The sequence below is a fragment of the Salmo salar genome, unplaced genomic scaffold (assembly GCF_905237065.1).
Source record: "Salmo salar unplaced genomic scaffold, Ssal_v3.1, whole genome shotgun sequence".
NCBI classification, from domain to species: domain Eukaryota; kingdom Metazoa; phylum Chordata; class Actinopteri; order Salmoniformes; family Salmonidae; genus Salmo; species Salmo salar.
The window spans coordinates 28660-100748 of record NW_025548029.1 but is presented as its reverse complement, the minus strand read 5'-3'; the positions used below and the strand labels follow the sequence as shown (position 1 = coordinate 100748).

The window sequence follows — 72089 nt, the reverse complement described above, 5'->3', positions numbered from 1 at the left end:
GATTATTGTGTGTTCTGTGTAATTCCTTCCTCTTTTCCAATACTAACTGAATGGTGATTGTCTGGTGTCATTTTGTCTTCTTGTTGTATGTGAGAATAGAAGTTGTTTCTTAGGGGAAGGGAACTGTTTATTTTTTATTCTGTATATTGGAACAAAATTCAACTTCAGTTGAAGAACTGGGATGAGCTACAAATCTCATTGTGGGGTAGGACACATGTTATAAAGATGGTTAAAGCTCCTAAACTGAATGACGGACACATGTTATAAAGATGGTTAAAGCTCCTAAACTGAATGAAGGACACATGTTATAAAGATGGTTACAGCTCCTAAACTGAATGAAGACACATGTTATAAAGATGGTTAAAGCTCCTAAACTGAATGATGACCACATGTTATAAAGATGGTTAAAGCTCCTAAACTGAATGACGGACACATGTTATAAAGATGGTTACAGCTCCTAAACTGAATGAAGACACATGTTATAAAGATGGTTAAAGCTCCTAAACTGAATGATGACCACATGTTATAAAGATGGTTACAGCTCCTAAACTGAATGATGACCACATGTTATAAAGATGGTTAAAGCTCCTAAACTGAATGAAGACCACATGTTATAAAGATGGTTACAGCTCCTAAACTGAATGATGACCACATGTTATAAAGATGGTTAAAGCTCCTAAACTGAATGACGGACACATGTTATAAAGATGGTTACAGCTCCTAAACTGAATGAAGGACACATGTTATAAAGATGGTTACAGCTCCTAAACTGAATGACGGACACATGTTATAAAGATGGTTACAGCTCCTAAACTGAATGAAGACACATGTTATAAAGATGGTTAAAGCTCCTAAACTGAATGATGACCACATGTTATAAAGATGGTTACAGCTCCTAAACTGAATGATGACCACATGTTATAAAGATGGTTAAAGCTCCTAAACTGAATGAAGACCACATGTTATAAAGATGGTTACAGCTCCTAAACTGAATGATGACCACATGTTATAAAGATGGTTAAAGCTCCTAAACTGAATGACGGACACATGTTATAAAGATGGTTACAGCTCCTAAACTGAATGAAGACACATGTTATAAAGATGGTTACAGCTCCTAAACTGAATGAAGGACACATGTTATAAAGATGGTTACAGCTCCTAAACTGAATGACGGACACATGTTATAAAGATGGTTAAAGCTCCTAAACTGAATGATGACCACATGTTATAAAGATGGTTACAGCTCCTAAACTGAATGACGACCACATGTTATAAAGATGGTTAAAGCTCCTAAACTGAATGACGGACACATGCTATAAAGATGGTTACAGCTCCTAAACTGAATGATGACCACATGTTATAAAGATGGTTACAGCTCCTAAACTGAATGACGGACACATGTTATAAAGATGGTTAAAGATCCTAAACTGAATGACGGACACATGTTATAAAGATGGTTACAGCTCCTAAACTGAATGAAGACCACATGTTATAAAGATGGTTACAGCTCCTAAACTGAATGACGGACACATGTTATAAAGATGGTTACAGCTCCTAAACTGAATGACGGACACATGTTATAAAGATGGTTAAAGCTCCTAAACTGAATGATGACCACATGTTATAAAGATGGTTACAGCTCCTAAACTGAATGACGGACACATGTTATAAAGATGGTTACAGCTCCTAAACTGAATGACGGACACATGTTATAAAGATGGTTAAAGCTCCTAAACTGAATGACGGACACATGTTATAAAGATGGTTAAAGCTCCTAAACTGAATGATGACCACATGTTATAAAGATGGTTACAGCTCCTAAACTGAATGATGACCACATGTTATAAAGATGGTTACAGCTCCTTAACTGAATGACGTCATCAGCATGTTTCCACTGTCCATACCTGACTACACCTTTAACACCAGAGACAAAATTATTAATCTGGACTATTAAAAGGACCAGGATGAACCAAGCTCGTTTACAGACAAAGACTTAGAAGGAGGATTAAAGCTCCCTAACATGTAATTATATCAAGAAGACTTTATAACTGCCCTGATAGGCTCTTTATTGACAACTCTAATAGGCCAACTTGGGTCGACATGGAAGAAGAACTTAATGCCCCATTTGGACCATCATATTATCTGAACACTTAAATGTGGGACTGCAGAATCCCATAATGTCCCAAACTAAGAAATATGGAGTTAGATAAATAAGAGACGGACATCTTCACCTTTCCTGACAAGCTCTGCTTCGTTATGGAACAACCATGAATACACATTAGGAGGAAAGGTGGTTGTCTGGAAAGAGTAGGAGAGGTTTTGTTTTAGCCTCAACACTGATACATTTCACTTCTGCTTTTAGTGTCAACTTGAATTAGAGTGTGGCTGTGGAAGACTGGTCCCTTGATGATGTCTGCAAGTGGCTGAGTACCAATGATCTCCATGATTCCATCCCATCATTCCAAGGTTCACAATCTGTCTGCAGAATGCCAACTCTATTCTACTGTCCACTTTGCAACGAGCCTCCTTCCTCTGTGTCCAGACTACTCACACATATTGTCCTCTATCAGCAGCATGAACCACATGTTGTAATGACCTGTGGAGTTAATGGGTGCGGGGAAAACAAATAGATGTTTCAGCATCTATCGGTCACACATCTACCAAAACCACAGAGAGATTTTAAGAGCCAACTTAGATGAGAATTGCCCTCATGATGAATTTGAGACTGGGACTGATCCCATTGAAGATGACATGAGTGATGTAGAGAGTCTGCCAGAGGCTAAATATGTTCAAGCCACAGAGATCAACACTGAGCAGCTAATTGAAGGTCTCTAAAACAATATCTGTCTTTTTATTTAGTAAATCAGGAAAGAACACTGCATCCCAGCTACGGTACAGAATAACATTGTTGAGGACCTCAGAACCATTTTGGATGCATTTATGACCCACTACAGTGATCCCCTCAGGTTTCATCTGACAAATAAATATGGTTGAACATGACGATCTCAGGGACTTGCTTAACAACTCTGCAGTATTTGAGGAATGCATTAGATGCATAAGCTCTGAGTGATGCTGGAGCATTACTGTGTGAAAGAATTGGACATGGTCAGGACAATTGAAGTACCACTGAGCAACAAAGAAGGTTATAAAACAAGGTCATTTCAATACAGCTACATGGCCCCCAGGCTATATGAATATAAAGAGACATGAGACAAAACAATCACAATGAATCAGATTACATGGCCCCCAGGCTATATGAATATAAAGACATGAGACAAAACAACCATAATGAATCAGATTACATGGAGAGGGGGGGACCTGATCCTAGATCATCATGAATCAGATTACATGGAGAGGGAGACCTGATCCTAGACCATAATGAATCAGATTACATGGAGAGGGGGACCTGATCCTAGATCATAATGAATCAGATTACATGGAGAGGAGGGACCTGATCCTAGATCATAATGAATCAGATTACATGGAGAGGGGGACCTGATCCTAGACCATAATGAATCAGATTACATGGAGAGGAGGACCTGATCCTAGATCATAATGAATCAGATTACATGGAGAGGGGGGACCTGATCCTAGATCATAATGAATCAGATTACATGGAGAGGGGGGACCTGATCCTAGATCATAATGAATCAGATTACATGGAGAGGGGGACCTGATCCTAGACCATAATGAATCAGATTACATGGAGAGGGGGACCTGATCCTAGACCATAATGAATCAGATTACATGGAGAGGGGGACCTGATCCTAGATCATAATGAATCAGATTACATGGAGAGGGGGGACCTGATCCTAGATCATAATGAATCAGATTACATGGAGAGGGGGGACCTGATCCTAGATCATAATGAATCTGATTACATGGAGAGGGGGGACCTGATCCTAGATTATAATGAATCAGATTACATGGAGAGGAGGGACCTGATCCTATATCATAATGAATCAGATTACATGGAGAGGAGGGACCTGATCCTAGATCATATTGAATCAGATTAAATGGAGAGAAGGGACCTGATCCTAGATCATAATGAATCAGATTACATGGAGAGGGGGACCTGATCCTAGATCATAATGAATCAGATTACATGGAGAGGGGGGACCTGATCCTAGATCATCATGAATCAGATTACATGGAGAGGGGGGACCTGATCCTATATCATAATGAATCAGATTACATGGAGAGGGGGGACCTGATCCTAGATCATAATGAATCAGATTACATGGAGAGGGGGGACCTGATCCTAGATCATAATGAATCTGATTACATGGAGAGGGGGGACCTGATCCTAGATTATAATGAATCAGATTACATGGAGAGGAGGGGCCTGATCCTATATCATAATGAATCAGATTACATGGAGAGGAGGACCTGATCCTAGATCATATTGAATCAGATTAAATGGAGAGAAGGGACCTGATCCTAGATCATAATGAATCAGATTACATGGAGAGGGGGACCTGATCCTAGATCATAATGAATCAGATTACATGGAGAGGAGGACCTGATCCTAGACCATAATAAATCAGATTACATGGAGAGGGGGGGACCTGATCCTAGATCATAATGAATCAGATTACATGGAGAGGGGGGACCTGATCCTAGATCATCATGAATCAGATTACATGGAGGGGGGACCTGATCCTAGATCATAATGAATCAGATTACATGGAGAGGGGGACCTGATCCTAGATCATAATGAATCAGATTACATGGAGAGGGGGGACCTGATCCTAGATCATAATGAATCAGATTACATGGAGAGGAGGGACCTGATCCTAGATCATAATGAATCAGATTACATGGAGAGGGGGACCTGATCCTAGATCATAATGAATCAGATTACATGGAGAGGAGGGGACCTGATCCTAGATCATAATGAATCAGATTACATGGAGAGGAGGGACCTGATCCTAGATCATAATGAATCAGATTACATGGAGAGGGGGGTTATGAGAGAACCCCCACATCATAGCTTCTCTTTATTCAACCTGCCATCTACCCACCTGGGGACTGAGGGTTATGAGAGAACCCCCACATCACTAGCTTGCAGGTTCTGCAGTCTTGTAAAGATAAGGAGGGGACGACTGGGAGGCAGGTTGGCATTTATTGTCATGAATCTTGTTCTGGAGGCAGGTTGGCATTTATTGTCATGAATCTTGTTCTGGAGGCAGGTTGGCATTTATTGTCATGAATCTTGCCCTGGAGGCAGGTTGGCATTTATTGGTATGAATCTTGCCCTGGAGGCAGTTCAGCAAAGTATTCCCTAGCTGGCACAGGCACAAAGTAATACAATCCGATTTGAATCCTAACCTCAACCCTAACCACACTGCTAATCCTTCCCTTAAATTAAGACCATAAAACAACATTATTTTCCACAGCCAATTCTGACTTTGCAGCTGACATATCTAGAGGAAATCGCACAGTTCTGCCTCCAGGTCAAGATTCATGACAAACGTCAACATGAGACAGGGAGAAGCAATGTAAAAATCAATAACGAAATTGTTTTCACAATTAACATGCTTTTTCTTGTTTCAAGTATGTTTTATTATGAAAAGTACAATATATCCATGTATACTTGTACAACTATGGAGCGTATGTCCACATATAATTGTACAATTTGTTTTTCCAACATAAAAGACAAGAAATGATCACATTGGTATTTTAACAGTGTTATTGTAAGAGTTTAAATGTTTAAACAGAGGATACATCTAAAACAGGATAAAACAAGTGCAGTATGTTGTGAGAATGTTACTTTAACGTCGACTCATAACGTCACACTATAACTTCATGGGAGTCTTGTGGAAAGACTGCATGTTGTTTTGGGTGGATTGAGTGACGTCTTCATCAACATTTGCAGAATATTCCGGTAATATTTTCACCTCTTGTCGGCTGCAGACATTCATAAGGAGTTCCAGTAGTTTATTTGCCATTTGCAGGTATTAAAAGTAATACATACATTGTAATTCCTTGTTGGATCTCTCTCACATACAGGACAGTACATACCAGAGGAGGCTGCTGAGGGGAGGACGGCTCATAATAATGTCTGGAACAGAGTGAATGAAATGGAACACATGGAAACCACGTGTTTGATACCATTCCACTTATTCCACTCCAGCCATTACAAGCCTGTCCTCCCTAAATAAGGTCCCACCAACCTCCTGTGGTACAAACACAAACAGTAAAACACATAATAAAATCACACTGTGTGTGTGCGTGTGTCAGAGTGTGTGTCGTTTGTGTGTGTGAATGTGTGTGTGTGTGTGTGTGTGTGTGTCCAGTGTGTGTGTGTGTATGTGTGTGTCCAGTGTGTGTGTGTGTGTGTGTCCAGTGTGTGTGTGTGTGTGTCCAGTGTGTGTGTGTGTGTGTGTGTGTGTGTGTCCAGTGTGTGTGTGTGTTCGATGTGTGTGTGTGTGTGTTCGATGTGTGTGTGTGTGTGTTCGATGTGTGTGTGTCCAGTGTGTGTGTGTGTGTGTGTCCAGTGTGTGTGTGTGTGTGTGTGTGTGTGTTTGTGTGTGTTGTGTGTGTGTCCAGTGTGTGTGTGTGTCAGTGTGTGTGTGTCCTGTGTGTGTGTGTGTGTGTGTGTCAGTGTGTGTGTGTGTGTGTGTGTGTGTGTGTGTGTGTGTGTGTGTGTGTGTGTGTGTGTGTGTGTGTGTGTGTGTGTGTGTGTGTGTGTGTGTGTGTGTGTGTGTGAGGTTATTATTTCAGGGACACTGAGTCGCCACCATCATAAACCCTAAATCCTGGATAGAGGGGCTCAGTGAATGTGGAGGTGAATGTGTACAGGTGGGTCAGTGTATCAGAGGAGGCTCTATAGAAGGACAGAGTGCCGGCTGGCCAGTCCAGATACACTCCTACTCTGTGGGAGCTGGAGGAGGGGACATCTATGGTAGTGGAGTTATTATTATACCAGCTGGAGGAGGGGACATCTATGGTAGTGTCATTATTATTGTGACAGGCAATGTAACTGTTGTCAGAGCAGTCCAGACTCCAGGACTTGTCATTGTTTCCAAGACCACATTCCTCACCCCCTCCTCTCCTGCTGATTCCTTTATATGTCACTCCTATATCAGACCTTCTCCCACTCCACTCTACCTCCCAGTAACAGCGCCCAGTCAGACCCTCTCTACACAGCACCTGTCTCCAGTCCTCAAATCTCTCTGGGTGATCAGGATACGGCTGCTCCTCTCTCCTACAGGTCACCTTTCTGTTCTCCTCAGACAGAGAGAGGAGTCTGTGTACTGTGTTTAGGTCCAGTGTGAGATCACAGACATCTGATGGATGAAACCAGACACAATATTAGAAATCATCATTCACACACACACACACACACACACACACACACACACACACACACACACACACACACACACACACACACACACACACACACACACACACACACACACACACACACACACACACACACACACACACACACACACACACACACACACACACATCTTATGTAACACGAACACGCCACACACATGCACAGACACACTCACATATTCAAAGCAACTCTTTGTAAACGTTGGTGTCCCTGATTTGTGCTTCTGTAGAACTACAGATGATATTTAATATGACCAAGTAAGTAATGATGGTGGTTTTTGACTTAACTTGAATTAAGACTTATTCTTAGTCATATTCTTCACAGCAGTCAACACTCACATTTTCTAAGCCCAGGTTTCATTGTGTTCTCTCCACCATGTTCCACACTGTAGTGGTAAGCAGAAAAACAGACAGTCATTGAGGGATACACCTGAACTAACACACACACACACACACACACACACACACACACACACACACACACACACACACACACACACACACACACACACACACACACACACACACACACACACACACATACATAACTTTGTCCAAGTGGTGGTCAGAATGTTTGTCTTAACTAGCCTGATAGTTAACCTGTTAGGGCTAGGGGGCAGTATTTACACGGCCGGATAAAAAACGTACCCGATTTAATCTGGTTATTACTACTGCCCAGAAACTAGAATATGCATATAATTATTGGCTTTAGATAGAAAACACCCTAAAGTTTCTAAAACGGTTTGAATGGTGTCTGTGAGTATAACAGAACTCAAATGGCAGGCAAAAACCTGAGAAGATTCTGTACAGGAAGTGCCCTGTCTGACCATTCCTTGGGCTTCTTGACTCTTTTTATTGAAAACTTAGGATCTTAGCTGTAACGTGACACTTCCTACGGCTCCCATAGGCTCTCAGAACCCGGGAAAAAGCTGAATGATGTCGAGGCAGCCCCTGGCTGAAAAACATTAGCGCCTTTGGTAAGTGGTCTATCAGAGGACAATGAGACTGAGGCGCGTGCACGAGGCGACCCCATGTTTTTATTTTCTCTCTCTTTGTACTAAAACACAAATTCCCGGTCGGAATATTATCGCTTTTTTAAGAGAAAAATGGCATAAAAATTGATTTTAAACAGCGGTTGACATGCTTCGAAGTACGGTAATGGAATATTTCGATTTTTTTTGTCACGAAACGCGTCGGGCGCGTCACCCTTCTTTACCGTTTCGGATAGTGTCTTGAACGCACGAACAAAACGCCGCTATTTGGATATAACTATGGATTATTTTGAACCAAACCAACATTTGTTATTGAAGTAGAAGTCCTGGGAGTGCATTCTGACGAAGAACAGCAAAGGTAATAACATTTTTCTTATAGTAAATCTGACTTTGGTGAGGGCTAAACTTGGTGGGTGTCTAAATAGCTAGCCCTGTGATGCCGGGCTATCTACTTAGAATATTGCAAAATGTGCTTTCACCGAAAAGCTATTTTAAAATCGGACATAGCGAGTGCATAGAGGAGTTCTGTATCTATAATTCTTAAAATAATTGTTATGTTTTTTGTGAATGTGTATCGTGAGTAATTTAGTGAATTCACCGGAAGCTTGCTAGGTATGCTAGTTCTGAACATCACATGCTAATGTAAAAAGCCGTTTTTTGATATAAATATGAACTTGATTGAACAAAACATGCATGTATTGTATAACATAATGTCCTAAGATTGTCATCTGATGAAGATCATCAAAGGTTAGTGCTGCATTTAGCTGTGGTTTGGATTTATGTGACATTATATGCTAGCTTGAAAAATGGGTGTCTGATTATTTCTGGCTGGGTACTCTGCTGACATAATCTAATGTTTTGCTTTCGTTGTAAAGCCTTTTTGAAATCGGACAGTGTGGTTAGATTAACGAGAGTCTTGTCTTTAAAATGGTGTAAAATAGTCATATGTTTGAAAAATGGAAGTTTTTGCATTTTTGAGATATTTGAATATCGCGCCACGGGATTACACTGGCTGTTGTGTAGGTGGGACGCAAGCGTCCTACCTAGCCCAGAGAGGTTAAAAGTCGTGCTATAAATTCTCAGACAACCCAAAGATTCCTTGATGCCCTTCCAGACTCCCTCTGCCTACCCAAGGACGTCAGAGGACAAAAATCAGTTAACCACCTAACCGAGGAACTCAATTTAACCTTGCGCAATACCCTAGATGCAGTTGCACCCCTAAAAACTAAAAACATCTGTCATAAGAAACTAGCTCCCTGGTATACAGAAAATACACAAGCTCTGAAGCAAGCTTCCAGAAAATTGGAACGGAAATGGGTCCACACCAAACTGGAAGTCTTCCCACTAGCTTGGAAAGACAGTACCGTGCAGTATCGAAGAGCCCTCACTGCTGCTCGATCATCCTATTTTTCCAACTTAATTGAGGAAAATAAGAACAATCCGAAATTTCTTTTTGATACTGTCCCAAAGCTAACTAAAAAGCAGCATTCGCAAATGGAGGATGGCTTTCACTTCAGCAGTAATAAATGTATGAACTTCTTTGAGGAAAAGATAATGATCATTAGAAAGCAAATTACGGACTCCTCTTTAAATCTGCGTATTCCTCCAAAGCTCCATTGTCCTGAGTCTGCACAACTCTGCCAGGACCTAGGATCAAGGGAGATACTAAAGTGTTTTAGTACTATATCTCTTGACACAATGATGAAAATAATCATGGCCTCTAAACCCTCAAGCTGCATACTGGACCCTATTCCAACTAAACTACTGAAAGAGCTGCTTCCTGTGCTTGGCCCTCCTATGTTGAACATAATAAACGGCTCTCTATCCACCGGATGTGTACCAAGCTCACTAAAAGTGGCAGAAATTATAAAAAACTATAGGCCTATATCGAATCTTCCATTCCTCTCAATTTTTTTTGAAAAAGCTGTTTCGCAGCAACTCACTGCCTTCCTGAAAACAAACAATGTATACGAAACGCTTCAGTCTGGTTTTAGACCCCATCATAGCACTGAGACTGCACTTGTGAAGGTGGTAAATTACCTTTTAATGACGTCATACCGAGGCTCTGCATCTGTCCTCGTGCTCCTAGATCTTAATGCCGCTTTTGATACCATTGATCACCACATTCTTTTGGAGAGATTGGAAACCCAAATTGGTCTACATGGACAAGTTCTGGCCTGGTTTAGATCTTATCTGTCGGAAAGATATCAGTTTGTCTCCGTGAATGGTTTGTCCTCTGACAAATCAACTGTACATTTCGGTGTTCCTCAAGGTTCCGTTTTAGGACCACTATTGTTTTCACTATATATTTTACTTCTTGGGGATGTCATTCAAAAACATAATGTTAAATTTCACTGCTATGCGGACGACACACAGCTGTACATTTCAATGAAACATGGTGAAGCCCCAAAATTGCCCTCGCTAGAAGCCTGTGTTTCAGACATGAAGAAGTGGATGGCTGCAAACTTACTACTTTTAAACTTGGACAAAACAGAGATGTTCTAGGTCCCAAGAAACAAAGAGATCTTCTGTTGAATCTGACAATTAATCTGAATGGTTGTACAGTCGTCTCAAATAAAACTGTGAAGGACCTCGGCGTTACTCTGGACCCTGATCTCTCTTTTGAAGAACATATCAAGACTGTTTCAAGGACAGCTTTTTTCCATCTACGTAACATTGCAAAAATCAGAAACTTTCTGTCCAAAAATGATGCAGAAAAATTAATCCATGCTTTTGTTACTTCTAGACTGGACTACTGCAATGCTCTACTTTCCCGCTACCCGGATAAAGCACTAAACAAACTTCAGTTAGTGATAAATACGGCTGCTAGAATCCTGACTAGAACCAAAAAATTTGATCATATTACTCCAGTGCTAGCCTCCCTACACTAGCTTCCTGTTAAGGCAAGGGCTGATTTCAAGGTTTTACTGCTAACCTACAAAGCATTACATGGGCTTGCTCCTACCTATCTTTCCGATTTGGTCCTGCCGTACATACCTACACGTACGCTATGGTCACAAGACGCAGGCCTCCTAATTGTCCCTAGAATTTCTAAGCAAACGGCTGGAGGTAGGGCTTTCTCCTATAGAGCTCAATTTTTATGGAATGGTCTGCCTACCCATGTGAGAGACGCAGACTCAGTCTCAACCTTTAAGTCTTTACTGAAGACTTATCTCTTCAGTAGGTCCTATGATTAAGTATAGTCTGGCCCAGGAGTGTGAAGGTGAACGGAAAGGATGGAGCAACGAACCGCCCTTGCTGTCTCTGCCTTGCCGGTTCCCCTCTCTCCACTGGGATTCTCTGCCTCTAACCCTATTACAGGGGCTGAGTCACTGACTTACTGGTGTTCTTCCATGCCATCCATGGGAGGGGTGCGTCACTTGAGTGGGTTGAGTCACTAACATGATCTTCCTGTCTGGGTTGGTGCTCCCCCTTGGGTTGTGCCGTGGCGGAGATCTTTGTGGGCTATACTCGGCCTTGTCTTAGGATGGTAAGTTGGTGGTTGGAGACATCCCTCTAGTGGTGTTGGGGCTGTGCTTTGGCAAAGTGGGTGGGGTTATATTCTGCCTGTTTGGCCCTGTCTGGGGGTATCATCGGATGGGGCCACAGTGTCTTCTGATCCCTCCTGTCTCAGCCTCCAGTATTTATGCTGCAGTAGTTTATGTGTCGGGGGGCTAGGGTCAGTCTGTTACATCTGGAGTATTTCTCTTGTCTTATCCGGTGTCCTGTGTGAATTTAAATATGCTCTCTCTAATTCTCTCTTTCTCTCTTTCTTTCTTTCTCTCAGAGGACCTGAGCCCTAGGACCATGCCTCAGGACTACCTGGCATGATGACTCCTTGCTGTCCCCAGTCCACCTGGCCATGCTGCTGCTCCAGTTTCAACTGTTCTTTCTGCGGCCATGGAACCCTGACCTGTTAACCGGACGTGCTTGTTGCACCCTCGACAACTACTATGATTATTATTATTTGACCATGCTGGTCATTTATGAACATTTTAACATCTTGACCATGTTCTGTTATAATATCCACCCGGCACAGCCAGAAGAGGACTGGCCACCCCTCATAGCCTGGTTCCTCTCTAGGTTTCTTCCTAGGTTTTGGCCTTTCAAGGGAGTTTTTCCTAGGGAGTTTTTCCTAGCCACCGTGCTTCTTTCACATGCATTGCTTGCTGTTTGGGGTTTTAGGCTGGGTTTCTGTACAGCACTTTGAGATATCAGCTGATGTACGAAGGGCTATATAAATACATTTGATTTGATAAGTCAAACATGTTTGATATGAACATTGACATAAACCCTCTACATACTTGAGTTTCTCCAGTCTGCAGTGTGGATCCTCCAGTCCAGCAGAGAGCAGTCTGACTCCTGAGTCTCCTGGGTGATTGTAGCTCAGGTCCAGCTCTCTCAGGTGTGAGGGGTTTGACCTCAGAGCTGAGACCAGAGAAGCACAGCCTTCCTCTGACTAGACAGCCTGACAGCCTGCAAAGAGTCAAATCATATTAAAATCACACTGCTATTCTTTGTGGTGAAAATAGCTGCAGTACATTTTTTTTATTCGTAACTTATTTTGTACATAATGTTTCTGCCACTGTCTCTTATGACCAAAAATAGCTTCTAGATGTCAGGACAGCAATTACTCACCTCGTGCTGGACGAAGATTTTTTCTTTAACAAGTCGGACGCGATGGACATACTTTTGACACCCGACAGGGCCCAAATCCCCGTGATTCGCATGAGAAAGAGACAGAGATATCGGGGACGTGTGATCCAACGGTGTGTGCGTAATCTGCCTCTACCATCAGTCCTATTAGCCAACGTACAATCATTGGATAACAAAATAGACGAACTACGATCACGAATATCTATTGTTTCACCGAGTCGTGGCTGAACGATGACATGGATAAAATACAGCTGGCGGGTTTTACACTGCATTGGCAAGGTAGAACAGCCGCCTCCGAGTGGAGTGACGATCTGTGTATATTTGTAAACAACAGCTGGTGCACGAAATCTAATAGTAAGGAAGTCTTGAGGTATTTCTCACCTGAGGTAGAGTATCTCATGATAAGCTATAGACCACACTATTTACCAAGAGAGTTTTCATTTATATTCTTCGTAGCTGTCTATTTACCACCAAAAACCGATGCTGGCACTAAGACCGCACTCAATGAGCTGTATACGGCCATAAGCAAACAGGAAAACGCTTACCCAGAAAAAAAACTCTAGATCACCTTTACTCCACACACAGAGATGCATACAAAGCTCACACTCACCCCCCATTTGGCAAATCTGTCCATAATTCCATCCTCCTGATCCCTGCTTAGAAGCAAAATCTAAAGCAGGAAGCACAAGTGACTAGATCAATAAAAAAGTGGTCAGATGAAGCAAATGCTAAACTACAGGACTGTTTTGCTATCACAGACTGGAATATGTTCCGGGATTCTTCCGATGGCATTGAGGAGTACACCACATCAGTCATTGGCTTCATCAATAAATGCATCGATGACGTCGTCCCCACAGTGACCGTCCGTACATACCCCAACCAGAAGCCAAGGATTACAGGCAACATCCACACTGAGCTAAAGGGTAGAGCTGCCTCTTTCAAGGAACGGGACTCTAACACGGAAGCTTATAAGAAATCCCGCTATGCCCTCCGACGAACCATCAAACGGGCAAAGCCTCAATACAGGACTAAAATCGAAAAACAAAAATTCACCATTCAGTTTCTATCAGGAAAAACATCATCCAAAACACAACCAAAACAACCTGAAAATGCATTCAAAAAGTTTGTAGAATAACAAGCTTGATGTAATCACTGCAGGCATGGAATATGGTACAACTACTAAACTTATGACTACTTTAATAAAATATAAGTGAATTTATCCAAATAATTAAGACTTCTTCAAATGGGAGAACAAGATATATAAAATGCTTTCATATCTAAACGGTAAAACAGATATGTATGAATACCCTCAAATAAAAGGTGACATTCTGTACTGTCACCTAATATGAAACATTCTATCTCAAATCCAAAATTCTGGTGCATAGCGCCGAATTTAATACTGTGAGCTTCACTGTCCAAACACATATGGTGTGGACTATGTGTGCCTGGTAAACACATGTGGATCTGGTGAACAGATATCACTTGTTGACCAACTACAGGAATACTGACCTCAGAGTCTCCAGTTTACAGTGGGGATTCCCCAGTCCAGCAGAGAGCAGCTTCACTCCTGAATCCTTCAGGTCATTGTTACTCAGATCCAGTTCTCTCAGGTGTGAGGGGTTTGACCTCAGAGCTGAGACCAGAGAAGCACAGCCTTCCTCTGTGACTAGACAGCCTGACAGCCTGCAAAGAGTCAAATCACATTAAAATCACACTGCTATTCTTTGGTGGTGAAAATAGTGGCAGTATATTTTTTCCTCTGTGACTCCACAGCCTGACATTCTGACAAAGAGATCATCATGACTTGTTTTTTTTTTGCATATATTTCAATTTATTTCAATCTCTTTTTCATTTTTCGAATTAAATATAGCTTCCTGCAACCAGCCAATTACCTTTAGCTCAAACTCCAGCTGCTTTTATCCCGGATAATACCTGCTAGTCTGCACAGCGCGATATCAACTCTGAGCATATCGGACTGCTTTTCTCCATTCCTTCCGCAAGCTCTGGACCATTACACTGGATCATCACAACTAGCTAGCTGCTACCGAGTGGCTCTGCCGCGAAGCTAGCACCAGCTAGCCTCGAGCTAGGCCCATCTCCCGGCTAGCCGACGAAGTATACCAGCTAACTCTTGGGCAACAATACCTCTTTTGACAATTGGCCTGGAGCCTTTATTGCCGACACGGAGCCCAGCCGATCCATCACGACTGGTCTGCCGACATAATTGTCCGATGGTTTTCAACATGCTTTTCCATTGCGATGTCGCAGAAGAGCCATCCGCTAGCCCCGGCCCGCTAGCTTTCTGAACGCCGTGTCTCCCGGCCCGCTAGCTTTCTGAACACAGTGTTTACTGCTCGCCTACCATAGTAGCGACTACTGAACGGCTCCCTGTCTCACCTATTGCTGCTCAGTGGACCCTATGATCAATCGGCTACACAGCTGATGCCTCCTGCACTGTTCACTAACATGGTACTTCATTTTGTTTAACTGTCGGCCCCAGCCTCAATCTCAGGTCCTGTGTGTACCTAACTGACCCTCTCTGCCCATTCATCGCCTTTTACCCATTGTTGTTGCCTTAGCTGTTTACCCGTTGTTGTTGTTGTCTTACCCGCAGTTGTCTTAGCTCTCCAAATCAACACCAAATCAACACATCAATGCCTTAGATAGCTCTTTTGTCCCACCCCCCACACATGCGGAGACCTTAACTAGCTTATCTGGGGCCTCCAGAGATGCAACCTCTCTCATTGTCACTCTATGCCTAGGCTTACCTCCACTGTACTCGCATCCTGCCATACCCTTGTCTGTACATCATGCCCTGAATCTATTCTACCACGGCCAGAAATCTGCTCCTTTTATTCTCTGTTCCCAATGCACTGGATGACCAGTCCTTATATCCTTTAGCCGCACCCTTATCCTACTCCTCCTCTGTTCCTCTGGTAATGTAGAGGTTACCCCCGAGTACTACACCCATTCCCCAGGGGCTCTCATTTGTTGACTTCTGTAACCGTAAAAGCCTTGATTTCATGCATGTTAACATCAGAAGCCTCCTCCCTAAGTTCATTTTATTCACTGCTTTAGCACACTCCGCCAACCCTGATGTCCTAGCCGTGTCTGAATCCTGGCTTAGGAAGGCCACCAAAAATTCAGAAATTTCCATCTCCAACTACAACATTTTTCGTCAAGATAGAACTGCCAAAGAGGGCGGAGTTGCAATCTACTGTAGAGATAGCCTGCAGAGTTCTGTCATACTATCCAGGTCTGTGCCCAGTTCGAGCTTTTAAAAATGTATCTTTCCAGAAATAATTTTCTCACTGCTGCCGCTTGTTATAGACCCCCCTCAGCTCCCAGCTGTGCCCTGGACACCATATGTGAATTGATTTCCCTCCATCTATTTTCAGAGTTCGTACTGTTAGGTGACCTAAACTGGGATATGCTTAACACCCCGGCCATCCTACAATCTAAGATAGATGCCCTCAATCTCACACAAATGATCAAGAAACCTACCAGGTACAAGCCTAAATTCGTAAACATGGACACCCTCATTGTCACAGGCGTCGATAAAAGGGGACCAAAACGCAGCGGGTATAGTGCTCATCTTCGTGTATTTATTTAAAGAGAGTGAACACTTTAAAAAAAATAACAAACGACAATCAACAGTTCTGTAAGGTTCATAGACTATACAGAAAACAACAACCCACAAAATCACAGAAAAAACAGGCTGCCTAAGTATGGCTTCCAATCAGAGACAACGAAAGACACCTGCCTCTGATTGGAAGCCATACCTGGCCACACATAGAAAAAGAAACATAGAAATAGAAAACTAGAACCAAAAAAAACCCCACAGAAAACAAACACCCCCTGCCACCTACCATACTACAATTACAAATGACCCCTTTACTGGTCAGGACGTGACACTTTTCCTATTGAACATACTTCTATCTGAAAGAAATATTATAGTTTGATTACATTTTAGGGTACCCGAGGAGTAAATAGAAAATTGTTTTGACTTGTTGAAAGAAAGTTTAGGAGTAGATTTTAGGATTCCTTTCTCTGCAGGTTGAACGAGCAAGCGGGACGCCCAGCCCTAAAAGGAACCGACTTGCCAAAACTATAGTTTGTTAACAATACATTTGTGGAGTGGTTGAAAAACGAGTTTTAATGACTCCAACCTAAGTGTATTTTATCTTTCGACTTCAACTCTAAAGTCTTCGAAAGCCAAGTTAACAAACAGATCACTAACCATTTCGAAACCCACCATACTTTCTCCGCTATGCAATCTGGTTTCCGAACTGGTCATGGGTGCACCTCAGCCACGCTCAAGGTCCTAAATTAAATCATAACCGCCATCAATAAAAGACAGTACTGCGCAGCCATCTTCATCGACCTGGCCAAAGCTTTTGACTCTGTCAATCACCATATTCTTATCGGCAGACTCAACAGCCTTGGTTTCTGAAATGACTGCCTCACCTGGTTCACCAACTACTTCTCAGACAGAGTTCAGTGTGTCAAATCGGAGGGCCTGTTGTCCGAACCTCTGGCAGTCTATATGGGGTTCCACAGGGTTCAATTCTCGGGCCAACTCTTTTCTCTGTATATATCGATGATGTCATTTACAAAATAGCCTCCAACACTCTACTCAGCAAACTGGATGTAGTCTATCACAGTACCATCCGTTTAGTCACCGAAGCCCCATATACTACCCACCACTGCGATCTATATGCTATCGTCGGCTGGCCCTCGCTACATATTTGTCGAACCCACTGGCTCCAGGTCATCTATAAGTCTTTGCTAGGTAAAGCTCCGCCTTATCTCAGCTCACTGGCCACCATAACAACACCCACCCGTAGCACGCGCTCCAGCAAGTATATTTCACTGGTCATCCCCAATGCCAACACGGCCTTTGGCCACCTTTCCTTCCAGTTCTCTGCTGTCAATGACTGGAATGAATTGCAAAAATCACTGAAGTTAGAGACATATCTCCCTCACTAACTTTAAACATCAGCTGTCAGAGCAGTTTACCGATCACTGCAGCTGTACACAGCCTATCTGTAAATAGCCCATCCAACAACCTACCTCATTCCCATATAGTTTTTTCGAGTATGTCAACTTGCACATCAGTATGTCAACTTGCACATCATCATCTGCACCTCTATTCACTCCGGTGTTACTGCTAAATTGTAATTATTCCGCCACTATGGCCTATCTATTGCCTTACCTCCCAAATCTTATTTCATTTGCACACACTGTATATAGATTTTTCTATTCTGTTATTGACTGTACGCTTGTTTATTCCATGTGTAACTCTGTGTTGTTGTCTTTTTGTCGCACTGCTTTGCTTTATCTTGGCCAGGTCACAGTCGTAAATGAGAACTTGTTCTCAACTAGCCTACCTGGTTAAATAAAGTTGAAATAAATAATTAAACAACTGTTGATTTAACGAGTAGTGTAGGACAATGGTAGATGCATTTGGTTTATTCTCTCAAACAGCATACAGATTCACCTTCTGTCTCCTAGAATTGTATGGTCATAATGTTATACTAATGTGAAAATCAATGCATTGATTCAATATGTTTTTCAATATAATATTATATACATATTATAATACATACTTTTCTTTAAACGGAATATTTCGTTGTGATGATTAAATCTTATATGTCATTTTATGTACTCACAGAGCAGCTCTGGAGGCGTTGATCACTGGCATCAGCCTCAGAAGACCTTCCTCTGATCTGGAGTATTTCTTCAGGTCAAACACATCCAGCTCCTTTTCTGAAGTCAGCAACACAAAGACCAGAGCTGACCACTTTGCAGGTGATAGGCCAGCTCTAGAGAGACTTCCTGATCTCAAGTAGCTTTGGATCTCCTCCACTAGAGAATGGTCATTCAGTTCATTCAGACAGTGGAACAGATTGATGCTCCTCTCTGGGGAGGGATTCTCCCTGATCTTCTCCTTGATGTACTTGACTGTCTCTTCATGGCTCTGTGAGCTGCTTCTTGTCTTTGTCAGTAGACCTCGTAAGTGCTTCTGATTGGACTCCATTGAGAGGCCCAGAAGGAAGCGGAGGAACAGGTCCAGGTTTCCTGTCTCACTTTGTAAGGCTTTATCCACAGCACTCTTGTAGAAAGTAACTTCAGGCTCGTCTCTGAACTGCAAAGAAAAGTTACTCGACTTTATTTGCAGTTCGGCCATTAGATTCTCATTGTTGTTGATGAATGAGAGGAACACATATACAGCAGCCAGAAACTCCTGAATGCTCAGATGCACGAAGCAATACACCTTGACCTGGTACAGCCCACATTCCTCTTTAAAGAGCTGTGTGCACAATCCTGAGTACACTGAGGCTTCATTGACATCAATGCCAGCTTCACTAAGGTCTTCTTCATAGAAAATCAGATTGCCCTTGACAAGCTGTTGAAAAGCCAGTTTTCCCATTGACAGAATGCTCTCTTTATTCCAGTGTGGACCTGTCTCTTCTTTCCCAAGATACTTTTCATTCTTCTGTTTGGTATGAAACACCACAAGGTGTGTGTACATCTCAGTCAGAGTCTTGGGCATCTCTTCTCTCTTATGTTTCAGCATGTGTTCGAGGACTGTTGCAGAAATCCAACAGAAGACTGGAATGTGGCACATGATGTGGAGGCTCCTTGATGTCTTTATGTGTGAGATGATTCTGTTGGCCAGGTCCTCATCACTGAATCTCTTCCTGAAGTACTCCTCCTTCTGTGGGTCATTGAATCCTCGTACCTCTGTTTCCTGGTCAACACACCATGAAGGGATCTTATTGGCTGCTGCAGGTCGGGTAGTTATCCAGATGAGAGCAGAGGGAAGCAGATTTCCCTTGATGAGATTTGTCAGCAGAACATCCACTGAGGTTGATTCTGAGACGTCCCAACAGATCTTGTTCTTCTGGAAGTCTAGGGGCAGTCGGCACTCATCCAGACCATCAAAGATGAACAGAACTTTGTACTTGTCATAGTTGGAGATTCTTGATTGTTTTGTTTCCATTGAGAAGTGATTGAGAAGATTAATCAAAGTATGTTGTTCCCCTTTCATCAAATTCAGCTCCCGGAAAGGGAATGAAAATACAAATTGGACATCCTGATTTGCTTTTCCTTCAGCCCAGTCCAGAATGAACTTCTGCACAGAGACTGTTTTTCCAATGCCAGCGACTCCCTTTGTCAGCACAGTTCTGATATGCTTGTCTTGTCCAGTTAAGGGTTTGAAGATGTCGTTACATTTGATTGCAGTCTCTGGTCTTGCTTGTTTCCTGGTTGTTGTCTCAATCTGTCTCAGCTCATGTTCATTATTGACCTCTCCTGTTCCACCCTCTGTGATGTAGAGCTCTGTGTAGATCTGATTGAGAAGTGTTGGGTTTCCTTGTTTAGCGATCCCCTCAAATGCACATTGAAACTTCTTCTTTAGATTAGATTTGAGTTCACGTTGGCAAATCACAGCAGGATCATCAGACTCTAGAAATAACACAGAGGATATTAATAATATTAGGTCTGTTTTAATGTCTACAGTATTGTAGGACTGTTATGAAGTTTAAATTATAATAATTTATTCTATTAACTGACTGTATAAATGTGTAAATGTTTTCATAAAGCATTCCAGACTGGTGTGACTGATTATATTATTATTGGTATTACTGATGGTATTATTAATGTTGCCTCTCTCTCCCTCTCCCTCTCTCTCTGTCTCAAAAAATGTATCACCACAACACATCGCTGCTACTACTTGATGAGGTCACTAGGTGTTGTGTTAAGGCTGCTACAATATCATTGAGTTACACAGCTACTTTAGCTGTACTTTAGCTATAGCTTTTAAATTTTATAAAACAGCATTCAACATGAGGCAGACAGCTCTTACTTTTCTCCAGTGTGTCAGCAAGCTCCTTCTGGTTCATTTTCCTCAGGACGTGCAGTGTGATCTTCAGAGCCCCCTCTCTGGCACTGCTCTCCTGCTTCTCATCTTCAGCATCTACTACTTCCTTATCCTGCTTCTGACTCTCAAAGCCTTCTGGGAGTTCAGGACTAAGAATCCTCTTGAACATCTTCAGCTCGTTCTTCACAAATGTCATAATATTCTCTTCAAGCAACTGAAAAAAATCAAGTAAATAAGATAAGCAAGAGAAGAAATGCTTTCTAATTTCCTGTTTCCGGTCACAACTTGCAGACTTGTTTACGTGCTGCTGTGCGTTTTGTTGCCAATCTACTTTGCTACCTGACAACTTTACAGTTTTTACTTTTTGATTACCGTTTATATTTTTTGTTTTTCCCTCACTCAACTTTTTTCATTCAACTTTTTCACTACAGAGGATTTATCTGGACATGGTTCGTCAGGAGTTCCAACAGCCGAAGCTAAGTAGTAACATTAACCTGTTAGGGCTAGGGGGCAGTATTGACACGGCTGGATAAAAAACATACCCGATTTAATCTGGTTACCACTCCTACCCAGTAACTAGAATATGCATATACTTATTACATATGGATAGAAAACACCCAAAATTTTCTAAAACTGTTTGAATGGTGTCTGTGAGTATAACAGAACTCAAATGGCAGGTCAAAACCTGAGAGATTCCTTTACAGGAAGTGGCCTGTCTGACCATTTCTTGAACTTCTTTTCCATCTCTATCATTTACTAAGGATCTCTGCTCTAACGTGACACTTTCCACGTCGTCCATAGGCGCTCAGAGCCCGGGAAAAAACAGAATGTCGTCATTCCAGCCCCAGGCTGAAACACATTATCGCCTTTCTCAAGTGGCCGATCAAGGGACACTGGGCTTATGCGCTTGACCCCGACCGCCCCCGCCTTTGGGATTTTTTCCTCTGTTTGCTGAAAAGGAGATTCCCTGTCGGAATATTATCGCTTTTCTACGAGAAAATGTCGTAAAAATTGATTTTAAACAGCGGTTGACATGCTTCAAGTACGGTAATGGAATATTTAGAATTTTATTGTCACGAATTGCGCCAAGCGCGTGACACTTCTTTACTATTTCGGATAGTGTCTGGAACGCACGAACAAAACGCCGCTATTCGGATATAACGATGGATTATTTTGGACCAAACCAACATTTGTTATTGAAGTAGCAGTCCTGGGTGTGCATTCTGACGAAGACAACAAAAGGTAATCAAACTTTTATAATAGTAAATATGATTATGGTGAGTGCTAAACTTGCCGGGTGTCTAAATAAGCGAGCCCGTGATGCCTGGGCTATGTACTTAGAATATTGCAAAATGTGCTTTCACCAAAAAGCTATTTTAAAATCGGACATATCGAGTGCATAGAGGAGGTCTGTATCTATAATTCTTAAAATAATTGTTATGCTTTTTGTGAACGTTTATCGTGAGTAATTTAGTAAATTGTTAGTAAATTCCCCGGAAGTTTGCGGGGGTATGCTAGTTCTGAACGTCACATGCTAATGTAAAAAGCTGTTTTTTGATATAAATATGAACTTGATTGAACAAAACATGCATGTATTGTATAACATAATGTCCTAGGTGTGTCATCTGATGAAGATCATCAAAGGTTAGTGCTGCATTTAGCTGTCTTCTGGGTTTTTGTGACATTATATGCTAGCTTGAAAAATGGGTGTCTGATAATTTCTGGCTGGGTACTCTGCTGACATAATCTAATGTTTTGCTTTCGTTGTAAAGCCTTTTTGAAATCGGACAGTGTGGTTAGATTAACGAGAGTCTTGTCTTTAAAATGCTATAAAATAGTCATATGTTTGAAAAATGAAAGTTTTCGGATTTTAGAGGAATTTGTATTTCGCGCCACGCCCATCATTGGATATTGGAGCAGGTGTTCCGCTAGCGGAACATCTAGATGTAAGCGGTTAAGGCTAATCTAAAGACGGTGCTGGCTAAAGCTAAAACTGCCGAGTGTAGAGAGTATAGAGATATTTTTATCCACGTCGGCACCAACGATGTTAGGATGAAACAGTCAGAGGTCACCAAGCGCAACATAGCTTCAGCGTGTAAATCAGCTAGAAAGATGTGTCGGCATTGAGTAATTGTCTCTGGCCCCCTCCCAGTTAGGGGGAGTGATGAGCTCTACAGCAGTCTCACAACTCAATCGCTGGTTGAAAACTGTTTTCTGCCCCTCCCAAAAGATAGAATTTGTAGATAATTGGCCCTCTTTCTGGGACCCACCCACAAACAGGACCAAGCCTGGCCTGTTGAGGAGTGACAGACTCCATCCTAGCTGGAGGGGTGCTCTCATCTTATCTACGAACATAGACAGGGCTCTAACTCCTCTAGCTCCAAAATGAAATAGGGTGCAGGCCAGGCAGCAGGCTGTTAGCCAGCCTGCCAGCTTAGTGGAGTCTGCCACTAGCACAGTCAGTGAAGTCAGCTCAGCTATCCCCATTGAGATCGTGTCTGTGCCTCGACCCAGGTTGGGCTAAATTAAAGATGGCGGTGTTCGCCTTGGCAATCTCACTCCTCCATCCCTGCCATTATTGAAAGAGATTGTGATACCTCACATCTCAAAATAGGGCTACTTAATGTTAGATCCCTCACTTCCAAGGCAGTTATAGTCAATTAACTAATCACTGATCATAATCTCTATGTGATTGGCCTGACTGAAACATGGCTTAAGCCTGATGAATTTACTGTGTTAAATGAGGCCTCACCCCCTGGTTACACTAGTGACCATATCCCCCGCGCATCCCGCAAAGGCGGATGTGTTGCTAACATTTACGATAGCAAATGTCAATTTACAACAAAAAAACAACGACGTTTTCGTCTTTTGAGCTTCTAGTCATGAAATCTATGCAGCCTACTCAATCACTTTTTATAGCTACTGTTTACAGGCCTCCTGGGCCATATGCAGCGTTCCTCACTGAGTTCCCTGAATTCCTATCGGACCTTGTAGTCATAGCAGATAATATTGTAATTTTTGGTGACTTTAATATTCACCTGAAAAGTCCACAGACCCACTCCAAAAAGGCTTTCGGAGCCATCATCGACTCAGTGGGTTTTGTCCAACATGTCTCTGGACCTACTCACTGCCACAGTCATACTCAGGACCTAGTTTTGTCCCATGGAATAAATGTTGTGGATCTTAATGTTTTTCCTCATAATCCTGGACTATCGGACCACCATTTTATTACGTTTGCAATCGCAACAAATAATCTGCTCTGACCCCAACCAAGGAGCATTAAAAGTCATGCTATAAATTCTCAGACAACCCAAAGATTCCTTGATGCCCTTCCAGACTCCCTCTGCCTGCCCAAGGACGTCAGAGGACAAAAATCAGTTAACCACCTAACTGAGGAACTCAATTTAACCTTGCGCAATACCCTAGATGCAGTTGCACCCCTAAAAACTAAACACATCTGTCATAAGAAACTAGCTCCCTGGTATACAGAAAATACACGAGTTCTGAAGCAAGCTTCCAGAAAATTGGAACAGAAATGGTGCTACACTAGACTGAAAGTCTTCCGACTAGCTTGGAAAGACAGTACCGTGCAGTATCGAAGAGCCCTCACTGCTGCTCGATCATCCTATTTTTCCAACTTAATTGAGGAAAATAAGAACAATCCGAAATTTCTTTTTGATACTGTCGCAAAGCTAACTAAAAAGCAGCATTCCCCAAGAGAGGATGGCTTTCACTTCAGCAGTAATAAATTCATGAACTTCTTTGAGGAAAAGATCATGATCATTAGCCTCTATGGGCTAGGTGGGACGCTTGCGTCCCACCTACGTAACAGCCACTGCCAGCCTGTGGCGCGATTTTCAAAACCTTAAAAATCCTATTACTTCAATTTCTCAAACATATGACTATTTTACAGCCATTTAAAGACACGACTCTCGTTAATCTAACCACACTGTCCGATTTCAAAAAGGCTTTACAACGAAAGCAAAACATTAGATTATGTCAGCAGAGTACCAAGCCAGAAATAATCAGACACCCATTTTTCAAGCCAGCATATAATGTCACCAAAACCCAGAAGACAGCTAAATGCAGCACTCACCTTTGATGATCTTCATCAGATGACAACCCTAGGACATTATGTTATACAATACATGCATGTTTTGTTCAATCAAGTTCATATTTATATCAAAAACCAGCTTTTTACATTAGCATGTGACGTTCAGAACTAGCATACCCCCGCAAACTTCCGGGGAATTCGCTAACATTTTACTAAATTACTCACGATAAACGTTCACAAAAATGTTTTAGAGGAGTTTGTATTTCGCGCCACGCCCATCATTGGATATTGGAGCAGGTGTTCCGCTAGCGGAACATCTAGATGTAAGAGGTTAATGACGTCAGACCGAGGCTCTGCATCTGTCCTCGTGCTCCTAGATCTTAGTGCTGCATTTGATACCATCGATCACCACATTCTTTTGAGAGATTGGAAACCCAAATTGGTCTACATGGACAAATTCTGGCGTGGTTTAGATCTTATCTGTCGGAAAGATATCAGTTTGTCTCTGTGAATGGTTTGTCCTCTGACAAATCAACTGTACATTTCGGTGTTCCTCAAGGTTCCGTTTTAGGACCACTATTGTTTTCACTATATAGTTTACCTCTTGGGGATGTCATTCGAAAACATAATGTTAAATTTCACTGCTATGCGGATGACACACAGCTGTACATTTCAATGAAACTTGGTAAAGCCCCAAAATTGCCCTTGCTAGAAGCCTTTGTTTCAGACATAAGGAAGTGGATGGCTGCAAACTTTCTACTTTTAAACTCGGACCAAACAGAAATGCTTGTTCTAGGTCCCAAGAAACAAAGAGATCTTCTGTTGAATCTGACAATTAATCTGGATGGTTGTACAGTCGTCTCAAATAAAACTGTGAAGGACCTCGGCGTTACTCTGGACCCTGATCTCTCTTTTGAAGAACATATCAAGACTGTTTCAAGGACAGCTTTTTCCATCTCCGTAACATTACAAAAATCAGAAACTTTCTGTCCAAAAATGATGCTGAAAAATGTATCCATGCTTTTGTTACTTCTAGGTTGGACTACTGCAATGCTCTACTTTCCGGCTACCCGGATAAAGCACTAAATAAACTTCAGTTAGTGCTAAATACGGCTGCTAGAATCCTGACTAGAACCAAAAGATGTGATCATATTACTCCAGTGCTAGCCTCCCTACACTGGCTTCCTGTTAAGGCAAGGGCTGATTTCAAGGTTTTACTGCTAACCTACAAAGCATTAAATGGGCTTGCTCCTACCTATCGTTACGATTTTGTCCTGACGTACATACCTACACGTACGCTATGGTCACAAAACGCAGGCCTCCTAATTGTCCCTAGAATTTCTAAGCAAACAGCTGGAGGCAGGGCTTTCTCCTATAGAGCTCCATTTTTATGGAATGGTCTGCCTACCCATGTGAGAGACGCAGACTCAGTCTCAACCTTTAAGTCTTTACTGAAGACTCATCTTTTCAGTAGGTCCTATGATTAAGTGTAGTCTGGCCCAGGAGTGTGAAGGTGAACGGAAAGGCTCTGGAGCAACGAACCGTCCTTGCTGTCTCTGCCTGGCCAGTTCCCCTCTCTCCACTGGGATTCTCTGCCTCTAACCCTATTACAGGGGCTGAGTCACTGGCTTACTGGTGTTCTTCCATGCCGTCCCTAGGAGGGGTGCGTCACTTGAGTGGGTTGAGTCACTGACGTGGTCTTCCTGTCTGGGTTGTGCCGTGGCGGAGATCTTTGTGGGCTATACTCGGCCTTGTCTCAGGATGGTAAGTTGGTGGTTGGAGATATCCCTCTAGTGGTGTGGGGGCTGTGCTTTGGCAAAGTGGGTGGGGTTACATCCTGCCTGTTTGGCCCTATCCAGGGGTATCATCGGATGGGGCTAAAGTGTCTCCTGACTCCTCCTGTCTCAGCCTCCAGTATTTATGCTGCAGTAGTTTATGTGTCGGGGGGCTAGGGTCAGTCTGTTACATCTGGAGTATTTCTCTTGTCTTATCCAGTGTCCTGTGTGAATTTAAATATGCTCTCTCTAATTCTCTCTTTCTCTCTTTCTTTCTTTCTTTCTTTCTTTCTTTCTCTCTCTCTCTCGGAGAACCTGAGCCCTAGGACCATGCCTCAGGACTACCTGGCATGATGACTCCTTGCTGTCCCCAGTCCACCTGGCCGTGCTGCTGCTCCAGTTTCAACTGTTCTGCCTGTGGCTATGGAACCCTGACCTGTTCACCGGACATGCTACCTGTCCCAGATCTGCTGTTTTCAACTCTCTAGAGACAGCAGGAGCGGTAGAGATACTCTCAAAGATCGGCTATGAAAAAGCCAACTGACACTTACTCTTGAGTTGCTGACTTGTTGCACCCTCGACAACTACTATGATTATTATTATTTGACCATGCTGGTCATTTATGAACATTTGAACATCTTGGCCATGTTCTGTTATACTCTCCACCTGGCACAGCCAGAAGAGGACTTGCCACCCCTCATAGCCTGGTTCCTCTCTAGGTTTCTTCCTAGGTTTTGGCCTTTCTAGGGAGTTTTTCCTAGGGAGTTTTTCCTAGCCACCGTGCTTCTTTCACATGCATTGCTTGCTGTTTGGGGTTTTAGATTGGGTTTCTGTACAGCACTTTGAGATATCAGCTGATGTAAGAAGGGCTATATAAATACATTTGATTTGATTTCTCATTAACACATTAATGAATGATTGACAGATCAACTTGAGGTAAACAAAAACAAATGTACGTAACGACCACATACACTGAATATGGAGGCCAGGTCTGCTTGATGACTCGGGGGAGACTGACCACTGACAATATCTGACTCGGATCTCTCCTGTTGGTTTCTGTGGACAAAACACACACACACACACACACACACACACACACACACACACACACACACACACACACACACACACACACACACACACACACACACAACACACACACACAGGGAGGAAATGTTGTGTTTCTTTAACATTGTTTTAGGACTATGAAAATGGACTAAAGTATTAGCCTATGGATTATGAAAACAACCAAAAGAAATGTGAAAATGGGAGAGGAGAAATGACTAGAGACAGTGTTGTTAAACTCACTGACCATGACCCATGAGTTCTTCTTACCTTTGTTCAGTAGAAAAGTCTCCCTCTCTAAAGTGATTAGGTTGCTTCATAGACTTGTCACTCTTCATGGACACACAGCTGGGTGCAGGGGAGGCTGGTCTCTCCTGCTTGATTGGACTTCAACACAACAGAGACAAACATTACATCTCTCATCTACTCTGAGCTCAGATGGGGAAACATAAGAAGAGTTTCATTCCAAAACGCAACATATCACTTTACAGACTCTCAGGAGTTAACACACTCAGGTCAGGGAGAGTTGGAGAGGCAGGTTTATGGTTCCCCTAGACTCTCAGGAGTTAACACACTCAGGTCAGGGAGAGATGGAGAGGCAGGTTTATGGTTCCCCCCTAGACTCTCAGGAGTTAACACACTCAGGTCAGGGAGAGATGGAGAGGCAGGTTTATGGTTCCCCCCTAGACTCTCAGGAGTTAAAACACTCAGGTCAGGGAGAGTTGGAGAGGCAGGTTTATGGTTCCCCCCTAGACTCTCAGGAGTTAACACACTCAGGTCAGGGAGAGTTGGAGAGGCAGGTTTATGGTTCCCCCCTAGACTCTCAGGAGTTAACACACTCAGGTCAGGGAGAGTTGGAGAGGCAGGTTTATGGTTCCCCCCTAGACTCTCAGGAGTTAACACACTCAGGTCAGGGAGAGATGGAGAGACAGGTTTATGGTTCCCCCTAGACTCTCAGGAGTTAACACACTCAGGTCAGGGAGAGTTGGAGAGGCAGGTTTATGGTTCCCCCCCTAGACTCTCAGGAGTTAACACACTCAGGTCAGGGAGAGTTGGAGAGGCAGGTTTATGGTTCCCCCCTAGACTCTCAGGAGTTAACACACTCAGGTCAGGGAGAGTTGGAGAGGCAGGTTTATGGTTCCCCCCTAGACTCTCAGGAGTTAAAACACTCAGGTCAGGGAGAGTTGGAGAGGCAGGTTTATGGTTCCCCCTAGACTCTCAGGAGTTAACACACTCAGGTCAGGGAGAGATGGAGAGGCAGGTTTATGGTTCCCCCCTAGACTCTCAGGAGTTAACACACTCAGGTCAGGGAGAGTTGGAGAGGCAGGTTTATGGTTCCCCCCTAGACTCTCAGGAGTTAACACACTCAGGTCATATAGTATGTCTATAAGACCTCTGGACACACACACACACACACACACACACACACACACACACACACACACACACACACACACACACACACACACACACACAGGGAGGGAATGTTGTGTTTGTTTAATATTGTTTTAGGACTATGAAAATGGACTAAAGGATTAGCCTATGGATTATGAAAGCAACAAAAAGAAATGTGAAAATGGGAGAGGAGAAATGACTACAGACAGTGTTGTTTAACTCACTGACCATGACCCATGAGTTCTTCTTACCTTTGTTCAGTAGAAAAGTCTCCCTCTCTAAAGAATATAGGAGGTTCCATAGACCAGTCACTCTTCATGGACACACAGCTGGGGACACGGGAGGCTGGTCTCTTCTGCTTGATTGGTCTTCAACACAACAGAGACAAACATTACATCTCTCATCTACTCTGATCTCAGATGGGGAACATAAGAAGAGCTCTGGATCAGACAGACAGACAGACAGACAGACAGACAGACAGACAGACAGACAGACAGACAGACAGACAGACAGACAGACAGACAGACAGACAGACAGACAGACAGACAGACAGACAGACAGACAGACAGACAGACAGACAGAAAGCGGGACAGACAAACAGAGATAGACAGAGACAGAGACAGAGACAGACAGACACAGACAGACACATACAGACCAAGAGAGACAGACAGACTGAAAGCGGGACAGACAGTCAGAGACAGGCAAAGACAGACAAACAGACAGACAGAGACACAGACAGAAAGATACAGACAGACAGACAGACAGAGACACAGACAGAAAGATACAGAGACACAGACAGAAAGCGGGACAGACAGTCAGAGACAGACAGACAGACAGACAGACAGACAGAGACAGACAGACAGACAGACAGACAGACAGACAGACAGACAGACAGACAGACAGACAGAAAGAGACAGACAGACAGACAGACAGACAGACAGACAGACAGACAGACAGACAGACAGACAGACAGACAGACAGACAGACAGACAGACAGACAGACAGACAGAGACACAGACAGAAAGCGGGACAGACAAACAGAGATAGACAGAGACAGACAGAGACAGAGACAGACAGGGGAGGCTGGTGTCTCCTCCTTTATTGGACTTCAACACAACAGAGACAAACATTACATCTTTCATCTACTCTGAGCTCAGATGGGAAACATAAGAAGAGCTCTGGATCAGACTGACAGACAGACAGACAGACAGACAGACAGACAGAACAGACAGACAGACAGACAGACAGACAGACAGACAGACAGACAGACAGACAGACAGACAGACAGACAGACAGACAGACAGACAGACAGACAGACAGAAAGCGGGACAGACAAACAGAGATAGACAGAGACAGAGACAGAGACAGACAGACACAGACAGACACATACAGACCAAGAGAGACAGACAGACTGAAAGCGGGACAGACAGTCAGAGACAGGCAAAGACAGACAAACAGACAGACAGAGACACAGACAGAAAGATACAGACAGACAGACAGAGACACAGACAGAAAGATACAGACAGACAGACAGAGACACAGACAGAAAGATACAGACAGACAGAGACACAGACAGAAAGCGGGACAGACAGTCAGAGACAGACAGACAGAAAGAGACAGACAGACAGACAGACAGACAGACAGAGACACAGACAGAAAGCGGGACAGACAAACAGAGATAGACAGAGACAGACAGAGACAGAGACAGACAGGGGAGGCTGGTGTCTCCTCCTTTATTGGACTTCAACACAACAGAGACAAACATTACATCTTTCATCTACTCTGAGCTTGGTGTGTTTTTCACTATCTAATCATGACATTGGGTTGTTCAATGACAGACATGTATTTGTTTAAAAATCTATAACTTAATGATTTCATTTCAGAGAAGACAAATAATAATATTTTTTTACAAAATTGTATATATCTGCCTGCCTCTCAACTGTGACCGTTTCAATTCGTCATATGTAGCAACATTTGAAATTGTGTTTTTTACGTTGGATAAAAGTAGAGACTCAGAGCTAGAAAATGGTATATCAGACACTACAGTTGAGGAACAATGGGAAAGTAATTCTGCTTTGAATGTTAATAAACTTGGAACATCACTTTTGAGAAAATGTCCTTTGAATGTTTTGGTACCTACTGGAGAGCTCTTCTTTGTCTACAGGGCTGTTGCTTTGGCAGATAATGTCACCCATCTAATAAATAGTTTTATATATATAATTAACTAAATGTATGGTGTTTTTGTTTTATGTCAGTTTAATTTTGTTATGCTATAAACATTTTATTTTATTGTAAGTGGTAAAAGGAACTAGAAAATGTTATATTTTGCGATTCTGAGTAATTACTACTTTAGTAAAGAATTACACATTATTCAGTACTACTGCAGTTGCTACATAATTCCAATAGATGGGAGCATAAGACCACAAATGATATTTCAGAAGATTAGTTTAGTTTTCTCCCTGGATATACCACCACTCCCCGCGCTTCTTTCTGTCCCTTTACACACTGCTAACGCAAGAGACTGAAAAAGCATTTAGCAGATTACTGTGAAGTAATATAATGATGATTCATGTTTATTATTACCTGTTTTTATGCTCATGTTTTGAAATTATACTTCATTAATATAACGATTATCAATAAGTCTGAACATTAATTTAGTCACCTCTAGTTGAGAAAAATTGTCAAATTCATCAACCAGCATCGAGCCACTCTGTCTTCTCTCTCTAGTAGTCAACTCAGCCCCGGTAAAAAGCTGGTGTCGTCACTCTGCCTTCTCTCTCTAGTAGTCAACTCAGCCCCGGTAAAAAGCTGGTGTCGTCACTCTGCCTTCTCTCTCTAGTAGTCAACTCAGCCCCGGTAAAAAGCTGGTGTCGTCACTCTGTCTTCTCTCTCTAGTAGTCAACTCAGCCCTGTTAAAAAGCTGGTGTCGTCACTCTGCCTTCTTTCTCTAGTAGTCAACTCAGCACCAGTAAAAAGCTGGTGTCGTCACTCTGCCTTCTCTCTCTAGTAGTCAACTCAGCCCCGGTAAAAAGCTGGTGTCTTCACTCTACCTTCTCTCTCTAGAAGTCAACTCAGCCCCAGTAAAAAGCTGGTGTCGTCACTCTGCCTTCACTCTCTAGTAGTCAACTCAGCCCCGGTAAAAAGCTGGTGTCGTCACTCTGCCTTCTCTCTCTAGTAGTCAACTCAGCCCCGGTAAAAAGCTGGTGTCGTCACTCTGCCTTCTCTCTCTAGTAGTCAACTCAGCCCCGGTAAAAAGCTGGTGTCGTCACTCTGCCTTCTCTCTCTAGTAGTCAACTCCAGCCCTGGTAAAAAGCTGGTGTCGTCGCTCTGCCTTCTCCAGGGGCATGTTGAGGTAAATTTACTAACCGGTAGGGTTTAATGATGTAATTTATTGGTGGGCTGGAAGACGCACTCTTGTCTTTTCTATTCCGAGGTTGTTTACTCGCAATATCAGATATTAAGATGACTTTTTATAATGCATGTATACTGAGGTTGAGGTTTTGACTAGCGATTATTTACCCGGTGTTCAATACCTGCTATAATCACTATTTTGTTGCTCTCCCGAAAGCAATACAGGCCCATTACGAGATATATAGCTAACTAAAGTAATGAGTGACCATTTTAGAAAATCATGGGACATATAGTCTGTGTTTGCATGCTATTTTATGTCAATCATATTGCTGCCTGTAGCCTATAACTGATGCTTTGTGGTCTTATGCTGCCATCTATTGGAAATCTTTAGTAATTAAAAGTTATTAATGCACATTCAGACGTTGGTGAGGCAGCTAAAAAAATGTTAACAAAATGGAATGTGTCCAGCCTACTTTAGGCGCCCCGAAAATAATATTCAAAAGATTGGTCCTTGGATACAGAGGGGTTAAACACTAAAGTTACCGTCCATCTAGTGAAGAGAGGAGAACCGGACAGAGGTAGCCAGCATCCGTCAACGAGAGAGGGAGGATAGGATAACTAGGATTCTGCTGGTAGAGTAGCGAGCTAGCTTACCTAGCTGTACCGACTAGCTAGGATAACTAGGATGCTGCTGGTAGAGTAGCTAGCTAGCTTACCTAGATGTACCGACTAGCTAGGATAACTAGGATGCTGCTGGTAGAGTAGCTAGCTAGCTTACCTACAGTGGGGGGAAAAAAGTATTTGATCCCCTGCTGATTTTGTACGTTTGTAATGTTATATAATGATTTGCATTTTAATGAGGGAAATAAGTATTTGACCCCTCTGCAAATCATGACTTAGTACTTGGTGGCAAAACCCTTGTTGGCAATCACAGAGGTCAGATGTTTCTTGTAGTTGGTCACCAGGTTTGCATACATCTCAGGAGGGATTTTGTCCCACTCCTTTTGCAGATCTTCTCCAAGTCATTAAGGTTTCGAGGCTTACGTTTGGCAACTCGAACCTTCAGCTCCCCTCCACAGATTTTCTGTGGGATTAAGGTCTGGAGACTGGCTAGGCCACTCCAGGACCTTAAAATGTGCTTCTCCTTGAGGCACTCCTTTGTTGCCTTGGCTGTGTGTTTTGAGTCATTGTCATGCTGGAATACCAATCCACGACCCATTTTCAATGCCCTGGCTGAGGGAAGGATGTTCTCACCCAAGATTTGACAGTACATGGCCCCGTCAAATGATGCGGTGAAGTTGTCCTGTCCAGAAAACACCCCCAAAGCATAATGTTTCCACCTCCATGTTTGACGGTGGAGATGGTGTTCTTGGGGTCATAGGCAGCATTCCTCCTCCTCCAAACACGGTGAATTGAGTTGATGCCAAAGAGCTCCATTTTGGTCTCATCTGACCACAACACTTTCACCAGTTGTCCTCTGAGTCATTCCGATGTTCATTGGCAAACTTCAGACGGGCATGTATATGTATTCTTGAGCAGGGGGGACCTTGCGGGCGCTGCAGGATTTCAGTCCTTCACGGCGTAGTGTGTTACCAATTGTTTTCTTGGTGACTGTGGTCCCAGCTGCCTTGAGATCATTGACAAGATCCTCCCGTGTAGTTCTGGGCTGATTCCTCACCGTTCTCATGATCATTACAACCCCACGAGGTGAGATCTTGCATGGAGCCCCAGGCCAAGGGATATTGACAGTTCTTTTGTGTTTCTTCCATTTGCGAATAATCGCACAAAATGTTGTCACCTTCTCACCAAGCTGCTTGGCGATGGTCTTGTAGCCCATTCCAGCCTTGTGTAGGTCTACAATGTTGTCCCTGACATCCTTGGAGAGCTCTTTGGTCTTGGCCATGGTGGAGAGTTTGGAATCTGATTGATTGATTGCTTCTGTGGACAGGTGTCCTTTTTACAGGTAACAAGCTGCGGTTAGGAGCACTCCCTTTAAGAGTGTGCCCCTAATCTCAGCTCGTTACCTGTATAAAAGACACCTGGGAGCCAGAAATCTTTCTGATTGAGAGGGGGTCAAATACTTATTTCCCTCATTAAAATGCAAATCATTTTATAACATTTCTGACATGTGTTTTTCTGGAAAGTTTTGTTGTTATTCTGTCTCTCACTGTTCAAATAAACCTACCATTAAAATTATAGACTGATCCTTTCTTTATCAGTGGGCAAACGTACAAAATCAGCAGGGGATCAAAAACTTTTTCCCCACTGTGGCTGTACCGACTAGCTAGGATAACTAAGATGCTGCTGGTAGAGTAGCTAGCTAGCTTACCTAGCTGTACCAACTAGCTAGGATGCTGCTGGTAGAGTAGCTAGCTAGCTAGCTTATCCAGCTGTACCGATTAGCTTGGATAACTAGGATGCTGCTGGTAGAGTAGCTAGCTAGCTTACCTAGCTGTACCGACTAGCTAGGATAACTAGGATGCTGCTGGTAGAGTAGCTAGCTAGCTTACCTAGCTGTACCGACTAGCTTGGCTAGCTAGCAGGACGTTCGTCTGTCGTTTGTCTCGATGATGATGACGAATCCGGTGAACCACAAAATGAAACAAGGATAGAGAGTGAAAAGGATCTGGCTACACTCATACTGTCCCTGACCAAAAAGCAAAAATCTAATTGAACAATAAACTTCGGCGTCTCAACACTGTAGTGAACTCCGTACGGGGACGCGGACAGTTCTGTATGGGGACGGGGACAGATCCAGAACGCGGACATAAGCAGTGCCACACAATCAACTAAACCCAGTCTTTACAGTGGGTTACATTAGTGATATTCATTTTTTATTATTATGTTAAACAAACATTTATTATAACAATATTTTGAGATCTGGGCCCATGTCCACAAAGCGTCTCAGAGTAGAGAATTGGTCATATAAGTGCTGAGAATAAAGACATTTGACACTTATGGGTATAAATTAAAGCTATGCATGAAGTCTCTAGTCCTACCTAGTCGGCAGATATTTAGGACACCTCGTGAGCTGTCCTAAGTAGTTAAGAGTTAACAGCAGGTATCTTGATAATACTATAGAATAATGCAGCGAGTCAGTGGTTCCTGCACCACATGTAAATACTTTGGAGTCGTAAAAATAATGTTTTATATTTCTATATGATCAATCCATAAAACAGTGTCCGGGTGCTGGAAAAAACAGGAGGAATTGATCTGACCACTGGAGGGCTGCTGGGTTCACATCCTCAAAACAATCACCATTCATTGATCAGAACTCTAGAGGTTCTTCTTCACTGAACCCCAAAATATATATCACTTTTAGTGGTTCCATATATTAAGGAAGTGATAGAAGCCTTTTTGGTTCTATAAGGAACCTTCTTTTCTAAGAGTGTAAAATTAACAAGTTTTTCTTTTGATTATTTAATTATCTACATCATGTTATTTCAAGATATCCCTTTGGAGCGCAACATCACGTTGTTAAGAAATTATCCTAAATTGGGCATGGCTTTAAAATGGGCAATTGAATGCATCTAGGGTGTTCCAGCAAAACAATGGATATATAGAGTTTTGCAATAAAACATTTTTATACACAATCTAAAGAAATTCATAAATAATCTGAGAACAGGAATATTGAAGGTACCCATTAGCAACCATTTCTGATTAAAAAACAAATGTGAACATTTTTGGAAATATCATTTTTGAAATAAACTATTAATAATTCTTAAACAAAATTGTCATCTCACCTCTTAGATTTGGTGTCATGTTCCCCAGAGAGACTCATTTTAGAGAACTGACCCCTAAACAGAGATCCAGCATGTTGGTTGTGGTCAACACAGTGACAACTAAACAGAGATCCAGCATGTTGGTTGTGGTTAACACAGTAACTAAACAGAGATCCAGCATGTTGGTTGTGGTTAACACAGTAACAACTAAACAGAGATCCAGCATGTTGGTTGTGGTTAACACAGTGACGTCCTAAACAGAGATCCAGCATGTTGGTTGTGATTAACACAGGGCCAACTAATTATTGAAGGTCAATTGTTCTCTTTTATTCATTATCTCTTAGAAATAAAACATTTACTAACAGACATAGAAAGACACATCCAAACAGTTAGGTGATTTAATATTTTTCACAATTTCTCCATGTAGTGGAACTAATAATAATAAAACAATTTAACAACAACAATATAATATTAATAAGTCACTTTCTCTTTTAATAATTTCTCTCATTCTAGTGTGTTGCTTTGTTCAACAGGTATGATATAATTATGCTGTTACTGAATTCAGTTCATAATAACAATGTTAAGAAAAGTATGTTCAGTGGTTTCATACCAAATTACACAGGAAGCAGGAGCTCATTGTAGTTTAGAAAACAACAAATGTTCTGATATTCTGAAAGATGATTTAGAACTATGATACATTAAAATTTTTACAAATTGTAAAATAATCACGATAAACAAATCGTATAATACGATATATGAACAATATGTTTTTGAATTTGACTTGCCTACGCCCAGTTAGCGCCATTTTGTATGATTGAACTGTCACATAACTGTCCCAGGTGAAATGGACTTTTAGATCTGAGTGTTTTACTGTCAGTCACTATACTAAAAAAAACACCATACATTTAATTTCTCTACACACTTTACAATAATCACTGGGAAGATTCTTACCTTGTAGCCTGAATTCACAACCAGAACATGTCAAGTCATTGAGATATTTTCCGTTGTTCTGAGAGAGCACCTTCCTGATAACAAGTGTCTCTGTATCTATGTTCTAGGTACAGTTGATCTTTGGATGCAATAATATCTGGTCAAAGTCTAGTGACACAACACCATAGTATATCATAAACATAACAGCAGTTGGCCAGAAAAGGCCATGACATACTATAAAACAGGGTTTGTCAACTAGATTTGGCTTCGGGTGTCACGGTTGTCATAGAGAGGAGCGGACCAAAGTGCAGCGTGATTATCGTTCCACATATTTTATTGAACTGTGAAACTATGCAATACATACACATAAACTAAAGAACAAAAAAAAAATGTGATGTAGAGGTGAAACATACACTACTCAAAAACAATCTCCCACAAACAAAGGTGGGAAAAACACCTACTTAAGTATGATCTCCAATTAGAGACAACGATGACCAGCTGCCTCTAATTGGAGATCATCCCAAACAAAACCAAACATAGAAACTAGAACTAGAAACTAGAAAACAACATAGAAAAATGAAACTAGAAAACCCCCCTGTCACGCCCTGACCTACTCTACCATAGAAAATAACAGCTTTCTATGGTCAGGACGTGTTTATCGGGAGAATTTTTTTCTGAGTTAAAGTCGGAGGGCCAGAACATAATTAGCATATAATATTAGCACAATTAATACGCCTACACTACAAATTTAACAACACGTTTAACACATTTGATTAGTACATAGTACATTGAGTGACAATAAAATAATTTAGATCTGATTAAGTTCATAAAATCACCAATATCTCTATTCAATTATATTTTTTTGTTTATATCTCTGTGTGTTGATTGTTGGGGAAAAACATGTCTACGTAGCCTACTGTAGTCTACACTACTTTATTAATATCAACATTCATTCAGAACAATTAGCTTGATAGCAAGAGAACATGTCGCTCTCAAAAAGTAGCAAAAGAAAGGTGGATAATGAAAATAAAGTTTCAGGGAAGAACGGACAGAGAGATATCCATTCATCTTACCATCTTTCTCCAATGCCAAGCCAGAGTGTCTTGTTTGCAATGAAAATGTCATCGTTTGCAAATAATTCAATCTCAGATGGCATTATGAATCTAAACATGGTACTTTGAAAGTGGCCTTCCCGCCCCAGACAGAGGCCTGAAGCAGAAACACTGAAGCATTAACTACAAGCTACAAACACGGCATTAGAATCCTCCTTCGTGGCCTGACCCAACAACAGAAGGTCACAAGTGCTTCCCTAAAAGCATCCTGGGTTCTAACCAAACACAACATGCCCTTCACAGACGCAGAGCTGTTTAAAAAATGCATGGTGACAGTTTTGGAGGAATTGGCTACAGACAAGTCTATGGATAGCATAATCGCGTCTGTCAAACAGGTGCCCCTGTCTGTGACATCAGCCGGACGCCGTGTCTGTGCTCTGGCGGATGATGTGCATAGGATTGTTCTGGAGGGGCTCAGTCAGGCTGAGCATTTTCCCCTGGCTATTGATGAGAGTACTGACAACACCGATGTAGCACAGTTGTGTGTATATGTCCGTTATTTTCATGGGAAGGACACACCACCGGGACGTTCCCCTGGATGGACACACCACCGGGACGTTCCCTGGAAGGACACACCGCCGGGGACGTTCCCCTGGAAGGACACACCGCCGGGGCGTTCCCCTGGAAGGACACACCGCCGGGATGTTCCCCTGGAAGGACACACCACCGGGGACGTTCCCCTGGAAGGACACACCGCCGGGATGTTCCCCTGGAAGGACACACCACCGGGGCGTTCCCCTGGAAGGACACACCTCCGGGGACGGTCCCCTGGAAGGACACACCACCGTGGACGTTTCCCTGGAAGGACACACCACCGGGGACATCCCCCTGGAAGGACACACCTCCGGGGACGGTCCCCTGGAAGGACACACCACCGTGGACGTTTCCCTGGAAGGACACACCACCGGGGACATCCCCCTGGAAGGACACACCACCGGGGACGGTCCCCTGGAAGGACACACCACCGTGGACGGTCCCCTGGAAGGACACACCACCGGGGACGTTCCCCTGGAAGGACACACCACCGGGGACGTTCCCCTGGAAGGACACACCACCGGGGACGTTCCCCTGGAAGGACACACCACCGGGGACGTTCCCCTGGAAGGACACACCTCCGGGGACGGTCCCCTGGAAGGACACACCTCCGGGGACGGTCCCCTGGAAGGACACACCACCGTGGACGTTCCCCTGGAAGGACACACCGCCGGGGACGTTCCCCTGGAAGGACACACCGCCGGGGACATCCTATTCACAAAGCTGGAACAATTGTTTACGTAGCATGGCCTGTCATTCGAAAAAGTCAACTTTGTGATCACCGTCAGGGCTCCTGCTATGGTGGACAGACACAGGGGCCTGGTCAGCAGGTTGAAGGAAATCGCCCCACAAATGAATGGCTTGCATTGTCTCATCCATCAGAGTGTGAAACCCTCTCTCTATACTGCACGAGGGAGAGAGTCTCCTCCAGGAATTTATGACCTGAGATAACAGAACCTGGGTGAGAGAGAGGGGGATGGAGGGAGAGAGAGGGGAATGGAGGGAGAGAGAGGGGGATGGAGGGGGAGAGAGGGGGATGGAGGGAGAGAGAGGGGGATGGAGGGAGAGAGAGGGGGATGGAGGGGGAGAGAGGGGGATGGAGGGAGAGAGAGGGGGATGGAGGGAGAGAGAGGGGGATGGAGGGGGGAGAGGGGATGGAGGGAGAGAGAGGGGATGGAGGGAGAGAGAGGGGGATGGAGGGAGAGAGAGGGGATGGAGGGAGAGAGAGGGGGATGGAGGGGGAGAGAGGGGGATGGAGGGAGAGAGAGGGGGAAGGAGGGAGAGAGAGGGGATGGTGCTCGCTATACCCAATGAGGGCAGCAGCTGACCACCATCGTTGTTGTAGTCATCACCATTCCTTTTATGTGCTAACTATGTTTGGATCAACTTCCACCTGTGAGTCCTCCTTTTCCTCTATGAATGCAATCGACTCACGACAGGAACCGGCTTTCACATAAGGCAACCGAGGACTGCCTGCTCATCAACATCACATCCCTCTCACCTGACATCCACAAGATCGTGTCCGAGGGGAAATGCAACTTTTCCCATTAAGTAAATAACTTAGTATTTAATAAATAGTCATATAGGCTACTAACATTATAGTAATTATTATTATTATTATTATTATAATTGTTATTATTGTTATTATTATTATTGTGATTATTAGTGCTTATCAATGGCTATTTTAGGTCTCATGATGACAGTATTTTCTGTTTGTTTTGTTGTTACAGGAGCAGGTTATCCCAGACTCCTGGTACAGGGCTACAGACACTCAGGTTACTCTGGTCACTCCTGATACAGGGCTACAGACACTCAGGTTACTCTGGTCACTCCTGATACAGGGCTACAGACACTCAGGTTACTCTGGTCACTCTGATACAGGGCTACAGACACTCAGGTTACTATGGTCACTCCTGATACAGGGCTACAGACACTCAGGTTACTATGGTCACTCTGGTACAGGGCTACAGACACTCAGGTTATCCCAGACTCCTGGTACAGGGCTACAGACACTCAGGTTACTATGGTCACTCTGGTACAGGGCTACAGACACTCAGGTTATCCCAGACTCCTGGTACAGGGCTACAGACACTCAGGTTATCCCAGACTCCTGATACAGGGCTACAGACACTCAGGTTACTATGGTCACTCTGATACAGGGCTACAGACACTCAGGTTACTATGGTCACTCCTGATACAGGGCTACAGACACTCAGGTTATCCCAGACTCCTGGTACAGGGCTACAGACACTCAGGTTACTATGGTCACTCTGGTACAGGGCTACAGACACTCAGGTTATCCCAGACTCCTGGTACAGGGCTACAGACACTCAGGTTATCCCAGACTCCTGATACAGGGCTACAGACACTCAGGTTACTATGGTCACTCTGATACAGGGCTACAGACACTCAGGTTACTATGGTCACTCCTGATACAGGGCTACAGACACTCAGGTTACTATGGTCACTCTGATACAGGGCTACAGACACTCAGGTTACTATGGTCACTCCTGATACAGGGCTACAGACACTCAGGTTATCCCAGACTCCTGGTACAGGGCTACAGACACTCAGGTTACTATGGTCACTCTGGTACAGGGCTACAGACACTCAGGTTATCCCAGACTCCTGATACAGGGCTACAGACACTCAGGTTACTCTGGTCACTCTGATACAGGGCTACAGACACTCAGGTTATCCCAGACTCCTGATACAGGGCTACAGACACTCAGGTTACTATGGTCACTCTGATACAGGGCTACAGACACTCAGGTTATCCCCAGACTCCTGATACAGGGCTACAGACACTCAGGTTACTATGGTCACTCTGGTACAGGGCTACAGACACTCAGGTTACTCTGGTCACTCTGATACAGGGCTACAGACACTCAGGTTACTCTGGTCACTCTGGTACAGGGCTACAGACACTCAGGTTACTCTGGTCACTCTGATACAGGGCTACAGACACTCAGGTTACTATGGTCACTCTGGTACAGGGCTACAGACACTCAGGGTACTCTGGTCACTCTGGTACAGGGCTACAGACACTCAGGTTACTCTGGTCACTCTGGTACAGGGCTACAGACACTCAGGTTACTATGGTCACTCTGGTACAGGGCTACAGACACTCAGGTTACTCTGGTCACTCTGATACAGGGCTACAGACACTCAGGTTACTATGGTCACTCTGGTACAGGGCTACAGACACTCAGGTTACTCTGGTAACTCCTGATGCAGGGCTACAGACACTCAGGTTACTCTGGTCACTCCTGATACAGGGCTACAGACACTCAGGTTACTCTGGTCACTCCTGATACAGGGCTACAGACACTCAGGTTACTCTGGTCACTCTGATACAGGGCTACAGACACTCAGGTTACTATGGTCACTCTGGTACAGGGCTACAGACATTCATGTTACTCTGGTCACTCCTGATACAGGGCTACAGACACTCAGGTTACTCTGGTCACTCCTGATACAGGGCTACAGACACTCAGGTTACTCTGGTCACTCTGATACAGGGCTACAGACACTCATGTTACTATGGTCACTCTGGTACAGGGCTACAGACACTCAGGTTACTCTGGTCACTCCTGATACAGGGCTACAGACACTCAGGTTACTCTGGTCACTCCTGATACAGGGCAACAGACACTCAGGTTACTCTGGTCACTCTGATACAGGGCTACAGACACTCAGGTTACTCTGGTCACTCTGGTACAGGGCTACAGACACTCAGGTTACTCTGGTCACTCCTGATACAGGGCTACAGACACTCAGGTTACTCTGATACAGGGCTACAGACACTCAGGTTACTCTGATACAGGGCTACAGACACTCAGGTTACTCTGATACAGGGCTACAGACACTCAGGTTACTCTGGTCACTCTGATACAGGGCTACAGACACTCAGGTTACTCTGGTCACTCCTGATACAGGGCTACAGACACTCAGGTTACTCTGGTCACTCCTGATACAGGGCTACAGACACTCAGGTTACTCTGGTCACTCCTGATACAGGGCTACAGACACTCAGGTTACTCTGGTCACTCCTGATACAGGGCTACAGACACTCAGGTTACTCTGATACAGGGCTACAGACACTCAGGTTACTCTGGTCACTCCTGATACAGGGCTACAGACACTCAGGTTACTCTGGTACAGGGCTACAGACACTCAGGTTACTCTGGTCACTCCTGATACAGGGCTACAGACACTCAGGTTACTCTGGTCACTCCTGGTACAGGGCTACAGACACTCAGGTTACTCTGATACAGGGCTACAGACACTCAGGTTACTCTGATACAGGGCTACAGACACTCAGGTTACTCTGGTCACTCTGATACAGGGCTACAGACACTCAGGTTACTCTGGTCACTCCTGATACAGGGCTACAGACACTCAGGTTACTCTGGTCACTCCTGATACAGGGCTACAGACACTCAGGTTACTCTGGTCACTCTGATACAGGGCTACAGACACTCAGGTTACTCTGGTCACTCCTGATACAGGGCTACAGACACTCAGGTTACTCTGGTCACTCTGATACAGGGCTACAGACACTCAGGTTACTCTGGTCACTCTGATACAGGGCTACAGACACTCAGGTTACTCTGGTCACTCTGATACAGGGCTACAGACACTCAGGTTACTCTGGTCACTCCTGATACAGGGCAACAGACACTCAGGTTACTCTGGTCACTCTGATACAGGGCTACAGACACTCAGGTTACTATGGTCACTCTGATACAGGGCTACAGACACTCAGGTTACTATGGTCACTCCTGATACAGGGCTACAGACACTCAGGTTACTCTGATACAGGGCTACAGACACTCAGGTTACTATGGTCACTCTGATACAGGGCTACAGACACTCAGGTTACTATGGTCACTCCTGATACAGGGCTACAGACACTCAGGTTACTATGGTCACTCTGATACAGGGCTACAGACACTCAGGTTACTATGGTCACTCCTGATACAGGGCTACAGACACTCAGGTTACTATGGTCACTCTGGTACAGGGCTACAGACACTCAGGTTATCCCAGACTCCTGATACAGGGCTACAGACACTCAGGTTACTCAGGTCACTCTGATACAGGGCTACAGACACTCAGGTTATCCCAGACTCCTGATACAGGGCTACAGACACTCAGGTTACTATGGTCACTCTGATACAGGGCTACAGACACTCAGGTTATCCCCAGACTCCTGATACAAGGCTACAGACACTCAGGTTACTATGGTCACTCTGGTACAGGGCTACAGACACTCAGGTTACTCTGGTCACTCTGATACAGGGCTACAGACACTCAGGTTACTCTGGTCACTCTGGTACAGGGCTACAGACACTCAGGTTACTCTGGTCACTCTGATACAGGGCTACAGACACTCAGGTTACTATGGTCACTCTGGTACAGGGCTACAGACACTCAGGGTACTCTGGTCACTCTGGTACAGGGCTACAGACACTCAGGTTACTCTGGTCACTCTGGTACAGGGCTACAGACACTCAGGTTACTATGGTCACTCTGGTACAGGGCTACAGACACTCAGGTTACTCTGGTCACTCTGATACAGGGCTACAGACACTCAGGTTACTATGGTCACTCTGGTACAGGGCTACAGACACTCAGGTTACTCTGGTCACTCCTGATGCAGGGCTACAGACACTCAGGTTACTCTGGTCACTCCTGATACAGGGCTACAGACACTCAGGTTACTCTGGTCACTCCTGATACAGGGCTACAGACACTCAGGTTACTCTGGTCACTCTGATACAGGGCTACAGACATTCATGTTACTCTGGTCACTCCTGATACAGGGCTACAGACACTCAGGTTACTCTGGTCACTCCTGATACAGGGCTACAGACACTCAGGTTACTCTGGTCACTCTGATACAGGGCTACAGACACTCATGTTACTATGGTCACTCTGGTACAGGGCTACAGACACTCAGGTTACTCTGGTCACTCCTGATACAGGGCTACAGACACTCAGGTTACTCTGGTCACTCCTGATACAGGGCAACAGACACTCAGGTTACTCTGGTCACTCTGATACAGGGCTACAGACACTCAGGTTACTCTGGTCACTCTGGTACAGGGCTACAGACACTCAGGTTACTCTGGTCACTCCTGATACAGGGCTACAGACACTCAGGTTACTCTGATACAGGGCTACAGACACTCAGGTTACTCTGATACAGGGCTACAGACACTCAGGTTACTCTGATACAGGGCTACAGACACTCAGGTTACTCTGGTCACTCTGATACAGGGCTACAGACACTCAGGTTACTCTGGTCACTCCTGATACAGGGCTACAGACACTCAGGTTACTCTGGTCACTCCTGATACAGGGCTACAGACACTCAGGTTACTCTGGTCACTCCTGATACAGGGCTACAGACACTCAGGTTACTCTGGTCACTCCTGATACAGGGCTACAGACACTCAGGTTACTCTGATACAGGGCTACAGACACTCAGGTTACTCTGGTCACTCCTGATACAGGGCTACAGACACTCAGGTTACTCTGGTACAGGGCTACAGACACTCAGGTTACTCTGGTCACTCCTGATACAGGGCTACAGACACTCAGGTTACTCTGGTCACTCCTGGTACAGGGCTACAGACACTCAGGTTACTCTGATACAGGGCTACAGACACTCAGGTTACTCTGATACAGGGCTACAGACACTCAGGTTATCCCCAGACTCCTGATACAGGGCTACAGACACTCAGGTTACTATGGTCACTCTGGTACAGGGCTACAGACACTCAGGTTACTCTGGTCACTCTGATACAGGGCTACAGACACTCAGGTTACTCTGGTCACTCTGGTACAGGGCTACAGACACTCAGGTTACTCTGGTCACTCTGATACAGGGCTACAGACACTCAGGTTACTATGGTCACTCTGGTACAGGGCTACAGACACTCAGGGTACTCTGGTCACTCTGGTACAGGGCTACAGACACTCAGGTTACTCTGGTCACTCTGGTACAGGGCTACAGACACTCAGGTTACTATGGTCACTCTGGTACAGGGCTACAGACACTCAGGTTACTCTGGTCACTCTGATACAGGGCTACAGACACTCAGGTTACTATGGTCACTCTGGTACAGGGCTACAGACACTCAGGTTACTCTGGTCACTCCTGATGCAGGGCTACAGACACTCAGGTTACTCTGGTCACTCCTGATACAGGGCTACAGACACTCAGGTTACTCTGGTCACTCCTGATACAGGGCTACAGACACTCAGGTTACTCTGGTCACTCTGATACAGGGCTACAGACACTCAGGTTACTATGGTCACTCTGGTACAGGGCTACAGACATTCATGTTACTCTGGTCACTCCTGATACAGGGCTACAGACACTCAGGTTACTCTGGTCACTCCTGATACAGGGCTACAGACACTCAGGTTACTCTGGTCACTCTGATACAGGGCTACAGACACTCATGTTACTATGGTCACTCTGGTACAGGGCTACAGACACTCAGGTTACTCTGGTCACTCCTGATACAGGGCTACAGACACTCAGGTTACTCTGGTCACTCCTGATACAGGGCAACAGACACTCAGGTTACTCTGGTCACTCTGATACAGGGCTACAGACACTCAGGTTACTCTGGTCACTCTGGTACAGGGCTACAGACACTCAGGTTACTCTGGTCACTCCTGATACAGGGCTACAGACACTCAGGTTACTCTGATACAGGGCTACAGACACTCAGGTTACTCTGATACAGGGCTACAGACACTCAGGTTACTCTGATACAGGGCTACAGACACTCAGGTTACTCTGGTCACTCTGATACAGGGCTACAGACACTCAGGTTACTCTGGTCACTCCTGATACAGGGCTACAGACACTCAGGTTACTCTGGTCACTCCTGATACAGGGCTACAGACACTCAGGTTACTCTGGTCACTCCTGATACAGGGCTACAGACACTCAGGTTACTCTGGTCACTCCTGATACAGGGCTACAGACACTCAGGTTATCCCAGACTCCTGGTACAGGGCTACAGACACTCAGGTTACTCTGGTCACTCTGATACAGGGCTACAGACACTCAGGTTACTCTGGTCACTCCTGATACAGGGCTACAGACACTCAGGTTACTCTGGTCACTCCTGATACAGGGCTACAGACACTCAGGTTACTCTGATACAGGGCTACAGACACTCAGGTTACTCTGGTCACTCCTGATACAGGGCTACAGACACTCAGGTTACTCTGGTACAGGGCTACAGACACTCAGGTTACTCTGGTCACTCCTGATACAGGGCTACAGACACTCAGGTTACTCTGGTCACTCCTGATACAGGGCTACAGACACTCTGGTTACTCCTGATACAGGGCTATAGACACTCAGGTTACTCTGGTCACTCTGATACAGGGCTACAGACACTCAGGTTACTCTGGTCACTCCTGATACAGGGCTACAGACACTCAGGTTACTATGGTCACTCTGGTACAGGGCTACAGACACTCAGGTTACTCTGGTCACTCCTGATACAGGGCTACAGACACTCAGGTTACTCTGGTCACTCTGATACAGGGCTACAGACACTCAGGTTACTCTGGTCACTCCTGATACAGGGCTACAGACACTCAGGTTACTCTGGTCACTCTGATACAGGGCTACAGACACTCAGGTTACTCTGGTCACTCTGATACAGGGCTACAGACACTCAGGTTACTCTGGTCACTCTGATACAGGGCTACAGACACTCAGGTTACTCTGGTCACTCCTGATACAGTGCTACAGACACTCAGGTTACTATGGTCACTCTGGTACAGGGCTACAGACACTCAGGTTACTCTGGTCACTCTGATACAGGGCTACAGACACTCAGGTTACTCTGGTACAGGGCTACAGACACTCAGGTTACTCTGGTCACTCCTGATACAGGGCTACAGACACTCAGGTTACTCTGGTCACTCCTGATACAGGGCTACAGACACTCAGGTTACTCTGGTCACTCCTGATACAGGGCTACAGACACTCAGGTTATCCCAGACTCCTGGTACAGGGCTACAGACACTCAGGTTACTCTGGTCACTCTGATACAGGGCTACAGACACTCAGGTTACTCTGGTCACTCCTGGTACAGGGCTACAGACACTCAGGTTACTCTGGTCACTCCTGATACAGGGCTACAGACACTCAGGTTATCCCAGACTCCTGGTACAGGGCTACAGACACTCAGGTTTCTCTGGTCACTCTGGTACAGGGCTACAGACACTCAGGTTATCCCCAGACTCCTGATACAGGGCTACAGACACTCAGGTTATCCCCAGACTCCTGATACAGGGCTACAGACACTCAGGTTACTCTGATACAGGGCTACAGACACTCAGGTTACTCTGGTCACTCCTGATACAGGGCTACAGACACTCAGGTTACTCTGGTCACTCCTGATACAGGGCTACAGACACTCAGACACAGACATCACCTTTTTTTCTTTAAATTATTGTTTTATGTAGGATGCTGCCTTTTTGGCCATGTTGCAGTTGTAAGTCGGCCTAATAAATAAATACAAATCCCTCTTCTATCAGGCCATGTTGTTGTCTTGTGAAAGATGCTGTTAAGCCACATAGCCTAGCACAGCCAGTTAAGTTATTTATATGGGCCTTCGCCCCAACACAGCCTAGCTCAGCCAGTTAAGTTATTTATATGGGCCTTCGCCCCCACATAGCCTAGCTCAGACAGTTAAGTTATTTATATGGGCCTTCGCCCCCACACAGCCTAGCTCAGACAGTTAAGTTATTTATATGGGCCTTCGCCCCCACACAGCCTAGCACAGCCAGTTAAGTTATTTATATGGCCCTGCGCCCCCACATAGCCTAGCTCAGCCAGTTAAGTTATTTATATGGGCCTTCGCCCCCACACAGCCTAGCTCAGACAGTTAAGTTATTTATATGGGCCTTCGCCCCCACATAGCCTAGCTCAGACAGTTAAGTTATTTATATGGGCCTTCGCTTCCACACAGCCTAGCTCAGCCAGTTAAGTTATTTATATGGGCCTTCGCCCCCACATAGCCTAGCTCAGACAGTTAAGTTATTTATATGGGCCTTCGCTTCCACACAGCCTAGCTCAGCCAGTTAAGTTATTTATATGGGCCTTCGCCCCCACGTAGCCTAGCTCAGACAGTTAAGTTATTTATATGGGCCTTCGCCCCCACACAGCTTAGCTCAGACAGTTAAGTTATTTATATGGGCCTTCGCCCCCACACAGCCTAGCTCAGACAGTTAAGTTATTTATATGGGCCTGCGCCCCCACACAGCCTAGCTCAGCCAGTTAAGTTATTTATATGTGCCTTCACTCTGAAGAAATAGACTCCAATTAAGCCCTCTTGTTGTTTTTAAAGTCAAATTAAAAGGAAGATTATTGTTGAAATGAATTACTCGACTGATGTAGTTTTCTCCACCTGTTGATTGGCGCCACTTGAATTACAAGTTAGCTATATTATCAGCACCAGGCGCTGTTCACCTCCTATTGATTGAGCTGCTATATTTTCAGCACCAGGTGCTGTTCACCTCCTATTGATTGTGCTGCTATATTTTCAGCACCAGGTGCTGTTCACCTCCTATTGATTGCGCTGCGGTTGCAGCTTTACATTTCAGCACCACTAAATGGTCCTCTGCTTGCTTTATTAGTTGACTGTCTCCTGCATTCTCTCCTCATGAATGAAGTTAAAATGTAACTTGTGCATTATTTAGGGAGGTCACATTGTAGATACTCTACACCACCATTATTTAGGGAGGTCACATTGTAGATACTCTACACCACCATTATTTAGGGAGGTCACATTGTAGATACTCTACACCACCATTATTTAGGGAGGTCACATTGTAGATACTCTACACCACCATTATTTAGGGAGGTCACATTGTAGATACTCTACACCACCATCTAGAATACAGTAGGACCTCTTTCCATTTGTCCTTTTGAAACACACAGAAAACTATAGTATTTAGCCTAAAGCAGCATATGATTTTACAGTAGACTATAGATGTAGGCTACTGTATAGTCACATGGCTCAGTGTTAAAATGTTAGAGCAGCCCATTGATCTGAACAAATCCTCTTAGTGAATGTCCCTTAATGAGAAAGAATTATCAAAATGAATGAGAATATTGCATTTTGAAATGCAAATACTATTGAGTCTGTAGACAAATTGAAATAGTGATTCGGACGTCAGTGGATCTGCGTGAGGGATGCATCAGATGAATTAAGGCATTTTGGAGGGGTTGAATGTTGCACCATTGATAAAGCAGATCAACTGAGCTAGGGTTAGAGTTAGGAAGAAAACTACAAAAAGACGCCATATTTGTAGTTCACAACTCTTAAGCCTGACTAACCGATGTCTTTATATAGCCTTGCTACTCTTATTTTCAAATGTATTTTTACTGTTGTTTTATTTCTTTACTTACCCACACACACACACACACACACACACACACACACACACACACACACACACACACACACACTACCTTTTTTTGCACTATTGGTTAGAGCCTGTAAGTAAGCATTTCACTCTAAGGTCTGTTGCATTCGGCGCACGTGACAAATAAACTTTGATTTGATTTGAGACCTATTTATTAACATAAAGTCCACCACTGTAAGAGTCCTCAGTTGTAGTGAGAACATTGTGTCATATGTTTAAGGGGGGTTTCATGACTGTGATTCCAAAATGTTCCAGTGCTGAGGAACTGTGTGTCATTTTTTTCCCAGTACGGGAAAATAAAAATGTATGAAATGTATGCATTCACTACTGTAAGTCGCTCTGGATAAGAGCGTCTGCTAAATGACTAAAATGTAAATGTAAAACTGTAATGGTTTGAATACACCTGGGCTTTCTGTGAAGAACTACAACTCCCTGTTTCACGTTGCATCGCGTCCAGCGACGGCAACCGGAAATGGCGCCGGAATTGTAGTTCTAACCCCTTTGTGGTTTAGTGGAAAGAGGAGGAAGGGAAGCGCTACTAAGGTACACAATAGTAAATGTTGGTAGACAGAAGGTGCTCTTTGGTAAAAGGGGTGAGTAGGTCATCAAAAAGAAAGGAGGACCAAGGCACTCTTCATATAATTGATTAAAATGCCTTTATTAGTATGGCATGTTCAATAGAAACAATGTTTTTGTTTAGAATAATTATTTATTAAATGTGCTACTTTGACCCCACCATGGCCTCCAGTCTCCCCTCTCCTGCAAAGTGAATTTATCTGAAATGACAAGGCTTGATCTCTGAATGTGTTTCTCTGTAGGCTACATACTGAAACCTTAAAGCTACAATCCTTAGTTACTAATTCCATTATTGGACGGTTAAATTTTGCGGGTGCCAGGCAGAATCAGCTGCAGAAGTTATTCATTTATTTAAAGATGACAATGGTGATCTAGATATTCACATGACAATATTTACACAATAATCTACATTGATGATGGTGATCTAGATATTCACATGAAAATATTTACACAATAATCTACATTGATGATGGTGATCTAGATATTCACATGACAATATTTGCAAAATAATCTAAATTGACTTGCCTAGTTAAATAAAGGTTAAATAAAATATATTTACAAACTCCACAACTAACAGGTCAATAAAAAGACAATACTTTAGAGGAAGCAAACCTGTCTATTCCATTAGACTCTTGGGGTATATCAGGCTCAAATCAGGTTCTCCTCACCATGACATCAATAGTAAATGACATGCAACAATGGCCTGTATCACATCTAACAATTAAACAGAAATGTGCTTCTTTCAACCCCAAAAGAGCAAAAAAACATACCATTATAAACAAAGGGGAGGAATACAATGACATCAATTAAAAAGCAATGGACATGTTAAAAACAACACACCATCAGCCTCATTCATCTATTCCTCTATCAATATCACCATCGTTGTTGTAGTCATCACCCTCAGCCTCATTCATCTATTCCTCCATCAATATCACCATCGTTGTTGTAGTCATCACCATCAGCCTCATTCATCTATTCCTCCATCAATATCACCATCGTTGTTGTAGTCATCACCCTCAGCCTCATTCATCTATTCCTCCATCAATATCACCATCGTTGTCATCGTCATCGTCGACATCATAATAGTCATCCTCCTCCTCTTCATAGTTTCTGCCCTCAAAAAAAGCCCTTCTGAACGATTCACATTGTCCTTCTGCGTGCTGTAGCTCATCAAGCTTTCCAGCAAGGACAGCTCTTTCCCCAAGACAACATCCATCTTGCTCTGTGAAATGTTGTAAGGCCTCCACGATCAGTTCCTGCTCTGTGTAATGTTGTAAGGCCTCCACGATCAGTTCCTGCTCTGTGTAATGTTGTAAGGCCTCCACGATCAGTTCCTGCTCTGTGTAATGTTGTAAGTCCTCCACGATCAGTTCCTGCTCTGTGTAATGTTGTAAGGCCTCCACGATCAGTTCCTGCTCTGTGTAATGTTGTAAGGCCTCCACGATCAGTTCCTGCTCTGTGTAATGTTGTAAGGCCTCCACGATCAGTTCCTGCTCTGTGTAATGTTGTAAGGCCTCCACGATCAGTTCCTGCTCTGTGTAATGTTGTAGGGCCTCCACGATCAGTTCCTGCTCTGTGTAATGTTGTAAGGCCTCCACGATCAGTTCCTGCTCTGTGTAATGTTGTAAGGCCTCCACGATCAGTTCCTGCTCTGTGTAATGTTGTAAGGCCTCCACGATCAGTTCCTGCTCTGTGTAATGTTGTAAGGCCTCCACGATCAGTTCCTGCTCTGTGTAATGTTGTAAGGCCTCCACGATCAGTTCCTGCTCTGTGTAATGTTGTAGGGCCTCCACGATCAGTTCCTGCTCTGTGTAATGTTGTAAGGCTTCCACGATCAGTTCCTGCTCTGTGTAATGTTGTAAGGCTTCCACGATCAGTTCCTGCTCTGTGTAATGTTGTAAGGCCTCCACGATCAGTTCCTGCTCTGTGTAATGTTGTAAGGCCTCCACGATCAGTTCCTGCTCTGTGTAATGTTGTAAGGCCTCCACGATCAGTTCCTGCTCTGTGTAATGTTGTAGGGCCTCCACGATCAGTTCCTGCTCTGTGTAATGTTGTAAGGCCTCCACGATCAGTTCCTGCTCTGTGTAATGTTGTAAGGCCTCCACGATCAGTTCCTGCTCTGTGTAATGTTGTAAGGCCTCCACGATCAGTTCCTGCTCTGTGTAATGTTGTAGGGCCTCCACAATCAGGTCCTGCTCTGTGTAATGTTGTAAGGCCTCCACGATCAGTTCCTGCTCTGTGTAATGTTGTAAGGCCTCCACGATCAGTTCCTGCTCTGTGTAATGTTGTAAGGCCTCCACGATCAGTTCCTGCTCTGTGTAATGTTGTAAAGCCTCCACGATCAGTTCCTGCTCTGTGTAATGTTGTAAGGCCTCCACGATCAGTTCCTGCTCTGTGTAATGTTGTAAGGCCTCCACGATCAGTTCCTGCTCTGTGTAATGTTGTTAGGCCTCCACGATCAGTTCCTGCTCTGTGTAATGTTGTAAGGCCTCCACGATCAGTTCCTGCTCTGTGTAATGTTGTAAGGCCTCCACGATCAGTTCCTGCTCTGTGTAATGTTGTAAGGCCTCCACGATCAGTTCCTGCTCTGTGTAATGTTGTAAGGCCTCCACGATCAGTTCCTGCTCTGTGTCATGTTGTAAGGCCTCCACGATCAGTTCCTGCTCTGTGTAATGTTGTAAGGCCTCCACGATCAGTTCCTGCTCTGTGTAATGTTGTAAGGCCTCCACGATCAGTTCCTGCTCTGTGTAATGTTGTAAGGCCTCCACGATCAGTTCCTGCTCTGTGTAATGTTGTAAGGCCTCCACGATCAGTTCCTGCTCTGTGTAATGTTGTAAGGCCTCCACGATCAGTTCCTGCTCTGTGTAATGTTGTAAGGCCTCCACGATCAGTTCCTGCTCTGTGTAATGTTGTAAGGCCTCCACGATCAGTTCCTGCTCTGTGTAATGTTGTATGGCCTCCACGATCAGTTCCTGCTCTGTGTAATGTTGTAAGGCCTCCACGATCAGTTCCTGCTCTGTGTAATGTTGTAGGGCCTCCACGATCAGTTCCTGCTCTGTGTAATGTTGTAAGGCCTCCACGATCAGTTCCTGCTCTGTGTAATGTTGTAAGGCCTCCACGATCAGTTCCTGCTCTGTGTAATGTTGTAAGGCCTCCACGATCAGTTCCTGCTCTGTGTAATGTTGTAAGGCTTCCACGATCAGTTCCTGCTCTGTGTAATGTTGTAAGGCTTCCACGATCAGTTCCTGCTCTGTGTAATGTTGTAAGGCCTCCACGATCAGTTCCTGCTCTGTGTAATGTTGTAAGGCTTCCACGATCAGTTCCTGCTCTGTGTAATGTTGTAAGGCCTCCACGATCAGTTCCTGCTCTGTGTAATGTTGTAAGGCCTCCACGATCAGTTCCTGCTCTGTTTAATGTTGTAAGGCCTCCACGATCAGTTCCTGCTCTGTGTAATGTTGTAAGGCCTCCACGATCAGTTCCTGCTCTGTGTAATGTTGTAAGGCCTCCACGATCAGTTCCTGCTCTGTGTAATGTTGTAAGGCCTCCACGATCAGTTCCTGCTCTGTGTAATGTTGTAAGGCCTCCACGATCAGTTCCTGCTCTGTGTAATGTTGTAAGGCCTCCACGATCAGTTCCTGCTCTGTGTAATGTTGTAAGGCCTCCACGATCAGTTCCTGCTCTGTGTAATGTTGTAAGGCCTCCACGATCAGTTCCTGCTCTGTGTAATGTTGTAAGGCCTCCACGATCAGTTCCTGCTCTGTGTAATGATGTAAGGCCTCCACGATCAGTTCCTGCCCTGTGTAATGTTGTAAGGCCTCCACGATCAGTTCCTGCTCTGTGTAATGATGTAAGGCCTCCACGATCAGTTCCTGCTCTGTGTAATGTTGTAAGGCCTCCACGATCAGTTCCTGCTCTGTGTAATGTTGTAAGGCCTCCACGATCAGTTCCTGCTCTGTGTAATGTTGTAAGGCCTCCACGATCAGTTCCTGCTCTGTGTAATGTTGTAAGGCCTCCACGATCAGTTCCTGCTCTGTGTAATGATGTAAGGCTTCCACGATCAGTTCCTGCTCTGTGTAATGTTGTAAGGCCTCCACGATCAGTTCCTGCTCTGTGTAATGTTGTAAGGCCTCCACGATCAGTTCCTGCTCTGTGTAATGTTGTAAGGCCTCCACGATCAGTTCCTGCTCATGTGAGTAGAACATCTTGGCAGTGAAGACATCATCCTCAATCTTCCGCTTCTCTTCACAAAGAGCACCAAGAGCCTTAGCTTGAGGTGCACCTCCCCATCATCCTCTGCTCCTCCTGCTCTCCAGGACCAATCAGTGCTGTCCACCTGCACTGCATCCTCATACACCAGGGCCTGTAGGAGCTGTGAGGACAAACCTCGTCTCCTCAGGTTGTAGTCCTTCACATGTGTTTTTATGCTACTACCGACCGTGGCCTTTTGGACAGGCAGTTGGCAATACCTTGACCATCTATTGATAACAGATAATCAATACCTTGACCATCTATTGATAACAGATAATCAATACCTTGACCATCTATTGATAACAGATAATCAATACCTTGACCATCTATTGATAACAGATAATCAATACCTTGACCATCTATTGATAACAGATAATCAATACCTTGACCATCTATTGATAACAGATAATCAATACCTTGACCATCTATTGATAACAGATAATCTGTCACAGCTGTTGAAAGGAGTAGACCAAGGTGCAGCGTGGAAGATGTTCATCTTGTATTTATTTTACTCAGAACACTCTGACAATCAAACAAAACGACAGCAAAACAGTTCTGTCAGGTTTCACCAACTAAACAGAAAATAACTACCCACAAGGACAAAGGAAAAACAGGCTGCCTAAGTATGGCTTCCAATCAGAGACAACGAAAGACACCTGCCTCTGATTGGAAACCATACCCGGCCAAAACATAGAAAATAAAACATAGATTGCCCACCCACCTATCACACCCTGGCCTAGCTAAACAGAGAAAACACAGCTCTCCTAGGTCAGAGTGTGACATAATCAATACCTTGACCATCTATTGATAACAGATAATACAGACAGAAAATATGTTAAAGGTAATCCAATCTAAACAAAAAATAAATAAATCAAAAATTACCTAAAGCTGCTATAAAATTACTCTGATTACCATCCAACAATAGATCATTAGCAACAGAAACCAAGTTCAGAAACAGATACAAATAAACATTATTATTGTGTTTGACCACCCAGAATTATCATAGAACTGATATGAGTTGACTTGTTCCTATTGTTGAATATATATCTATAACCTGCATATTTTCAGGCCACAGAGGAACCTCCGTTCTAGCAGCAGACTGAAGGTTCCCTCCAGAATGGTCCTCAATCTGTTCCTCTGCAGTCTGTGGAGTGCAGTCTGGAAGAGACTGCTGGTGGGGGACCATCAATCTGTTCCTCTGCAGTCTGTGGAGTGCAGTCTGGAAGAGACTGCTGGTGGGGGACCATCAATCTGTTACTCTGCAGTCTGTGGAGTGCAGTCTGGAAGAGACTGCTGGTGGGGGACCATCAATCTGTTCCTCTGCAGTCTGTGGAGTGCAGTCTGGAAGAGACTGCTGGTGGGGGACCATCAATCTGTTACTCTGCAGTCTGTGGAGTGCAGTCTGGAAGAGACTGCTGGTGGGGGACCATCAATCTGTTACTCTGCAGTCTGTGGAGTGCAGTCTGGAAGAGACTGCTGGTGGGGGACCATCAATCTGTTCCTCTGCAGTCTGTGGAGTGCAGTCTGGAAGAGACTGCTGGTGGGGGACCATCAATCTGTTCCTCTGCAGTCTGTGGAGTGCAGTCTGGAAGAGACTGCTGGTGGGGGACCATCAATCTGTTACTCTGCAGTCTGTGGAGTGCAGTCTGCAAGAGACTGCTGGTGGGGGACCATCAATATGTTACTCTGCAGTCTGTGGAGTGCAGTCTGGAAGAGACTGCTGGTGGGGGACCATCAATCTGTTACTCTGCAGTCTGTGGAGTGCAATCTGGAAGAGACTGCTGGTGGGGGACCATCAATCTGTTACTCTGCAGTCTGTGGAGTGCAGTCTGCAAGAGACTGCTGGTGGGGGACCATCAATATGTTACTCTGCAGTCTGTGGAGTGCAGTCTGGAAGAGACTGCTTGTGGGGGACCATCAATCTGTTACTCTGCAGTCTGTGGAGTGCAGTCTGGAAGAGACTGCTGGTGGGGGACCATCAATCTGTTACTCTGCAGTCTGTGGAGTGCAGTCTGCAAGAGACTGCTGGTGGGGGACCATCAATATGTTACTCTGCAGTCTGTGGAGTGCAGTCTGGATGCGACTGCTGTTGGGGGACCATCGATGGAGGATGCTGTTCTTCCTCTCCATCGTCTTCAGTTTTCTGTCATCAGAAAGGTTCTAAATACTTTGACCAGGGAGATCAATTATATTCATTGATCTAACAATTACACTGTTAAAAACTGAGGAAGTACCTATCGAACTGCACAAGCTGAAAAACAGCTGTTCCATCTCCACTTTCCTGCTGTGCCCTGAAAATAAAACATGGATTACAGAGGGCATACAATAATGCATGTCGAAAAATAACAACTTTGTTTAGTCATTTGAAATTAATTGCATACATTGCAATTGTATGTTGCTGGAGCATTGCAACATATTGCTCCTCCCAGCACAGAGCAGGTTTTTGCCTCTCAAGGGTGACACTGACATTCCTGCCCCAATCCCTAATGGTGTCCAGTGTTGTTCCTACAACATAACAACACTGACATTCCTGCCCCAATCCCTAATGGTGTCCAGTGTTGTTCCTACAACATAACAACACTGACATTCCTGCCCCAATCCCTAATGGTGTCCAGTGTTGTTCCTACAACATAACAACACTGACATTCCTGCCCCAATCCCTAATAGTGTCCAGTGTTGTTCCTACAACATAACAACACTGACATTCCTGCCCCAATCCCTAATGGTGTCCAGTGTTGTTCCTACAACATAACAACACTGACATTCCTGCCCCAATCCCTAATAGTGTCCAGTGTTGTTCCTACAACATAACAACACTGACATTCCTGCCCCAGTCCCTAATGGTGTCCAGTGTTGTTCCTACAACATAACAACACTGACATTCCTGCCCCAATCCCTAATGGTGTCCAGTGTTGTTCCTAAAACATAACAACACTGACATTGCTGCCCCAATCCCTAATGGTGTCCAGTGTTGTTCCTACAACATAACAACACTGACATTCCTGCCCCAATCCCTAATGGTGTCCAGTGTTGTTCCTACAACATAACAACACTGACATTCCTGCCCCAATCCCTAATGGTGTCCAGTGTTGTTCCTACAACATAACAACACTGACATTCCTGCCCCAATCCCTAATGGTGTCCAGTGTTGTTCCCACAACATAACAACACTGACATTCCTGCCCCAATCCCTAATGGTGTCCAGTGTTGTTCCTACAACATAACAACACTGACATTCCTGCTCCAATCCCTAATGGTGTCCAGTGTTGTTCCTACAACATAACAACACTGACATTCCTGCTCCAATCCCTAATGGTGTCCAGTGTTGTTCCTACAACATAACAACACTGACATTCCTGCCCCAATCCCTAATGGTGTCCAGTGTTGTTCCTAAAACATAACAACACTGACATTCCTGCTCCAATCCCTAATGGTGTCCAGTGTTGTTCCTACAACATAACAACACTGACATTCCTGCCCCAATCCCTAATGGTGTCAAGTGTTGTTCCTACAACATAACAACACTGACATTCCTGCCCCAATCCCTAACGGTGTCCAGTGTTGTTCCTAAAACATAACAACAGTGACAGATGTGACAACATTTCTAATCAATACTGAAATTCTATGCTTAGATTATTGATACAATGGTTTACCTGGAAGAGACTGTGCAATTTCTTCCATTTCCCTTTTTGCCTCTGTTGCAACTTCTGTTGCTGGGGAAACCCTCTATGGCAGAGAGTCCACTACATCAAAACAACAGGAAATGTTAGGAACATCACTAGAGTCAACCAGCAACAAGTAAATGAATAACAATTCCAAGTGTACTAACGTAGCCTCTGGCGTTTTCCCATGGTGGAGAAGTGCATCAGTCAGGAGGTCAATAAGATGGGACGGCCTCATTTCTTTGGTGACCTTCCCAAAGCGCCTCAGATACGACCACAGCCTCTCCATCTGCTCCCCATCTGCCAGTCCAGCACCTTCCACATATCGGGTGTTGAATTTCATCTACAAATATAAAATCATGTCATACCATGGTAAAAGGGTTATTTGGTTAAACCTTATAAAATATGAATAAATACCTACTGATAATATTAATGATCCTGTTCAAGTACCTGACATGGCAAGTCATGTCCATCAGCATGGAAAACTGGATCAACCAATCTGGTCCCATGATTCAATTCAGGAAAGTTTCTCTAAAAAGTTATGGACAAAATGTTCATGTTAAAACTATTGTTGGAGAAACTGCTTTTCAAATGTTAAAGTCAATGAGATCTTGAATAAAAAAGGTTCATTACTTGCACATGTAGCTGCATCTGACATCAATGTCCTCCATGAAGATGAGGTTGATGTTCTGGCCTCTCATCCTCTCCTTCATCTCTCAGCAGGTTCACTGCATCTGGCATCAATGTCCTCCATGAAGATGAGGTTGATGTTCTGGCCTCTCATCCCCTCCATCTCTCAGCAGGTTCACTGCATCTGGCATCAATGTCCTCCATGAAGATGAGACTGATGTTCTGGCCTCTCATCCCCTCCTTCATCTCTCAGCAGGTTCACTGCATCTGGCATCAATGTCCTCCATGAAGATGAGGTTGATGTTCTGGCCTCTCATCCCCTCCTTCATCTCTCAGCAGGTTCACTGCATTTGACAAACCACAGAAGAAGTACATCATTATCTGCACTAAATAACTAAATACAATTTACTAAATTAACTAAATTAATCAACACTGAAATAAAATACTGAAAAAGAAACTGAAAAAAACTCCCTATTACTGCATCCCACATTTCACCCTTTTTCATGTTCAGGAAGTGAAGCGGATGGTCATGCTGGCAGGAAACCCCAACACGCCTGTCTCCTACAATTTCCTTGTTTTGGGTTTGGACCTGATGGCATTGCCTGCTTGAAATCCATGGCAACCCTAAAATATCTATAATAATATAAAGTACAATACAAGTATTATGTACTGAAATGCTTCCTTGCAGGTTAACCTTTTGACAATGCAACAACAATAGAACAAGTCAGTAGCTAAGTTAATAAAAAGAGTACTACAATAGTAATAAACCCTTCATTCATCAGTACCCTGAACATAGCTGGGTGTTTCTGGGATAGAGGGTTGATATTAAAGTCAGTACTGCAATAGTAATAAACCCTTCATTCATCAGTATCCTGAACATAGCTGGGTGTTTCTGGGATAGAGGGTTGATATAAAAGTCAGTACTACAATAGTAATAAACCCTTCATTCATCAGTACCCTGAACATAGCTGGGTGTTTCTGGGATAGAGGGTTGATATTAAAGTCAGTACTACAATAGTAATAAACCCTTCATTCATCAGTACCCTGAACATAGCTGGGTGTTTCTGGGGTAGAGGGTTGATATTAAAGTCAGTACTACAATAGTAATAAACCCTTCATTCATCAGTACCCTGAACATAGCTGGGTGTTTCTGGGATAGAGGGTTGATATTAAAGTCAGTACTACAATAGTAATAAAACCTTCATTCATCAGTACCTTGAACATAGCTGGGTGTTTCTGGGATAGAGGGTTGATATAAAAGTCTATATATTCAGCAATAAAAGTCTATATATTCAGCAATACAGTAAGATTCTGAGACACAATCACTTCCTATTGGTCAGCTGCAGGGAACCGCCCACGTCTCTGAGACACAATCACTTCCTATTGGTCAGCCGCAGGGAACCGCCCACGTCTCAGGAGATATGTATTTTAGGCAGTAAGTAAAACTGCCTAGGCCTTGGAGAATCTGGCCCAAAAAGACAGACCATCTGTTTATCTGTAATGTACTTATCCTCATACAGTTTATCTCCTGGATTAATCTTTGTGTTTTATGGTTGTGTTGAGTGGGACAATGGAACATAGTGTTTAACATGATCCTATTGTCTATTGGCTTCAAGAAGATATTCACTTTATCCATTACAACAATCTGAGCCCCCTTATCTGCTGGTTTAATCACTATATTTCTAGAGCTTGATTTTTAACCATTTGTAAGGTTAAGCTGATAAAAAAGGTGAGGTTCTGAATTGTGAAAAGGAAGCCACATCCCTACGTATCAGAGTCTGTATAGTTTCTGACTCCAACTGAGGTTCCCAATGTGAGGGGTTTGGAAATAGTATCTGAGGAAAATCTGTTTCATATTCACAATGATCTGATAACTTCAATCTTCTATGATAGACGTGTAGATCCCCTCCGGAGCTCCTCCCAGTCCACCTGTTTAGGAGTCGGTATGGAAGTCAGTCCACCTGTTTAGGAGTTGGTATGAAAGTCAGTCCACCTGTTTAGGAGTTGGTATGAAAGTCAGTCCACCTGTTTAGGAGTCGGTATGAAAGTCAGTCCACCTGTTTAGGAGTTGGTATGAAAGTCAGTCCACCTGTTTAGGAGTTGGTATGAAAGTCAGTTCACCTGTTTAGGAGTTGGTATGAAAGTCAGTTCACCTGTTTAGGAGTTGGTATGAAAGTCAGTCCACCTGTTTAGGAGTTGGTATGAAAGTCAGTCCACCTGTTTAGGAGTTGGTATGAAAGTCAGTCCACCTGTTTAGGAGTTGGTATGAAAGTCAGTCCACCTGTTTAGGAGTTGGTATGAAAGTCAGTCCACCTGTTTAGGAGTTGGTATGAAAGTCAGTCCACCTGTTTAGGAGTTGGTATGAAAGTCAGTCCACCTGTTTAGGAGTTGGTATGAAAGTCAGTCCACCTGTTTAGGAGTTGGTATGAAAGTCAGTCCACCTGTTTAGGAGTCGGTATGAAAGTCAGTCCACCTGTTTAGGAGTCGGTATGAAAGTCAGTCCACCTGTTTAGGAGTTGGTATGAAAGTCAGTCCACCTGTTTAGGAGTCGGTATGAAAGTCAGTCCACCTGTTTAGGAGTCGGTATGGAAGTCAGTCCACCTGTTTAGGAGTCGGTATGAAAGTCAGTCCACCTGTTTAGGAGTCGGTATGGAAGTCAGTCCACCTGTTTAGGAGTTGGTATGAATGTCAGTCCACCTGTTTAGGAGTCGGTATGAAAGTCAGTCCACCTGTTTAGGAGTTGGTATGAAAGTCAGTCCACTTGTTTAGGAGTTGGTATGAAAGTCAGTCCACCTGTTTAGGAGTTGGTATGAAAGTCAGTCCACCTGTTTAGGAGTTGGTATGAAAGTCAGTCCACCTGTTTAGGAGTTGGTATGAAAGTCAGTCCACCTGTTTAGGAGTTGGTATGAAAGTCAGTCCATCTGTTTAGGAGTTGGTATGAAAGTCAGTCCACCTGTTTAGGAGTTGGTATGAAAGTCAGTCCTCTTTCTAGAACCTCACTCTCGGCTTGGTTGAGCCCATTGGGACATTGCTGGTCAAGACCTGAAATGGGTTGTGAAGTAGTATGGACATATTGATGGAACAAGGTCACTAAACTGGTGGATAGACAGGGTAGATCCAAGAGCCTCTGCTGCCATCTAGAGGGGGTTTCTCTGTACTGCTTGACACATGGAGACTCAGTGGAGGCCCAGTGCAAGTGCTCAAAGTAGACTAGTGATTAGAGTGGTGGGTCAGTAACTGGTATGGTCTGATAGACTAGTGGTTAGAGTGGTGGGTCAGTACCTGGTATAGTCAGATAGACTAGTGGTTAGAGTGGTGGGTCAGTAACTGGTATGGTCAGATAGACTAGTGGTTAGAGTGGTGGGTCAGTAACTGGTATGGTCAGATAGACTAGTGGTTAGAGTGGTGGGTCAGTAACTGGTATGGTCAGATAGACTAGTGGTTAGAGTGGTGGGTCAGTAACTGGTATGGTCAGATAGACTAGTGGTTAGAGTGGTGGGTCAGTAACTGGTATGGTCAGATAGACTAGTGGTTAGAGTGGTGGGTCAGTAACTGGTATGGTCAGATAGACTAGTGGTTAGAGTGGTGGGTCAGTAACTGGTATGGTCAGGTAGACTAGTGGTTAGAGTGGTGGGTCAGTAACTGGTATGGTCAGGTAGACTAGTGGTTAGAGTGGTGGGTCAGTAACTGGTATGGTCAGATAGACTAGTGGTTAGAGTGGTGGGTCAGTAACTGGTATGGTCAGGTAGACTAGTGGTTAGAGTGGTGGGTCAGTAACTGGTATGGTCTGATAGACTAGTGGTTAGAGTGGTGGGTCAGTAACTGGTATGGTCAGATAGACTAGTGGTTAGAGTGGTGGGTCAGTAACTGGTATGGTCAGATAGACTAGTGGTTAGAGTGGTGGGTCAGTAACTGGTATGGTCAGATAGACTAGTGGTTAGAGTGGTGGGTCAGTAACTGGTATGGTCAGATAGACTAGTGGTTAGAGTGGTGGGTCAGTAACTGGTATGGTCAGATAGACTAGTGGTTAGAGTGGTGGGTCAGTAACTGGTATGGTCAGATAGACTAGTGGTTAGAGTGGTGGGTCAGTAACTGGTATGGTCAGATAGACTAGTGGTTAGAGTGGTGGGTCAGTAACTGGTATGGTCAGATAGACTAGTGGTTAGAGTGGTGGGTCAGTAACTGGTATGGTCAGATAGACTAGTGGTTAGAGTGGTGGGTCAGTAACTGGTATGGTCAGATAGACTAGTGGTTAGAGTGGTGGGTCAGTAACTGGTATGGTCAGATAGACTAGTGGTTAGAGTGGTGGGTCAGTAACTGGTATGGTATGGTCAGATAGACTAGTGGTTAGAGTGGTGGGTCAGTAACTGGTATGGTCAGATAGACTAGTGGTTAGAGTGGTGGGTCAGTAACTGGTATGGTCAGATAGACTAGTGGTTAGAGTGGTGGGTCAGTAACTGGTATGGTCAGATAGACTAGTGGTTAGAGTGGTGGGTCAGTAACTGGTATGGTCAGATAGACTAGTGGTTAGAGTGGTGGGTCAGTAACTGGTATGGTCAGATAGACTAGTGGTTAGAGTGGTGGGTCAGTAACTGGTATGGTCAGGTAGACTAGTGGTTAGAGTGGTGGGTCAGTAACTGGTATAGTCAGATAGACTAGTGGTTAGAGTGGTGGGTCAGTAACTGGTATGGTCAGATAGACTAGTGGTTAGAGTGGTGGGTCAGTAACTGGTATGGTTAGATAGACTAGTGGTTAGAGTGGTGGGTCAGTACCTGGTATGGTCAGGTAGACTAGTGGTTAGAGTGGTGGGTCAGTAACTGGTATAGTCAGATAGACTAGTGGTTAGAGTGGTGGGTCAGTAACTGGTATGGTCAGATAGACTAGTGGTTAGAGTGGTGGGTCAGTAACTGGTATGGTTAGATAGACTAGTGGTTAGAGTGGTGGGTCAGTACCTGGTATGGTCAGGTAGACTAGTGGTTAGAGTGGTGGGTCAGTAACTGGTATGGTCAGATAGACTAGTGGTTAGAGTGGTGGGTCAGTAACTGGTATGGTCAGATAGACTAGTGGTTAGAGTGGTGGGTCAGTAACTGAAATGTTGCTGGTTTAAATATCTGAGCCGTCAAGGTAAAAATCTGTCGGTGCCCTTAAGCAAGGCACTTACACCTAATTTGCTCCAGGGGCGCCGTACTACTATGGCTGACCCTGTAAAACAACACATTTCACTGCATCTATCATACTACTATGGCTGACCCTGTAAAACAACACATTTCACTGCACCTATCATACTACTATGGCTGACCCTGTAAAACAACACATTTCACTGCACCTATCATACTACTATGGCTGACCCTGTAAAACAACACATTTCACTGCACCTATCATACTACTATGGCTGACCCTGTAAAACAACACATTTCACTGCACCTATCGTCTGTGACAATAAAACATTTTAAAAGCTACCTAACATAGAAAATGACAGCATTGATTATTTTTAAATATAACAACAGTTAATTTAACAATGCTGTTTATAAATCTTGTTGACATACGTCCAAGGACAGCTTGACTTGCATTACACACTCACTGCAGAAAAATATATTCTCATGAAATCACATGACTTCTAGTTAGAGAAAAGGATTCCTGTAAACACGGCCTGCTACAAGCAGGAAACAAGTTATGGACGAACCAGAAATGTAACATATCTGTTTGATAGTAACCCTGGATGATGAATGTGTGAACTATCTTGTTATCTTTGTGGGTAACCACAATGGAACATTCTAGTCTTTAAGGACATGAACTGGCAGAACAGGTTTCAGCAAAGTATGGAGTCATTGTTTTCAGGAAGGTGCAACCATGGTGATAGGAGAGACAGGAGGCAGACTAAGAGCAAGGGTAGCCACCTGAACTACTGCCCTACAAAGACAAACAGCATCTACACAAACAGCCACCTGATCTACTGTCCTACAAAGACAAACAGCATCTACACAAACAGCCACCTGAACTACTGTCCTACAAAGACAAACAGCATCTACACAAACAGCCACCTGAACTACTGTCCTACAAAGACAAACAGCATCTACACAAACAGCCACCTGAACTACTGTCCTACAAAGACAAACAGCATCTACACAAACAGCCACCTGGACTACTGTCCTACAAAGACATACAGCATCTACACAAACAGCCACCTGAACTACTGTCCTACAAAGACAAACAGCCACCTGAACTACTGTCCTACAAAGACAAACAGCATCTACACAAACAGCCACCTGATCTACTGTCCTACAAAGACAAACAGCATCTACACAAACAGCCACCTGAACTACTGTCCTACAAAGACAAACAGCATCTACACAAACAGCCACCTGAACTACTGTCCTACAAAGACAAACAGCATCTACACAAACAGCCACCTGAACTACTGTCCTACAAAGACAAACAGCATCTACACAAACAGCCACCTGAACTACTGTCCTACAAAGACAAACAGCATCTACACAAACAGCCACCTGAACTACTGTCCTACAAAGACAAACAGCATCTACACAAACAGTGAATCTGAGAAAAATGGCTTTAAGTTGTTGTTTTTAGTCCATGCATATCAGCCATGACCAATGATCTGACCTATGACCCTTAAAATGCTGATACTGCACTCTGCCTTTGTAAGACCTTAAACAGCTGTCTGGGTAATGAAAAAGCAAAGAGCTTTAATGGTGTTATGTAGTTGTGTTGTCATGTTGTGAATGTTGTATTGTAGTAACCAACTGTATTTAATGGTGTTATGTAGTTGTGTTGTCATGTTTTGAATGTTGTATTGTAGTAACCAACTGTATTTAATGGTGTTATGTAGTTGTGTTGTCATGTTGTGAATGTTGTATTGTAGTAACCCTCAACTGTATTTAATGGTGTTATGTGGTTGTGTTGTCATGTTGTGAATGTTGTATTGTAGTAACCCTCAACTGTATTTAATGGTGTTATGTAGTTATGTTGTCATGTTGTGAATGTTGTATTGTAGTAACCAACTGTATTTAATGGTGTTATGTAGTTGTGTTGTCATGTTGTGAATGTTGTATTGTAGTAACCAACTGTATTTAATGGTGTTGTGTAGTTGTGTTGTCATGTTGTGAATGTTGTATTGTAGTAACCAACTGTATTTAATGGTGTTATGTAGTTGTGTTGTCATGTTGTGAATGTTGTATTGTAATAACCAACTGTATTTAATGGTGTTATGTAGTTGTGTTGTCATGTTGTGAATGTTGTATTGTAGTAATCCTCAACTGTATTTAATGGTGTTGTGTAGTTGTGTTGTCATGTTGTGAATGTTGTATTGTAGTAATCCTCAACTGTATTTAATGGTGTTGTGTAGTTGTGTTGTAATGTTGTGAATGTTGTATTGTAGTAACGCTCAACTGTATTTAATGGTGTTATGTAGTTGTGTTGTGATGTTGTGAATGTTGTATTGTAGTAACCCTCAACTGTATTTAATGGTGTTATGTAGTTGTGTTGTCATGTTGTGAATGTTGTATTGTAGTAACCAACTGTATTTAATGGTGTTATGTAGTTGTGTTGTCATGTTGTGAATGTTGTATTGTAGTAACCAACTGTATTTAATGGTGTTATATAATTGTGTTGTCATGTTGTGAATGTTGTATTGTAGTAACCAACTGTATTTAATGGTGTTATGTAGTTGTGTTGTCATGTTGTGAATGTTGTATTGTGGTAACCAACTGTATTTAATGGTGTTATGTAGTTGTGTTGTCATGTTGTGAATGTTGTATTGTAGTAACCAACTGTATTTAATGGTGTTATGTAGTTATGTTGTGAATGTTGTATTGTAGTAACCAACTGTATTTAATGGTGTTATGTAGTTATGTTGTGAATGTTGTATTGTAGTAACCAACTGTATTTAATGGTGTTGTGTAGTTGTGTTGTCATGTTGTGAATGTTGTATTGTAATAACCAACTGTATTTAATGGTGTTATGTAGTTGTGTTGTCATGTTGTGAATGTTGTATTGTAGTAACCAACTGTATTTAATGGTGTTATGTAGTTGTGTTGTCATGTTGTGAATGTTGTATTGTAGTAACCAACTGTATTTAATGGTGTTATGTAGTTGTGTTGTCATGTTGTGAATGTTGTATTGTAGTAACCAACTGTATTTAATGGTGTTATGTAGTTGTGTTGTCATGTTGTGAATGTTGTATTGTAGTATCCAACTGTATTTAATGGTGTTGTGTAGTTGTGTTGTCATGTTGTGAATGTTGTATTGTAGTAACCAACTGTATTTAATGGTGTTATGTAGTTGTGTTGTCATGTTGTGAATGTTGTATTGTAGTAACCAACTGTATTTAATGGTGTTATGTAGTTGTGTTGTCATGTTGTGAATGTTGTATTGTAGTAACCAACTGTATTTAATGGTGTTATGTAGTTGTGTTGTGATGTTGTGAATGTTGTATTGTAGTAGGCCTAACCCCCACCAACAGAGACAGCAACAGACAACACAGAGAAAGTGATGGAGAGAGGCAGAGGATGGGAGTGTACAGTAGACTGGGATTCTAATTACTGCACTGCGCATGTGTGTGTGTGTGTGTGTGTGTGTGTGTGTGTGTGTGTGTGTGTGTGTGTGTGTGTGTGTGTGTGTGTGTGTGTGTGTGTGTGTGTGTGAGAGAGTGAGAGGGTGTTTAGGTACTGTAGGATTCTTTAATCAATGTGGCTCATTGGACAGGTCAGAGTCTCAACACAATTGAAAAGTTACCATCAATAAAACACCAAATGATGTAATTTCTTGTGGAAGAATGGGGTCACATCCCTCCAATAGACTTCCAGACAGTTGTAGAATGTTTGCCAAGGCACATTGTAAGAGCTGTAAAGAGAGAGGGACTCGGAGAGAGAACAGGTAGAACCTGATATGTAAATGAGCAGAGCAAACGAAAGCAACTTTCAACGACCGAATGATCATTCAGACTCTGTTTCTATTGAGAGATAAAAGGTAAGACGACGATTGTTATGTGTATTAATATAGTTGATGATATTGTTGTGTGTATTAATATAGTTGATGATATTGTTATGTGTATTAATATAGTTGATGATATTGTTGTGTGTATTAATATAGTTGATGATATTGTTATGTGTATTAATATAGTTGATATTGTTATGTGTATTAATATAGTTGATGTTATTGTTATGTGTATTAATATAGTTGATGATATTGTTATGTGTATTCATATAGTTGGTGATATTGTTGTGTGTATTAATATAGTTGATGATATTGTTATGTGTATTAATATAGTTGATGATATTGTTGTGTGTATTCATATAGTTGATGATATTTTTGGGGGACAGTGTTATAATAGTCCTACTCTCCTTAAAATGTTTTGGATATAAATTAGATGCGTGGGGTGAATTCGTTCTGTGCCCATCTGTGTGCCCCAGGGTGATCGCTCCTACACTATCTACAATCTGAAAGGGTTCTTTGGCTGTCCCCATAGGAGAACCCTTTGTAGAACCCTTTTTGGTACTAGGTAGAACGCTTTTGGGTTCCGTGAAGAACCCTTTCCACAGAGGGTTCTACATGGAAGCCAGAAGGGTTCTACCTAAAAAAGCGTTCTCCTATGGGGACGGCCGGAGGACCCTTTGGAACCCTTTATTCTAAGAGTGTACTGTATCATAGGTCTATAGACTTGTCTTCTCAAAACAGGCTTAAAACACAACAAGTAACACAACATGTTCTCTTTATAATCTACAGTTAACTCCTTTCACTCAGGAAGGTATGTTGTGTGAAAGAGAGACTAATAAATATTGTTCAAGACTAACAACAACTACACTTCCTAAAAACAGGTTGTGTGTATTCATTATGCCCACGTAGCAAAACTTTTCGCAACAGAAACCGTTTAGGTCACATTGTACAGCGTTTAGAGTAAACGGTTTATGTTTTATTTAACATCTTAAAACTGTTGGCTGTGGAGTAAACTAATGAATACAACCCAGGTTGTTGCCTACAACTCGACATGTTGATACCTGCCTCTTGCTGAAACCTGAACGTAGCCTGAGGGGTATACTATGATACAGGCTTGATATACTGGTTTTCTAAAGCTAGCCAGCTTCAGTTAGCTTCACATTCCAGCTCAGGCCTCACCCATCAGAATATTCAGAACAGAACAGAAAAAAATCGCAATGAAGTTTCAAGGTGAGAATCCTGCCAGGGATTATTGTAAAGTGTGTAGATAAATTAAATGTAATGTTAGTACAGTGAATGACAGTAAAACACTCCTAACAGTCTACTACTACTGAGACAGTTGGTGTAAGTTATATAGTGAATGACAGTAAAACACTCCTAACAGTCTACTACTACTGAGACAGAAAACTCAAGTCTGAAATTTCTAAGTGGAAATTACAAACTTCAGAAGCCTTTTAAACCTAAAATTCACTACAAGTTTTACATTTCCTGCATTGCTGGAAAGTTATTCTGCAGTGGGGGGTGATCAAATTAAGATCCTACATCTGTACACATAATTGTACATGGGGATATGTATGGGGGTCTATAACATCCAATCACAGAGGTTTACATCAGCTGACAGTTGCAATGTTATTGCTAATAACTCAAACTGCCCTTTTCAGATAAAGACATAAACTCTGTACAGATGTAGGATCTTAATTTGATCACCCTGTTGCAGAAAAACTAAACTTGTAGTGTATTTGAGTGTAATTAAACTTTAGAAAAGGTTTCTGAAGATGATAAATTCCACATTTCCATTTTAAAACTGTTCATTAATTATAATCCACACAATAATTCAAATGTCCTGTTTCTGCAGGATTATTTTCCAGGTGTAGCAAACTGGCTCAAATTAAGATCCAACATCTGCAGCAATATACCTCTCTCTAATGTATATGGCTCTATTGAGATTCACTTTTGACCATTTGACATCTTGTATTTACTGTTGTTTAGGCTGGTTGAATGAGCTGCCTGTGAAAGCTACTTCATCTGCAAGAAAACAGGCGGCTGCACCAGTGACTGTCAGAAGTTTTGTGATTTCCTCATATGAACGTGAAAGTAAGTGTGTAGTCTACGCAGTTACAAAATGGCTGTTGAAACTGTGGCACATATTTCTCAGTAACATTGAATAAATGTGTTGGTATGTAGGAAAGACGGGCAGACTCTCGTACTGTTGGTCTAGACTACCTACAAACTATTATAAGGCTATGATCACTTATCATGCCGACAAACCTGATGGTCTCTGTGAACTGATCTGAACAGGTTTAGACTGGTCATCTATGATATGTAGGTTATATACAGTACATTCTCTGTCCTGCAACTGGTAGGACTATAACATTATGTTGATCTGAACAGGTTTAGACTGGTCATCTATGATATGTAGGTTATATACAGTACATTCTCTGTCCTGCTACTGGTAGGACTATAACATTATGTTGATCTGAACAGGTTTAGACTGGTCATCTATGATATGTAGGTTATATACAGTACATTCTCTGTCCTGCTACTGGTAGGACTATAACATCATGTTGATCTGAACAGGTTTAGACTGGTCATCTATGATATGTAGGTTATATACAGTACATTCTCTGTCCTGCTACTGGTAGGACTATAACATTATGTTGATCTGAACAGGTTTAGACTGGTCATCTATGATATGTAGGTTATATACAGTACATTCTCTGTCCTGCTACTGGTAGGACTATAACATTATGTTGATCTGACCAGTTTTAGACTGGTCATCTATGATATGTAGGTTATATACAGTACATGCTCTGTCCTGCTACTGGTAGGACTATAACATTATGTTGATCTGAACAGGTTTAGACTGGTCATCTATGATATGTAGGTTATATACAGTACATTCTCTGTCCTGCTACTGGTAGGACTATAACATTATGTTGATCTGAACAGGTTTAGACTGGTCATCTATGATATGTAGGCTATAGCCGAGGTATAGACCTTGATCTGCATATCACTAACAAACTGCTATTATGCATTATAACCTAGTCTACTTTACATAATATAACCTCTCTCACTTGATGCAAAAAACCTTTCTGAAAGGATCAACAATTTCCTCCTCGGATCAATCATGTCTGTTTTAGCCCTTCTGTCTACATTCTCAGATACGTTTAGAAAAGAACAGATTGAAAGACAATAAATAGTCAACTGTTAGTGAATACAAATACGTGTGAGACATGGCCTTGTGTTGCTGTACTGTCTATAACTACCTTAACAAACAGTGAATTATTATTATTATTATTATTATTATTATTATTATTGTTATTATTATTGTTGCTGTTCTGTCTATAACTACCTTAACAAACAGTGACTTATTATTGTCATTATTATTATTGTTATTATTATTATTGTTGCTGTACTGTCTATAACTACCTTAACAAACAGTGACTTATTATTATTATTATTATTATTGTTGTTGTTGCTGTACTGTCTATAACTACCTTAACAAACAGTGACTTATTATTATTATTATTATTATTATTATTATTATTATTATTGTTGCTGTACTGTCTATAACTACCTTAACAAACAGAGACTTATTATTATTATTATTATTATTATTGTTATTATTATTATTATTGTTGCTGTACTGTCTATAACTACCTTAACAAACAGAGACTTATTATTATTATTATTATTATTATTATTATTATTGTTATTATTATTAT

General features: G+C 43.3%; 2 protein-coding genes and 2 long non-coding RNA genes across 9 annotated transcripts in view; 1 reads left to right on the top strand and 3 right to left on the bottom strand.

The window, feature by feature from the left end:
* Window positions 1-18666: 18666 nt before the first annotated feature.
* On the bottom strand, window positions 18667-20724 carry LOC123732596 (NLR family CARD domain-containing protein 3-like). The gene is made up of 2 exons (XM_045711865.1): window positions 20715-20724; window positions 18667-20312 (listed from the first exon to the last, which is right to left on the bottom strand). The coding sequence occupies exons 1-2, from the start codon at window positions 20722-20724 to the stop codon at window positions 18667-18669; spliced, it is 1656 nt and encodes a 551-aa protein (XP_045567821.1).
* LOC123732598 (uncharacterized) lies at window positions 20628-37454 on the bottom strand. Of its 6 annotated transcripts, none has more exons than XM_045711868.1 (6): window positions 37197-37454; window positions 36267-36320; window positions 29424-29540; window positions 28048-28164; window positions 27684-27768; window positions 20628-21097 (listed from the first exon to the last, which is right to left on the bottom strand). In XM_045711868.1, exons 2-6 carry the CDS (start codon window positions 36302-36304, stop codon window positions 20810-20812), a joined length of 645 nt encoding a protein of 214 aa, XP_045567824.1. In that variant the 5' UTR covers window positions 36305-36320; window positions 37197-37454; the 3' UTR covers window positions 20628-20809. The 6 variants fall into 6 exon arrangements, with proteins under 6 accessions (XP_045567824.1, XP_045567826.1, XP_045567827.1 ...); XM_045711870.1 differs by lacking the exon at window positions 37197-37454 and adding an exon at window positions 36856-37177; XM_045711871.1 differs by lacking the exon at window positions 29424-29540.
* Window positions 37455-58670: 21216 nt separating this feature from the next.
* LOC106591013 (uncharacterized) lies at window positions 58671-59387 on the bottom strand. Its single transcript, XR_006763293.1, has 3 exons — window positions 59233-59387; window positions 58950-59125; window positions 58671-58863 (listed from the first exon to the last, which is right to left on the bottom strand). It is a non-coding gene; the product is annotated as an uncharacterized lncRNA (long non-coding RNA).
* Window positions 59388-68247: 8860 nt separating this feature from the next.
* The window catches only part of LOC123732600 (uncharacterized), an 8974-nt gene continuing 5132 nt past the window's right edge, over window positions 68248-72089 (top strand). The window contains exons 1-2 of the long non-coding RNA XR_006763297.1: window positions 68248-68397; window positions 70354-70458. This is a non-coding gene — a long non-coding RNA (uncharacterized lncRNA). The remainder of the gene's footprint in view (window positions 68398-70353; window positions 70459-72089) is intronic.

Excerpts from the sequence above, each read along its gene's own strand:
- LOC123732598 (XM_045711866.1), bottom strand. The coding sequence starts at position 36,517 with ATGCTGGATCTCTGTTTAGGACGTCACTGTGTTAACCACAACCAACAT. Across the intron at positions 28,165-29,423 it reads GACTTTTCTACTGAACAAAG|TCCAATCAAGCAGGAGAGAC; the intron begins GTAAGAAGAACT and ends GTTGTGTTGAAG. Across the intron at positions 21,098-27,683 it reads ACCTGGCCTCCATATTCAGT|TTGCTTGAAGAGAATATTAT; the intron begins GTATGTGGTCGT and ends GATTTTTTTCAG.